General features: G+C 47.1%; 3 protein-coding genes and 5 long non-coding RNA genes across 12 annotated transcripts; 4 read left to right on the top strand and 4 right to left on the bottom strand.

The window, feature by feature from the left end:
- Window positions 1-9,389: 9,389 nt before the first annotated feature.
- Window positions 9,390-10,367, top strand: LOC120671045. Its single transcript, XR_005673480.1, has 3 exons — window positions 9,390-9,637; window positions 9,819-9,863; window positions 10,025-10,367. It is a non-coding gene; the product is annotated as an uncharacterized LOC120671045 (long non-coding RNA).
- Window positions 10,368-12,028: 1,661 nt separating this feature from the next.
- On the bottom strand, window positions 12,029-17,585 carry LOC120669879. 3 transcript variants are annotated; one of them, XM_039949762.1, is made up of 3 exons: window positions 16,477-17,585; window positions 12,343-16,036; window positions 12,029-12,249 (listed from the first exon to the last, which is right to left on the bottom strand). In XM_039949762.1, the coding sequence occupies exon 2, from the start codon at window positions 15,895-15,897 to the stop codon at window positions 12,367-12,369; it is 3,531 nt and encodes a 1,176-aa protein (XP_039805696.1). In that variant the 5' UTR covers window positions 15,898-16,036; window positions 16,477-17,585; the 3' UTR covers window positions 12,029-12,249; window positions 12,343-12,366. The 3 variants fall into 3 exon arrangements, with proteins under 3 accessions (XP_039805696.1, XP_039805695.1, XP_039805697.1); XM_039949761.1 differs by having other exon boundaries at window positions 12,115-15,991; XM_039949763.1 differs by having other exon boundaries at window positions 12,115-16,036; window positions 16,481-17,585.
- Window positions 17,586-18,659: 1,074 nt separating this feature from the next.
- Window positions 18,660-23,068, bottom strand: LOC120670146. 2 transcript variants are annotated; one of them, XM_039950199.1, is made up of 2 exons: window positions 21,002-23,068; window positions 18,660-20,908 (listed from the first exon to the last, which is right to left on the bottom strand). In XM_039950199.1, exons 1-2 carry the CDS (start codon window positions 22,578-22,580, stop codon window positions 18,810-18,812), a joined length of 3,678 nt encoding a protein of 1,225 aa, XP_039806133.1. In that variant the 5' UTR covers window positions 22,581-23,068; the 3' UTR covers window positions 18,660-18,809. The 2 variants fall into 2 exon arrangements, with proteins under 2 accessions (XP_039806133.1, XP_039806132.1); XM_039950198.1 differs by having other exon boundaries at window positions 18,674-20,926; window positions 21,002-23,067.
- Window positions 23,069-37,393: 14,325 nt separating this feature from the next.
- LOC120668980 lies at window positions 37,394-42,408 on the top strand. Its single transcript, XR_005672648.1, has 3 exons — window positions 37,394-37,612; window positions 37,758-37,958; window positions 42,047-42,408. It is a non-coding gene; the product is annotated as an uncharacterized LOC120668980 (long non-coding RNA).
- On the bottom strand, window positions 38,274-41,374 carry LOC120668977. Its single transcript, XM_039948803.1, has 2 exons — window positions 40,041-41,374; window positions 38,274-39,955 (listed from the first exon to the last, which is right to left on the bottom strand). Exons 1-2 carry the CDS (start codon window positions 41,330-41,332, stop codon window positions 38,503-38,505), a joined length of 2,745 nt encoding a protein of 914 aa, XP_039804737.1. The 5' UTR covers window positions 41,333-41,374; the 3' UTR covers window positions 38,274-38,502.
- Window positions 42,409-44,992: 2,584 nt separating the features above from the next.
- LOC120668978 lies at window positions 44,993-47,732 on the top strand. Its single transcript, XR_005672646.1, has 3 exons — window positions 44,993-45,631; window positions 46,264-46,609; window positions 47,135-47,732. It is a non-coding gene; the product is annotated as an uncharacterized LOC120668978 (long non-coding RNA).
- Window positions 47,733-50,215: 2,483 nt separating this feature from the next.
- Window positions 50,216-51,885, top strand: LOC120668979. The gene is made up of 2 exons (XR_005672647.1): window positions 50,216-51,577; window positions 51,663-51,885. It is a non-coding gene; the product is annotated as an uncharacterized LOC120668979 (long non-coding RNA).
- A 15,201-nt stretch (window positions 51,886-67,086) lies between these two features.
- LOC120670023 lies at window positions 67,087-70,446 on the bottom strand. Of its 2 annotated transcripts, XR_005673006.1 has the most exons (3): window positions 70,214-70,446; window positions 67,848-69,245; window positions 67,087-67,432 (listed from the first exon to the last, which is right to left on the bottom strand). It is a non-coding gene; the product is annotated as an uncharacterized LOC120670023 (long non-coding RNA). The 2 variants fall into 2 exon arrangements; XR_005673005.1 differs by having other exon boundaries at window positions 67,087-69,245.
- Between the last annotated feature and the right edge of the window lie 344 nt (window positions 70,447-70,790).

The raw sequence follows: 70,790 nt of genomic DNA, 5'->3' as shown, positions 1-70,790 counted from the left end.
CCTCCAAACCCTAGGCAAGAGACCGGCCGCCGCAGCCTCTCCCTCCCCTTCGAGATGTGCCGTTTGTCCAAGACGACCTCTGCGCCGGCGCCAATTGTCACGACTGGGCCGTGACGCACCAGCAATATGAAGGCAACACTAGTAGTTTATGTTTCCGCAAAGTACGTTTTCGTTTTAAGTAGACGCCGGCCTGCGTGTCGTGTCCTAGCTATCGGGTATAAGACCCAGTCTTGTAAAACAAGTTGAACTCATGAACTCAATTCAGAAGTAAATCGAGGGAGGATCTGTCCTCGTTCCGCCGCCACCCATCGCCTCTCTATTCCTGCTCACGCCGTGGTACCTCACCGGCGGCAACGGGTGTAACAGTGGTATCAGATTCAGTGATTCTCGACATCCGCTCCTCTGCTTCGTCTCCGCCAACAGTGGTCTCTGGTCGACTTCGCCTCTCCGGTGAGTCCGACTGCTCCGCCGTTCCTGTTCCGGGTTCGGCGTCCTCGCCCCGCCCACCAACTCCCAGTCGGCGGCGGCCCTGCATATCGACGGTTAGCCGTCCGGCGCCGTCGACCACCCCTATTCTCCGCGCCGCTTAGGTTCTAGTCGAGATCGGGTGTTGGCACCGCTTTTGGGTGCGTTTCGCTTCCATTTCCACCGGATTTCTCTATCTCTTTCATCACGGCTCCCCCTAAGCCCTCCGTGCAGTCTCAAATTATCCTGGATGCGATGGATGCTTTTAGTCAGCGTGAGGATGATCGCTGGTCTCGTATGACTGAGAGTATCGATTTGTTGTTCTCTCGTGTTGCTGATATTGATCGAACTCAACAGCATATGGCGTCTGTGGTGGATCAAGTGTTACAGGATCAGCACACCCTCGCGAAGCAAATGGAGGTTACCAGTACTGTGGTGGCGCGCCTGGCTGAACATCACCACCACCAGTCTTCTGCAACATTTCGATCTGATCCATCTGCTTCTCAGGAGGTACCTCACACTCGCACTATGCATACTAATCATCGTCATCCGAGTGAGTCCTATGGCTCTTCTAGATCATATATTCCTAAGATGTCATTTCCCCTGTTCACTGGTGTGCACCCTAAGATATGGAAAGATAAATGTCTGAATTACTTTAGTCTCTACAATGTTCCTGAATCTATGTGGACAATTGCTGCTTCCATGCACATGGATGGTCCTGGTTCTAAATGGCTTCAGGTTTATAAGCTCCGCAATGGTTTAGGCAGTTGGGCAGAGTTTATTGCTGCTGTAGAAGATCAATTTGGCTCTTATGATTACAGAGATTCTATTGGTGATCTGGTTACTTTGACACAAAATGGTTTTCTGGAAGATTATATCACTGCTTTTGTTGACCTTCAGTATCAAGTCAGCATGCATAATTTGGGGTTAGATGAAATTTATTTTGTCACCCAGTTTACTACTGGACTCAAACCTGAATTGCGAGCCTCTGTACAATCACAAGTTCCCGGTACTATGAAGAAAGCCATTTTGTTGGCTAAAGTTCAGCAACAACTACTGGATGCCACTAAGTTCAAGTCCAGTAAGTTTTCTCATAAGAATCCTTCCTTTACACCAAAGTTTGATCAGAAGTCCACCACATCTACCACCAGTACTAATTCCCTATGGAAAGAGAGACAACTTCGAGATTTTCGTCGTTCTAATGGCTTATGCATGTATTGTGGGGACACTTATAATGCTGCTCATGCTGCTGTCTGCACTAAACGACCTCAGGCTCAGGTCCACGCTCTAGCCGTCAATGATCTTGATCAGCCATTATCTGAAGAGGTTTTGACACAGCTAGCAGTGGAGGATGCTATTTCTGATGATTTTCAACAACTCTCTCTCAATGCCATTTCGGGCACAGCTAATGGAGAGGTGCTCAAACTGAAGGCAAGAGTCAAGAACAAAGTTATGCTTATATTACTGGATAGTGGCAGCTCTCATAGTTTTGTTGGTCCCTCTTTTCTGCAAGCTGTGGGGATTTCTGCAGTTCCTGTGTCACCCAAGAAAGTCCAAGTAGCTAATGGTCAGCTTTTGTTCAGTGATCATGCTGTGCCTGATTTGCAATGGTGGTGCCAGGGCCACACATTTACATCACCTATGCAAGTTTTGCAGTTGGGAGGATATGATGTCATTCTTGGGTATGACTGGCTCAAACTTCATAGTCCTATGACTTGTTATTGGGATGAGCATAAGGTGGAATTCTGCCATCAAGGCAAGGCCATTCAGCTGACAGGTATTCAGTCTCCTCCCTTGACTTTGTCAGCCATTTCTGCTACTTCTTTGCTGAAACTCAGTAAAGGTAATGATCTGGGGGCTATGGCCATAGTAAACTTTGTGGAACAGCCTACCTCCTCATCTCTTCCTGAATTAGAGGCTCTCTTGGAGGAATTTGCAGATGTTTTTGCTAAACCAACCACACTACCCCCCAGCAGAGTTTATGATCATACTATTGCATTGGTTCCTCAAGCTGTTCCAGTCAATTCTAAGCCATACAGATATTCTCCTGGCCACAAAGATGAAATAGAGCGTCAAGTCAAAGAACTTTTGGATGCTGGTCTCATATCTCACAGCTCAAGTCCTTTTGCTTCTCCTGTTCTTTTGGTCCAGAAGAAGGATGGTAGTTGGAGATTTTGTGTGGACTACCGTAAGCTCAATGATCTCACCATCAAGAACAGATTTCCCCTTCCTATTATTGAAGAAATTCTGGATGAGTTAGTGGGCTCCCAATATTTTACAAAACTGGACATGACTGCTGGCTACCCCCAAATTAGAATGCCTCCTGAGGATGAGTTCAAGACAGCTTTTAAAACACACCATGGCCATTTTCAGTTCCGAGTCATGCCTTTTGGTCTCACAAATGCACCTGCTACTTTTCAGTGTATGATGAATGAGATTCTGCAGCCTTATCTCAGGAAGTTTGTTTTGGTTTTTTTGGATGATATGCTGATCTATAGTCCATCATGGGAATCTCATCTAACACATCTGAGATCAGTATTTCTTCAACTCAGGCATCACAAGTTTTTTCTGAAGAAAAGTAAATGCTCCTTTGCTCAGGATCAGATTGACTATTTAGGCCACATTATCTCCAGAGCTGGAGTTGCCACTGATCCTGCCAAAACAGAAGCTATGTTGGCTTGGCCTACACCTACAACTGTCACTGAATTGAGAGGTTTTCTGGGGCTTACTGGTTATTATAGAAGATGTGTTCCTCATTATGGCATTGTGGCCAAACCTCTCACTAATCTTCTCAAGAAACAACAGTTCCTTTGGACCACAGCTGCAGATCAGGCATTTCAGGATCTGAAACATCTCATGGCTCATACACCTGTGTTAGCCTTACCCAATTTTGCTGTTCCTTTTGTGGTTGAAACTGATGCCTGTGCTACTGGTGTAGGGGCTGTTCTTATGCAACATGGTCGACCCATTGCCTTTCTTAGTAAAGCACTGGGCCCTCAACATCAGCAACTCTCTATTTATGAAAAAGAGTTCCTGCATTGATCATGGCAGTGGAAAAATGGAGATTGTCGGTACCCTGCAACTGGGGTACCCACTCCTACTGTGCCAAGACTCGCATAGTTATCCATAACTACGCCCTAAGGAGCTGAGCAGCCGGACCCCTGGGGTCCGACTCCATCTCACCGGACCAACGGTCCCGGACCCGCTTCCCGCTCGGGGACGGGTCCGGTGTCACCACGTGTCCTAGAGGTGGAAATGCTCAGTACCTGTGGCCGCGGACCCGGACCCCCGCAGTTGGGTCCGGGACCTTCACGTGCCATCCGGACTCCCGCAGATGGGTCCGGGACCTCCACGTGCCATCCGGACTCCCGCAGATGGGTCCGGGACCCCATGTGCCTATCCGGACCCCGTGAGCTCTCAGCTCAGCTAGCTGCTCGGGAGGGGGCCGGAGCCGCCACGTGTCACACAGACGCGGGCGCGGGCGCAAGCCTTCCGCTGGAAGCTCCCTCACACACTCGCATTAAGTGCGAGTGGTTGAGGCAGGCTCTGCTGCCTCTGGGCACGGGGCAGCTTTTGTCAGTCCACACTGTGGATCGCCAGTTACCGAGGCGGCTCGTCAGTTACCAAGGCAAGCATTAAGGACTCAGCGCCGCGCGCATAGGTGACGAGTCATGATGACCAGCTACTAACTGGAGCAACAGTGCACGCTGCTACAGTGGATTGAGTCAGTAGTTCGGTGCTTCATCATGACCTCGACACGCGGTTGCAGAGGCTAGACTCTAGTCTGACAGGACAGCTCAAGACCATCCCTGGTCAGAAGCTACGCACGGAAGCCGACAACAAGATGTCCGGATCTGAGGCATTGAAGGCCAAAGTGTAGTTTATAATACATCGCCGGGTCCACATGTCGGGGCCCCGTTCAGTGTACGTGCTCCCCTTGGACATATAAAAGGGAGAGCACGCCCGCTAGAACACAGATCTCTCAGACTCTCTCGAGGCTCTCCAGAGCATACTCAAACACACAGACACACTAGGACACGAAACACACAAGAACATAAGCTCTCGCAGACTCTCCCGAGGCAAAGCAATACAACACACAGTGGACGTAGGGTATTACGCTCCGGCGGCCCGAACCACTCTAATCCTGCTCTGTTCATCGTGTTCTTGAGCGACATTGAACTAGTCACTAGCTAACCCCCGAGTTCTCACCCTCTGGGCTTAGGCGGGTGCCTTCCGCCACCCGGCTGTGGTTTGCCACACCACGACATTTGGCGCGCCAGGTAGGGGGGCTTTAGCTAGTTTTAGCTCATCTCTTGCCCATCTCCATGGCTCGTGTGGTTGAGCACTCCCACCACGACGACGACGTGGAGATGACGGAGGGTGTGGCATCATCCGCGCCACACGCCTCTCGCCTTCCTGCGCTAGGGGCAATCGTGCCCGTGAAGCAGCCACCGTCGGCAGCGGCGCGCGCTGCACGTCGGCAAGCGTCAGGGCATCCGCCAAGGGCCCCCTCACAAGCTGCGAGCGGCGGAGCGACAAATCCCAGCTCGCAGCATACCTCACTCATGTGAGGAAGCCGACTCCGGTCGCACCAAGCCTGCTCCAGCGGAAAGTCGACTCCAGTCGCACCAAGCCCGCTCCGGCGGAAAGCCGACTCCAGTCGCACCAAGTCCGCTCCGGCGGAAAGCCGACTCCGGTCGCACCAAGCCCGCTCCAGCGGAAAGTCGACTCCGGTCGCACCAAGCCCGCTCCGGCGGAAAGCCGACTCCGGTCGCACCCCCGACTCTACATCTCTGTAAGTCCTACCCTTAGAGACCCAGCAGGGAATAAAGCCTTTTCCTTTGTAACTAGGTAGTACTTCCGTGTGGTCCAGTCCGGTGAGCCTCCCCCGTGGTGGGGTTCGGACCTCTGCGAACCAGGTTCAGGGAAGCGTATTCACCCTCCAGGGAGGTCCGGAGCCGTGTAGCCGCTTAGCTTGGTTCCGTACCCTAAGCCTGCATGCTCTACCTCCCTAGGGCGAGTACCGTAGTACCTAAGACTGTGGGCTCGGAGGTCCGGACAGCTCCGGCCTCATAAACCCGTGTTCTGGCTTACATCGCACATCTCATGTACATCTAGTTATAAATGAAAAGTTTATTCTTAGTTCGCCTCTAAGGATGTTACATTCCAATTTCAATCTATGCATTCTGTTTGCGCTAACCCCCACGTGGCTTCTTACTCTTGTGCGGTGATTGTGGTCCGAATTGAGTTGGCTAGTTAGTGACTTAGCTCGAGACCCCTCATGGAAGAGAGGGGTTCGGACCCCTGGGAACCTGCAGGTTCAGGGAAGTGCACTCATTCTCCAGGGAGGTCCGGAGCCGTGTAGCCGCTTAGCCTGGTTCCGTACCCTAAGCCTGCACGCACCACCTCCTGTGAATGAGTGCCGTAGTACCTAGGACTGGGAACCTGGAGGTCCGGACTTTCTCTTAACCTAAAGGCCGGCCCCTTGAGCTCCGTTCACTGAACCTAGCTGTCTATCTCAAAGGATTACAACCAACAGGATTTGGGACCCGTGGGCACGCTACTAAGCATCTACCTTGAGTCATGTGCAGGTCCAAACGTGATGATGCAACAGGTGACCCAAAGGATGGATGATGCAAGACAAGACCCTTGCGGCATGCACCGCTGGGCGCCAGAAGCAGCCAAGTTGCTCACAGTAGTGGCTCCACCTGCGGGTTCGTTGCCTCTCCCGAGGCGGGCCCGGGGGCCTCTGTCGGTACCCTGCAACTGGGGTACCCACTCCTACTGTGCCAAGACTCGCGTAGTTATCCGTAACTACGCCCTAAGGAGCTGAGCAGCCGGACCCCTGGGGTCCGACTCCATCTCACCGGACCAACGGTCCCGGACCCGCTTCCCGCTCGGGAACGGGTCCGGTGTCACCACGTGTCCTAGAGGTGGAAATGCTCCGTACCTGTGGCCGCGGACCCAGACCCCCGCCGGTGGGTCCGGGACCTTCACGTGCCATCCGGACTCCCGCAGATGGGTCCGGGACCTCCACGTGCCATCCAGACTCCCGCAGATGGGTCCGGGACCCCATGTGCCTATCCGGACCCCGTGAGCTCTCAGCTCAGCTAGCTGCTCGGGAGGGGGCCGGAGCCGCCACGTGTCACACAGACGCGGGCGCGGGCGCAAGCCTTCCGCTGGAAGCTCCCTGACACACTCGCATTAAGTGCGAGTGGTTGAGGCGGGCTCTGCTGCCTCTGGGCACGGGGCAGCTTTTGTCAGTCCACACTGTGGATCGCCAGTTACCGAGGCGGCTCGTCAGTTACCAAGGCAAGCATTAAGGACTCAGCACTGCGCGCATAGGTGACGAGTCATGATGACCAGCTACTGACTGGAGCAACAGTGCATGCTGCTACAGTGGACTGAGTCAGTAGTTCGGCGCTTCATCATGACCTCGACATGCGGCTGCAGAGGCTAGACTCTACTCTGACAAGACAGCTCAAGACCATCCCTGGTCAGAAGCTACGCACGGAAGCCGACAACAAGATGTCCGGATCTGAGGCATTGAAGGCCAAAGTGTAGTTTATAATACATCGCCGGGTCCACATGTCGGGGCCCCGTTCAGTGTACGTGCTCCCCTTGGACATATAAAAGGGAGAGCACGCCTGCTAGAACACAGATCTCTCAAACTCTCTCGAGGCTCTCCAGAGCATACTCAAACACACAGACACACGAGGTCACGAAACACACAAGAACACAAGCTCTCGCAGACTCTCCCGAGGCAAAGCAATACAACACACAGTGGACGTAGGGTATTACGCTCCGGCGGCCCGAACCACTCTAATCCTGCTATGTTCATCGTGTTCTTGAGCGAGATTGAATTAGTCACTAGCTAACCCCCGAGTTCTTACCCTCTGGGCTTAGGCGGGTGCCTTCCGCCACTTGGCTGTGGTTTGCCACACCACGACAGAGATCTTACTTGCAAAGACAAGAGTTCATCATTCAAACAGATCACAAGAGCTTATCCTTTTTGCAAGAACAGAATCTCCAATCAGATCTGCAACGTAAGGCTATGACTCGACTGAGGGGTTTGCATTTCAAGGTGGTATATAAGAAAGGCAAAGAAAATTTGGCTGCGGATGCATTATCTCGAGTTGGGCACTTAATGGCTATACAAGCTATTTCTGAAGCTACTCCTGCTTGGGTTCAGGAAGTTCTTAACTCTTATCATTCTGATCCCACAGCCCAGCAACTTCTTCAGTCCTTAGCCATTGCATCTCCAAATACACAGGGCTATTACTTGGATCAAGGTCTGATCAAACACAACAGCCATGTGTGGGTGGGTCAAAATTCAGCTCTCAGAACTAAGTTAATTGCTGCATTCCACTCCACACCAATTGGGGGTCATTCTGGCATCCTTCCTACTTATCATAAGGTGAAACATCATTTCCATTGGAAAGGTATGAAGCAAGACGTGGAAGACTTTGTCAAACAATGCACTATCTGTCAGCAGGCAAAGCATGAGCATTCCCATCCTGCGGGATTACTTCACCCTCTTCCTATTCCCCATGGTGCCTGGCAAGACATCAGTCTTGACTTTGTGGAGGGTTTACCATCTTCAGAGGGCTCTAACACTATTTTGGTGGTTGTCGACCGGTTTACTAAATATGCCCATTTCTTGGCTTTGAAACATCCTTTTACTGCACAGCAAGTAGCTAAATTGCTTTTGGACTCTGTGGTCAAGCTACATGGTGTTCCCAAAACCATGGTGTCGGATAGAGATCGTATTTTTCTCAGCACCATTTGGCAGTCCTTGTTCACTCAGATGGGCACCAAATTGCTCCACAGCACTGCATATCACCCACAGACCGACGGCCAAACCGAAAGAGTGAACCAATGTCTGGAGATGTATTTGAGATGTGCTATTTATCAGTCTCCAACCCACTGGAAACGATGGCTTCCTCTAGCAGAACTTTGGTACAATTCATCTCTACACTCTGCATTGGGTTGTTCTCCTTTCCGAGCCCTGTATGGTTATGAGCCCAACCTTGGGATTATTTCACCTTCCTCCAACTCTCCTGGTTCGTCTGATCCCTCCATGGATGAGTTCTTGGTTCAGCGTGCACACCATACGGAGATCCTCAAGACCCAGTTGGCTCTAGCACAGAACCGCATGAAACAGCAGGCCAACAAACGTCGCACTGACCGAGTGTTTTAGGTGGGTGAGCAAGTTCTCCTCTGGCTGCAGCCCTACGCTCAGTCGTCAGTGGTGAATCGCCCATTTCCCAAGCTGTCCTTCAAGTTCTTTGGTCCCTATACTATCCTCGAGCGTATTGGTGGTGCGGCTTATCGCTTGGATCTTCCACCTGACAGCCGTGTTCATAACGTGTTCCATGTCTCCCAGTTGAAGTCGTTTCTTCCGGATCATACTCCTCATTATTCAGACATTCAGAAGCTGGTTGATTTGAGTGCTCATCCCACCGTCCCGGTCAAGATCCTTGAACGTCGCCTGGTTAAACGCGGTAATACTGCTATCCCTCAGGTGTTGCTTCAGTGGTCGGGATTTTCTCCTGCTTCAGCTACTTGGGAGGATTTCTATGTCGTGCAGAAGCAGTTTCCAAAGGCTATCGCTTGGGGACAAGCTCCATCTCAAGGGGGGGGGGAGATGTCACGACTAGGCCGTGACGCACCAGCAATATGAAGGCAACACTAGTAGTTTACGTTTCCGCAAAGTACGTTTTCGTTTTAAGTAGACGCCGGCCTGCGTGCCGTGTCCTAGCTATCGGGTATAAGACCCAGTCTTGTAAAACAAGTTGAACTCATGAACTCAATTCAGAAGTAAATCGGGGGAGGATCTGTCCTCGTTCTGCCGCTACCCATCGCCTCTCTGTTCCTGCTCACGCCGTGGTACCTCACCGGCGGCAACGGGTGTAACACCAATGGAGATTCCCCCGCCTGGGGCTCAACCTGTTTCTCCCCAAGGGTCTCAGCCCGTTGCACTGGTGGGCATCCCTTCCCCGTTTGGACTTGGTGCTTGGTGTCCACCATGTCCACCACAGTCCAAGGCGCCCCCTGTTCCATACTGTTTCCCCGGGCCACAACACCTTGCCATGACTGGCTCGTCGGCTCAAGGGATTTCGTGAGCATCTGCTGGTGTTGGTGCCTCATAGGACTTCGATCTGCAAGCTTGGTATGTGTAGCATGTCATCTTAGTTGCAACAACATGTTATCTGGACAGTCAGTTGCTTCTAGGTCTTGAGAAATTTAGCTAAACAATAATGCTGATTTACTGTATTTTTTAGACCCTTGATGCATGTTTCTATTTTTATCTTTCAGTTAACAGATCATCAGATATCTAACATATGTTTCAGGACATTGTCATGGTGTGGTGTGATTGCTTTTGGTACTACTTACAGGTATGCTTTCTCTCATATAATCTATTCAGTTCACTAGCTGGAGCTTTGGTTTACAGCTTGTCCATATTGTACTTGTGCTGCTGATAACCAATAAACAGTGGCCATGCATTGCATCTTGTGGTAGCCTATATGTTGAAGTAATTTTATTATTTAACTTGCAGTGTTGATGGTGACCGTTGATGCAAATGGACTGGCTGCTCCTTGCTACTGAAGATCCAACAATGTCAATCCAACAATGGCATTGCGCTTTTATCATTATTTAGATCAATAATTAACAGCTTGTGTGCCATAGATCTTATTTGACTGTACTTTTCATTAATGTTACTTTTGTAATGTTTAGTTGTTGGTGTCATGCTACTATGTGCCATCAGGTTATTCTTTTCTAAAAAAATGTGCCATCAGGTTATGTGTGTGATGTTGCTTCGGCATAATCTGTCAGCTAGCTATTAAAATGAACTATGTTGCTTCAGATTAATTTATTTTGGTATGTCTTAATGACTGCAAGAGCTTGTTTGTATTGTGATGTTTGATTGATGAGTAGCCAATATGTATGCCACAGAAGATGGTATGTATATGAAAGCATTAAATAGTTACATGTTTAATGCAGCTCTTCTCTTAGCCAATCTAATAGCCAAGTCATTATATGAGCAGACTATATTGTTGGCTTTGTATGACATGGCAGATGCATTTAGCCAGCAGCAGGCTAAATTATTAGCCATGCTGTCATGTGTTTGTCCCAGAATGACACGGCCCAGCCCCGGGCGCCCGCCTGCCTTGGACCGTTGCGTCAGTACAACAACAAAATTCTTTCTTTTACAAACGATTGCAGCAACACAATCCAGTCGGTTGTCCATTGATAAAATCATTTCATCGACAAACGGTCTGATCCTGTCGGATTTCGTGGTCGTCAGTTCAGCTGTACTCCCTCCATCCAAAAAATACAATTCTCTCTTTTCGACAAGTTAAACCGTTAAAGTAATATAAGCAAGTAATAATATTTGTGATGCAAAACAAGTATTACTAGATTTAGATTAGTTATAGAATATAGAAGAACCCGAGGCAGCAGCTGAACCGAGGCAGCAGATCTGGTAACGAGTTGCAGCCTCGTTCGGTCGTTCCCGTGCCGGGATGAATTTGGCCGGGCACCGGCTCGTTCTCGTTTGCTAGTAGTAAATTTTTTACTGTTCCCTGTCCGGATCCGTTGAACCCTAATTTGTGCAGTTCCCGTTGCGTTGTTCCTTAAGTTCAAATGCTGATCTAGGCAACCAATCGCGGGGCCGCTAGCTGGCGATTGTTGCCAGGAGATCGGATCGGCACGCACCAGCAGCACGGCATCGCGGCAAACCATCGGCGGACCGGACCGGCCGACTGGCTGGTGTCGCGACCGTCAGGCATCTATCGCAGGTCCTCACACTTTTGGCTCCGACAAGCCGAGGTCGTCCTCCGGCGGCGCCCTGAGATTTCTGTTGCGCAACATGTGACCGCGCCTGCTCGAAGCTCGATCGGGGTGGAGCACCTATCGTGCACGGACGGGACGGCCAGGGCGCGAGGCTCCCCGGGACCCGGGCCGTCATTCCGTCGAACACCGGGCGGGCAGGAAGAGTTGCAAATTCCGCAATGCCCTCATGGCCTCATTCCTTGCAATGCCACTCGGCACAACAACAACAACAAAAAATTGAATTTTACAACAAATGCAGACTACGTAGACTCAGAAATGGTAAACTATCTAACCACGAGTTCTTTTGAACATCGCAATGCCAGAAGAAAAATTGGATGCATAAAGCTTATTCTGCAATTCGAAAAAGGGTATGTCTCCCTGTAAAAACAATACGGGATGTTCTTGAACAACCCAAAAGGCATGGAGCAAAGCTAGTTTCATAAAGTTAACGCAGGTTCTTCTATACTTGATAAAAGTTGTTCAATGACAACCAGGGATTAATAAGAGAGTAACTTCTACAATAGTGGTAGTCTCATATATACTCTCATGTGAGGTACGCGCAATGCAAACCCTACATATTCATCATGTATGATCGTGAGTAATGAAGCAGATACATTTTACAGTTTGTTTTAGAAACAAAGTATGAATAATTCAACAAAAAACCTTCGTTGTAAAAGAAATAAATGGCGCTAGAACATAAAGTTAAGATGAGAAAATGCACAGTATCAGTTTCTAAAGTCACTATAAACCTTTTCAGCATTTTGGTGGTCTTTCTTTACCATAGGGAAAAAGCACATAAAACACAGAAACATATAATGGAAAGAAAAAAATCCACGGTCTTTCATGAGCTATCCAGCGGATTACATGACACTTGCAAAAATATCAACATGGTTTAGTCCAAATTCAACTTTTGTAAATGACAGTTTAGTAACATACATCACCACCATCCTGCAAGTAAAATTGAACACAAACAGCGGTGAGGCTTTTTTTGCACCCTGATACAGAAAAGGAAGACGACGACGACGAAGAAGATATACTGACTTGAGAACAACAGGGAGGGTTTCTTCAGACTTGCTCTCTTTGTACCCTTGTGTTTGTGCTTGAAACACGAACAGTATATCTTGAGAAGAAAATCCCACATGTCTTCCACTTTCTCAGATATTTTTTAATTGCCCTTGACAGAACAATAAGAACCACAAGATATACCACTACGCCAGCTACTAGCATAAAGACATAGACTGAAGTGCTTAGTTTCCTGCAGCTTCCCGCAGCAAAAGCTGTCATGAGAGACACCAGGTCCAGTATCATAATCAAGAGCAATACCTCAAGCGGGACAGCTTTTTTCCTAATGGATTTACTCAGCAGAAGCAAAATAACAACAATAGATGTCATGAATGAGATAGCATTGAAGCAGAAGAATATCTTGTAGCGTTGGCGATTAATATCATGAAGGAGCGGGTTGCCTGCGTTATGACCGTCGTCATCAGACCAGAAGCCACCAGGTGGGTTCAGACCAGCTTGGTATGTGATGGAGGCTGCTAAAGTGGCAATAAGCATGAGATACTTATGCCTCTTTCTTACTTTTTGCTCATTACAATCTTTAGTTTCCAGTGACCCGGAAGTAATTTCTCGTCTAACTGTCTCAGTTCCAAAAAACCAGTTCTGGAGATATTCCATAAGTTTCTGCAGACGTTCCATAAGTTTAGCCAATGGTCTTCTTAGCGTTTCATACATTGAAGATAGCAGGACTTGAATCACAAGGGATATGAGAACAGCCATGGCAATGATGATGACAAAGATGGATTGCTTTCTATTCCTGCAGCTTCCTGCGGCATATGCAATCAAGAGGCCAAGTAAACCCACCACCAAACACACTCGCAGTGCATAAGATTTGATTCCATGCTCACAGGATTCCTTATTCACAAGTAATATTGTGATAGCAACAGATGACACAAATGAGACTGAATTTGAGTAGTAGAACAAATCGTATCTCTTTCGATGGTTGTCCTGAAGGACTGGGTTTCCTGGTGCGCCACTGACATCTTTGTCATCAGACCATACACCACCTGGAGGGTTGATGCCAGCTTGGTATGTGACAGTTGCAGCTAGAATAGCAAGTGTCAGTAGTAGATTACGCCTGCGTTCCAATTCCTTTGGACTAGTTTCCTTCCCTGTCTGCTGCTGGCATAACTGAGGCAATGCTGACCATACATTTCCACAGGAGAAGTTCTTCACTTTATCTGAAACCAGCCTTTTGCACTCTGGAGGGATCACATGAATTATGAGAACATGAAGAGCAACATAAGCAATAACAAGACATAATAACACTGATATGGAAATAGACTTCTTTGCATCCCTGCAGCTCCCCATGACAAAGGCCCCAGTCAGGGAAAGTAAGTCCACTATCATAACTACCTGCAAGACACGATGTTTTGTAACCTTCTTGCTCATACTCTTGTTCAGTAGCATAAGGATGATCACAATAGATGCCACAAATGCAACTGCATTAAGATAGAAGAACGCAATGAAGCGTGGATGGTCACTGTCCTCAAGGATGCGATCACCAGCTGAGTGATTATTCTCACTTCTTGACCAGAAGCCACCTGGTGGGTTCAAACCTGATTGATATGTCAGAGATATTGCAAGAATGGCAAGGAGGAGCAAATATGTGCGGGTCTTCTCCAGATGCTCTTCCATTGAATTTCGAGGATAATTTGGTTCAGGTGCTTCTTGATTGCAGTCTGTACGGCCATTCTCATGTTCTGCATTGTTATCAATGCCACCATTTTCCATGTCACGGTTATTATGTCTAGTCAAATTCTGTTCTGCAGATTCCACAGTATCACTGACTTCCGCAGGCAAAGAAGGCCTTCCATCCTCAATATAGTCACCAGCTAACACATTTTGTTCAGATGAAGATTGCTCCATACCTGAAACTAGATGGCTGTCTGCAGACACACCATCCCTTTGCTGACAGCTCGACGATGGATGTTCTGTGCTGGAGAGAGATTCTGTCCTGTTTGCAACTAGCTTGCAGTCGGATAGTTCACACTCCAGATTGGACACAGGATCCTTGGTGTTTGTTGATTGTGAACTATTGTCTGATGGATTCTGAGAGTTAGAGAGTGATTCAGTATTTTCTATCTTCTGATTGTCTTCAGGTGGATACTCCTCACTGGATTCCACTTCTGTGGCATTTGAAACTTGCTGATTGCCTGCAGTCTGGAGTCCTGGTTCATATGCACTGTCTTCTGCTGGTACATCAGATGCATGGACTGATTCTTTCTGATGATTTCCATGAGAACTCTCTGGCTTTGAATTGATTGATCTGTTACTCCTAGATTTCAGTGAGAGTGCTCGACCTAGCACACCCATGCACCGCATAATGTGTGCTTTGATATTCTCTAGCCAGTCTGCTACAGGTTTGTAAACAAATATCCCAGCTAAAAACCCAATGCAGATCAAAACTATGACTATAATAAACATGACAAAGAACGATGTTGCTACATCCCTACAGCATCCAGCAGCAAAGGCACCAATTAGGCATAACAGGTCAGCCACCACGCAAACAAGCACTGCTTTGGTCCTTATTCCATGCCTGCTCAGTTCTGGACTCAGAAGCAATATAATTGTAACCAAAGATGCCACAAAGGAGGTTGAATTGCAACTAACAAAGATATTATAACGGCGCAGGTAGTGACTGCGAAGAACAGGAGTAGCTGGACGGTGCTCTGAGATATGATCATTTTCAGCCCAAAAGCCACCTGGTGGACTCAACCCTGCTTGGTATGTGACACTGGCAGCAAAAGTTACAAGCATCAGAATAAACTTGCGAGCTTCCTCAAGGTTCCTTTTCTCTTGATTACTACTTGTTTTCACATCACATATTCCCAACATGGATAGAGTTCGATTTACCATCGCCTTCACCGTCATTTTGAATGTTTCTGGAACAAACCTTGTGGATACTAGGATATGAATCAAAACATAAGCAAAAACAATAATGACTAGAACCCATGTGTAGACAGATGACTTAAGAGCCCTGCAGCTCCCAGAAGCATAGGCCCCCATCAGACTGAATAGGTCCACTAGCATTGTAAATTGCATTGAACGAAGCCACAACTTCTGCCTTGTCACATTCTTGCTTAGAAGCAAGATTATTAAGACAAGAGATGCAGCAAAGGCTGTTGCATTACAATAGAAGAATATCTCATACCGTTGGGAGAACTCAACATGAAGGACAGGATCACCAGCTTTATGGCCATCCGTGTTTTCATTCCAAAATCCCCCAGGTGGTGTTAATCCAGAATTGTATGTCACACCAACAGCTAAGATTCCAAGAAGTACCAAATACTTCCGCAGTTTCCACAAGAAATCAAAACCATCATCGGTGCTATCAACTAATAAAAATCTCCTGGATGAATCATCCATGGAGTCCTGCCCCTTGCCACTGCCACCACCAAGGCCAGTGACAATGAAATGCTGACTATTGGTGTTTCCATGGGCGTTGCTGTCTTCAATCTCATCATTGCCTGCTCCTGGAGTAATTGTGGTGCCAGTTGGAGCAACGGCATGCTCTGTTTGCGCAGCAGTAGCCATATGATACTTCCCCAACTGATCCTGCAAGTCTCAGCGGCCCTCTACCCTTACATTAGTAGCAGCAGGATACAACTCTTTGGCTGTGAGAAGATATCTGGAAGATTCAGAGTCACAGATTACTCAAGGATTGTTCTGATATCTGGAAGATCGAAGAACAATTGTAAAAGTATGAGTGTGGGAAGAAGAGAAGACTTGGTGAAGAGTAAAGTCACTCTTACCAAGATAAAGACAGTAAACAGTGGCAATGAATTATTTTGTATGCTTCAGTGGCTAAGAAACAAAAGAGTGAGATTAATAACAAGCAAGGCCCAGTCCATAATCCGAATCCGTACTGGGGTTACGTCAAAAAAATATATCATATTGCAAGCAAAAAAAATTATTTAGAAGTTTTACAGTGTATATATACCACAATAGTTCTCAAATAGCATGTTGCAAGCAAAAATGTTAGAAGTTTTACTGTACATACCACAATCATGAAAGATGTTAACCGGAAACCGTAGTCTACTGGCAATGCTAAGCTACATCCAGGTTCACAAATCAAATTAAGTAAAACACACAGGAAGGGAAAGGAAGGCACACCTACGGGGAAGACATTGCATTGCCCATCAAGAAGTTATATGGACAACTTCCCAGAAGCTATATGATATGATCACTTCGTAGCCGAGGTTGCAAATTTAAGATCGCATACAGAGGAACCGATGGCTACTCCGACTGGCGAACACACTTGTAATGACTCCAAGAAGCTCAGTTATTGAAGAACCGTGGAAGGTGTAAGCAAGAGGAAGCAGAGAAAACGAATATGGCAAAGGGAGAAGACCAGGTGAAGTCAATGCCCCCACACAGTGACGCAAAGGGAACGGTGCTCCCTAGCCCCCAGTGACCAGCCACCAACCATGCCATTTAGTATGAATGCCTATTAGTTGCTGCCATAGACTAAGAATGAGCTGTATATTGATTTGCAAGTGTGTTTTTTTTCTTGAAAGAAGGATATATGGCTAATATGCTATACTGCCCCAGCTAAAATCTAAGAGCACTCTTTTTTTTTCTAGGAACAAAAAAGAAGAGACAGCAGGTTGGTGACATGGAGCTAGACTAGTCGATTTTAGAGTTGATTTGTTTCCGGTTTCTAATATGAAATATTGTAGGGCCGCCGGGGGTTGGAGCATCAAGTAACAAACCTATCGAATGTTCGGTATTAGTAAACGGAATCGCAAGGTACAACTGACTGAACAAACACACACTACCCCTTTCTTAATACTCCAGTAATAGCATACCAAGCTGGCCCTGCTAATGATGTCTGGGGGCAACGCTAATAGTTGTGTAATACCACCCCATCACCAGTAGTCTAGTACTTACCAGTTACCAGTCGCCAGAATAGTAGCGAGGCCGCGACAGAGACCAACCAAGCAGGCTGGCGCGCGCCGAGCAGGTCCACCGCAAGTTGGGGCGACTGACTGGTGGCGCGCGACGACGGACGGAGGACCTCCGCGTCCCGTGCACCGCGTGGCGTCGCAGACCGGACATCCACCCCCACTGGGCTCCTCCGGGTCTCCGCCTGCCGGCCGCGGGCATTTCCTCGATGATTCCGCTGCGCGTCGAGGCTCCGCTCCGCTCGTCTCATCCGGGGGCGGAGAAATCGTGATGTCCCCCGTATTGCTGTAAGCGTGTAAACGAAGACTAGGAATTGGGGAATGGGGAACAGGACACACCTTGGTTGCATCTTCTTCTTTTTTTTTGTCTGACAGGATGACCATATAGTTCAACCTTAGAATAATCATGACTGTATTAGAATTTTCATAGCTCATATATTTTATGAAAACTAAATGTATTGTAAATATTGAGAACTATAATTTTTTTTTATTTCGATAAACTCTACTAAACTTCGTAAGATCGAGTGTTCTTATCCTTATTTTTTTTCCATTCACCATTACCAGGAATTAATTCATCGTAAAAACTCAACCGTTTAGAAGGTCACGGGTATTTAGTAGTCAGATTTGATTTGCATGCCAAATGTAACTTCTGTCCATGATTTTAGGTGGTCTAGTGAGTTGCATGCAGTCAGTAAATGAGAGTGCATACTAATGTCTAAGAAACTAGGATTGCACCACCGTGGGACGGACGGAGTATATATTAATTTTATGCACTTCCTATTGGACGATCGAGATGGTAGAAGCATTCAGAACGGTGAAGAAGAGGAGAGGGGCTTAGCGCAACTCCAACAATAGCTGGTTTATCAGGAAAAAAAAAACAGCTGGTTGATGGTGATGGTTATATTCACATCCGATGGCCCAGCTTGAAAATTGAAAAAGTTGATAATCTCAGGTAAATGAGCAATAGCATCATCCTGAATTCCTGATTGTTATATTGCTCGACACATTGCAGTATGTAAAGAGTAGAAACATGTGTGCCAAACACCAGGTATGGCAAAATGGCATAAATATCAGATCCATACCAACATTTTGAGATGCAGTGATCATCCAAAGGGTTTTCACCCCTGGCCACTAGATGAATACCAGCAATTCAGCAAACCGTCAGGCCTTTCAAGAATCTAAAAAGTACCAAAGGGTTTTCTCCCCTGGCCACTAGTTGATTTTTCTACTCACTAGCATCAATTCAATTCACTCTTGAGCAGATATTAGCGCAATAGATGCATACTGCAAAATGTTGATAATTTTGCAGTATCCCAATAAAAGGACCTGATCTCATATGAAACCCACCTCTAATACGACACTGAAATGACGATAACAGTAGACACAATTTCAGAATCGGAACAAAAGAAGGAACCTGTTGATAATTTCATCCGGAATGGCAAAAGCCTTGGTACATTATTAACTTACATGTCCGAACAAACCTAAGGGAACATTTAAACCAAATGCAGCCACTACATTCAGATAATACTGCAAAACAGACATTCAAAATTCTTGTTCAGGTATCAGGGGTTCTGTTCCCGAGGCACCATTAGTATGTCTCTGAGAGGAACTAGCACTTGTATCCCCTTGCTTTAGAAAGTCAGCAATGCTCTTGGACAGCAAAACTACAATCACAAGGTATATTACAACAGCGAGAACTAGTCCATACACATAGAATGAAGTCCTGAATTTCCGGCAGCTTCCAGCAGCAAAAGCTGTCACGAGGGCCAACAGGTCTAGTATCATGATCAAGTGTAGTGCTTCAAGTGGTACATCCATCTTCCAGATAGATGTATTCAACAGATACATGATGACAACAATGGAGGCCATGAAAGAGATAGAGTTCAACCAGAAGAATGTTTTGTAGCGCCGAGGATGAATATCAAGGAGGACCGGATTGCCAGCCATATGGCTTTTGTTATACCACCAGAAGTCAGCATGGGGGTTTAGGACAGGACTGCTTCTTGTATGGACGCCATCATCATCAGACCAGAAGCCACCAGGCGGGCTTAGACCAGCTTGGTACGTGATGGAAGCTGCGACAATTGCAAGCAGCACCAGATACTTATGCCTCTTCCGAGCTTTTTTTGCACGATGATCTGAACTTTCTTGCTTGTTAGAAGTGCTTTCTTGCCCAGCCTCAGTCGCACCAAAAAACCACTCAAGTAGACATTTCATGCATCTGCCCAATGGCCCTCCCAGTGTACTATGTGTTGAAGAGAGCAGAAACACTTGAATCACAATAGAGATCAGAACTGCAACAGCAATGATGATAAGATAAATAGATTGTTTTGCTTTCCTGCAGCTTCCTGAAGCATAGGCGATCAAGAGGCCAACCAAGCCCACCACTGAGCATACTCGCAACGCATAGTACTTGATACCATGCTCACAGGATTTCCTGTTCACAAGTAGTATTGTGATAGCTACAGATGACACAAACGAGACTGAATTTGAGTAGTAGAAAACATCATAGCGTTTCAAATTGTTGTCCTGAAGGATTGGATAGCCAGGTTTGCCACTGACACCCTTGTCATCAGACCATACACCTCCTGGAGGGCTCATGCCAGCTTGGTATGTGATAGTCGCTGAGAGAACAGCAAGCATCAATAGTAGCTTACGTCTCCTCTCCCAGTTCTTCTCATTACCTTCACCTCCTTGGTTGTGTCCAGGTTCAGTTCTTGGCCATAAATGCTTGCAGGACAGGTGCTCAAGCTTTTCTGACACAAGCTGTTTCCACCCTTCAGGGATTACATGTATTGCTATCAGAACATGGATGAGAACATAAGCAAATACAAGGCATAACAACAGCAAGATGTAGATGGAATTCTTCATCTTCCTACAGCTCCCCGTAAGATAAGACCCAGTTAGAGAAAGAAGATCCACTATCATTGCTGTCTGCAGCGCGTATCTTTTTATAACCTTGTCACTCATCCTCCGGTTCAGGAGCATAATGATCATGACAACAGATGCAACAAAGGCGATGGCATTTAAATAGAAGAACGCAATATACCGTTGATGGTTATTATCTTCAAGGATGGGATCACCAGGTAAATGGTATGGCCGATGATGAGTGTCCCTAGTGATGAAACCACCAGCTAAATTATTGTTCTCTCGTTTTGACCAGAAACCACCTGGTGGGTTCAAACCAGATTGGTATGTCAGGGATACCGCAAGAATGGCAAGTAGTAGTAGATATGTGCGGGATTTCTTGAGATGTTTGTCAGTTAGATTGCCTCTAGCATTTTCTTTGCTGTCAGCCTGTCTGGGAGCTCCTTCAAAGTTGTCAGTGTAGCCATTCTCATTTGGTCTAATATCACCATTAATTCTGACAATTTCTATCTCATTGATTTTCAAAGGCACATCAGAGGACTCTTTTTCCACAGTGAGATTATTGGTGGCTCCATTATGATCTCTGGACAATGTTATGTGTTCGGAAATCTCTTCCACTGGCATGACTGTAGGCTCTTGAACATCAGTAGATGAAGATTGCCCCATCATATTTGCAATTTTCTGGGTATCTAGAGATTTATGATCAGGGTTGGACATGCCAACTATATTTGAAGTCTTGAGATCATCTACGCATGAAAACTGTTTCTCCATATCTGCAAATTGAAGGTTTTCTGTAGGTTGATAGTCAGGATTAGACATACTGTTATTAGTGTGTGTAGCTTGCTGATATTTCATTGATGGATTACCTGTTTTGGACGAAGCCACTTTAGTAACTGACTGGTGATATGCAGATTGGCCTTCTTGGTTGTACTGGATATCTGCATTTTCGGATTGCTGGTCATTCGCCAATGTATGCCCAGTGCCAGACACAACCTCTTCAGTAGTTGCAGTTTGTTCATGTTCACCAGTAGACTGAAGCTCTCCGGGGGGTTCACCTTCTTTGACATTTGGAACTTGCTGATGGTATGCAGACTGATGTTCTGGTTCAAGAGCACTAACTTGTTCTGCTGAATCTACTACATGCACTGCAGTTTGCTGATGACTTGAAACTGAATTATCCTCCATTGTATTTGTTGATCTATTCCTACCATATTCCAGTGAAAAGACCCGGCCAACTCTATACATGCAGCTCACTTTGATGTTTCTAAGACAGTCTGCAACAGGTTTGATAACAAAAGACCCAGCCAGAAGTGCAATGAAGATCCACACCAATATAGCAATAAATACAACACAGAAAGATTGTACCACAGTTCTACAGCTTCCTGCAGCATATGCTCCCATGAGGCCCAACAGGTCAGCTACAACACAGACATTCACTGCTCTGGACCTTATGCCATGCCTGCTCAATTCTGGGCTCAGAAGCAGTATGATGGTGACCAGAGAAGCAACAAAGGAAGTCGAGTTGCAACTAACAAAAAAATTGTAACGAGCAAGGTTTTTGCTGCGAAGCATCGAAGTAGCTGGATTCTGATTTTCCTCATTTTCAGCCCAAAAACCACCCGGAGGACTCAACCCTGCCTGGTATGTGATAGTTGCGGAAAATGTCACAAGCATCAACATGAACTTGCGAGCCTCCTCAACATCTTTGATTTGAGGGATGCTCCTTTGGTCCTCATGGACACCCCACCTGCGTAGAATCTTGCGTAGTGCAGATTGCACCCTATTTTTCAGCCATTTTGGAACAGCTCTTATGTATATAAGTATATGAATCACAATATATACGAAAACAGCAAGGACCAGAACCCAGATGAAAATGGATGACTTTACTGCTCTGCAGCTTCCAGCAGCATAGGCCCCCATCAAGCTGAATAGGTCTAGTATCATAGTGAATTGCATTGAACGGAGCCACAACTTCTGCCTGGTCACATGCTTACTAAGAAGCAAGATGATTAAGACAAGAGATGCAGCAAATGCTGTTGCATTGCAGTAAAAGAATACCTCATGCCGCGGGAAGAACCTAGCGCGAAGGATAGGGTCACCGGCATCATGCCCGTCCTTCTTCTGTGTCCAGAATCCCCCTGGTGGCGTTAACCCAGCATTGTATGTCACACTAACAGCTAAGGTTCCAAGGAGCACCAGATACTTCCGCAATCTCCACAACAGCTCAAAATCAACAGCTACTTTGGATTCAAGGCTACGCGCTAGCAAATTCGTGGTGGACAAACCATTGATGGATTCTTGCCTGGTGCTGCCCGTGGCCATGCCAAGCTCCCCTGTGCTGCCTTCATGGGTGCTGCTGTCTTCACTGCGATCATTGCCTGGTTTCGGAGTAGCAGCTATGCTGGACAGAGCAATGACAAGCTCGGGCTGCTTCCCATTTGCCATATGACTGCTTGCTCTTCAACAGAGGTTATTAACCTCGGCCTCTCAAGTTAATTGCCCCTAAACTTACATCCAAGGCAGAGGGATTCTTTGGTTGGACAAGATGTCTGAATGATTCAAGGATTATTGAAGGATGTTTCTGAACAAGAATGGCAGCTGGCAGCTGGCGATAAGGAAGACGAAGACTTGGGTGAGGTCAATGGAGCAAAGGAAGATGACAAGGAGACGATTTATATGTATTGAAGGCTCACTTGATTGGCTGGCCCCACCAACAACAACGAGAAGCCCCATGCAAATTATTTGAGCATGCCCATGGCCATATGACAAAGGACTTGTACCAAGTGGGACTCAGTCAAAAGTATTTCAAAGATCAACAATTTTGTCGCCAATTGCAATGAAGTCCTTGGCATTCTAGACAAACTTGAAGAACAAAGAACATTATATATTCAGGAAAGCAACTTTAGAAATATCCTCAAAAAGCATATCTTGAAGCTCTTAAAGTTCAAACAAGAGTATTGGAAGAAAAGATACACTGTGAGATGGACAAAGTTTGGTGATGAAAACACAAAATTCTTTCATGCTGCTGCCACAGAGAGATTTAGACAGAACACCATAACAAGCCTAGAAACAGAAGATGGCAGAGTAATTCATGAACATTTTCATAAGGCTACCATACTGTTTGAAAATTTCAAAGGTAGAATGGGTCAGACAGCTGAACCCCAAATGCACTACAACCTGGATGATCTGTTTAGTACACAGGAGGGTCTTGAATTACTCTCAGCACTCTTCACAAGAGAAGAAATTGACAATGTGGTGAAACAAATGACAATTGACAAAGCTCCTGGCCTTGACGGTTTTAACGGAATGTTTTTCAAAAAATGTTGGCATATCATAAAAGAGGACATCTACCAGCTTTGTAATGATTTCTTCACGGAAGAATTAGCTTGCAAGCAATAAACAGTTCCTTCATTACTCTAGTCCCAAAATGCAGCCATCCAGTAACACCAAGTGATTTCAGACCAATATCACTCCTCGACTCTACTCTTAAGCTGATCACAAAGCTAATGGCGGAAAAACTCCAGGGTATCATAATCTCACTGATTCACAAGAACCAGTATGGTTTCATCAAAAGCAGGACTATACAAGATTGCATTGCTTGGGCCTTTGAATATATTCATCAGTGCCAACAATCTAAGAGGGAATTGATCATCTTAAAATTGGATTTCGAGAAGGCCTTTGATTCTATTGAGCATGTCACTATCCTGAAAATTTTGGAGAAAATTGGTTTCAGTGCAACATGGATTGATTGGGTCAAAAAAAAATTTGACAGTGCAACTACCTCGGTCCTGTTAAATGGCATACCTGGCACACAATTCCAATGTAAAAGAGGAGTTAGACAAGGGGATCCACTTTCACCTTTGCTCTTTGTTCTTGCTACAGACCTCCTTCAATGCATTGTCAATAAAGCTCACACTCAAGGAATTTTCTCACTCCCTATTGAGGCTGATCCTAGCAATAAATTCCCTATCATACAATATGCAGATGACACCATCTTAATCATGAAAGCTTCTCAAAGAGAGATCTTTTGCCTAAAGGGGCTTCTTCAATCTTTTGCTGAATCAACTGGCTTAAAAGTCAACTATGCTAAGTCACAAATGATCCCATTAAATCTTTCTCAGGACCAAATAAATATCCTTGCAAACACCTTTGGATGTCAAATTGGCACTTTACCCTTTACATATCTTGGATTACCTCTTGGCACAACCAAACCCAGAATTGATGATTATATGCCCCTTATGGACAGAACGGAAAGAAGATTAACCTCTGTATCTTCCTTTCTCACCCAGGCTGGGAGATTACAGCTGGTTAATTCGGTGTTTTCCTCCTTGCCAACCTATGCAATGTGTAGTTTGAAGATTCTCATTGTAGTTTTGGAATTTATAGATAGAGCCAGGAAACACTGCCTATGGAGGGGCTCTGAAATCAATGCAAAGAATAAATCTTTGGTGGCATGGCCCAAAGCACTAAAGCCTAAGAACAAAGGAGGATTGGAAATTGTTGATCTCAGAACTCAAAATGATGCACTGCTCTTAAAACACCTTGATAAGTTTTACAATAAAAGAGACATTCCATGGGTTAATATGGTCTGGCAATCCTATTATTCACAAGGACAAATCCCTCACACTACTGCAGATAAGGGTTCCTTTTGGTGGAGGGATTTACTCCACCTGAGTGATAAGTTCAGAGGTGTGGCTAGCTGTGCTGTAGGGAATGGCACATCTGTGTTGTTTTGGTTAGATGTATGGAATGGACACTATCTCCAAGAAAAACTGCCAAGGCTATTCTCCTTTGCTAAGAATCAAAAAATTTCAGTGGCTGCCTTTCTATCAATCACTGACATGACCAGCCACTTTCACCTCCCTCTGTCTGAGCAAGCACATCAAGAATATATAGAATTACAAGGAATCATACAGGGCATCCAATTGAGAGAGGAGGACAAAGATCAGTGGAGCTACATTTGGGGTACCAAAAAATATACGTCAAAAAGTTTCTATAACCACATGTACAAAGACCTTCAACCTCCAAGGCCCTTTCTCTGGATCTGGGAATCAAGTTGTTGCAACAAATTGAGAGTGTTTACATGGTTACTGCTAATGGATAGACTCAACACTAGAAATCTACTAAAAAGAAAAAAAAATCAAAATTGAAGGGAACAATTACAATTGTGTCCTCTGTACCTCGCAAAGAGAAGAAACAGCTATGCATCTCTTCTTCACTTGCCCTTTTGCGATCAGATGTTGGCAAACGATAGGAATCCGATGGCAGTATGGAACCCCCTTCTTCCAGATGTTGGAGATTGCTAAGCACAATTTCAATGGCACCTTCTTCATGGAGATCTTCACTATTGCAGCATGGCAAATTTGGAAGCAAAGAAATGGTCTAATTTTTGAAAATTGTTCAGTTAGCTTTGGCAGATGGAAAAGCAATTTTGTGGATGAATGCCGAAATCAAGCTCATAGGATGAAAGTCTCCCTTAAGAATCCTTTTTTAACCTGGCTCAACACTACTGTTTAGAATCCTTGTACATAGGGCCTTTCTACTCCTTTTCTTTCTTTCTGTTTTACAGCCTAGCTCTCCTCTGTAAGTATCTTCTTGTAACTTGCTCTTTAACTTGTTTTTAATAAAAATCTTTACAGTGGGGGTCTCCCTCGCTGTGTTTCCGGTTCAAAAAAAAAAGTCAACTCTGAGAGTTCACACTAGTTGTGGCTCAAAGAACAGCAAAGTATAAAGATAAACCGTACTGTTTATGCTTGCCATTGTAAGGTAAAAATATTAGCAGCCACAGCCAAATTACAGATTACTTTCAAGAGAAAAAAAGGCCACGTTACCGTGGCAGGTGGATTTGATTGTTTGTCTTATGGAGATGCCTATAAATAAATAACTCACATAGTAAAATAGAAAGTATTGCATTCAGAACAAACAACAACGTATTAGATAAAGATTGCTCAGACTCGTAAGATTCGAAGGCATATCAGTTGCTTACTCACTGTCACGGGTGATGTGAACAGGCAGAAAGTGCAAGCAGGAAAGACTAATTTAATAAAACTTCTTTTCCAAAAGGCAGCAACACAACCATGGACTGGTCATCTCGCTAGACCCCCACGACAACAATGCCCACGTGACTTGTATTAAACTAAAGCTATCAGTATGCAGATTTCGAATAGCTTACTACAGGAGCTTGACATGGAGAGCCATAAAGAACGGCGTACCAAGCACCAGTCAGTATTATCGAAAAAAAAAAGCACCAGTCAGTCAGTAGTGCACGAGGCACGTTCAGATTCAACAAAAGACACATGCCCAATTGTTAACTGAAAATTGATCTTGGTTGTGTGTGCCAGTGCTCAGATCTCTCACTGCCGTTGCCAAGTTGTTACGAAATGAATTGACGCACAGATACACAAAAAGACAAGTTGCTCGAATTTTGTAATACCTGGATGGCATTGTAGCGCGCATGTGGGTAACCGGAGGCGCCAAAGTGGAATCCGAGTTCACACCATTGGTAATCTGGCAATGAACCGCGCAAGAATCACCGGAATCATTGCCGAAGTTGCCTTGATCCATTCCTGGCAGCCTAGGAGGACCCTGTCGCGCGTACACTCGCCGGGGCCGCGGACGGGCCGCGTTCAGGCATTGCATCGAACACCTGGCGGGCATGGCCGGATGAGCGGCGCTGGTACGTGGCTATCCATCGAGGGCGCCGGCCAAACGGTAAGGCGGCGTTGCCTACCCCGACCAAGTGGTTCTGTCGGACGATTCCGGCGAGAGTCCCGACGGCGTCGAGCTGGACCTTTTTCTCTCGACCATGTTTTTTTGCTGCGGTAATTCTCTCCCGAGAACGCGCTCTAGAGGCTCGAGCATTCTTTTGCGTGCTGACCTCAAAAATACTCCTTATATTAGCATTTGTCATTTGAAATTTGAAGATGCGCGCATAACACATTCAAGAACTTTGTGTGTGTGTGTGTTTTGCAAAACCACATTTTAGAACTTGACCAATTTTTGAACCAGCCTCTGCCTCGTTTGGTTAGATGGCTCCACATAGGGTTCAACTCCATATGTGAGCGAATTTCAACTACATACATATGTGAGCGAATTTCAAGGCTGGGAAAAATTCAGATTTAGGGGTTTTCTCGACCCGGAAGCTGTGGTCAGCAGGTTGCTTCCTCTTAACGAAAAACGGGTGTGACGCGTACTGACTCTAGATTTTTTTTATAATTTGGATCAATTTAATTTGGATGACAAGTCCATCAGCGTAAAATATTTATAGAAAATACATCAATAATAACTTTTTGTAAAATAACACTGATTTAAATAGGACTTAAATGGTATCTGATGTGGATATATTGACCATTTGTCTTTCTTCTTTTTTGCGAATGGTCTAGTTCCTTTTCATACTCCTCTAATGAATCAGACTGTGTGTTTCCCCCCTTGGTTTTTCCCTCATGTTCGCAATATTCATCATATATGTGTTTGGCTATCTACATCACAATATTTGATCTTTTTTTCTTAGTTTGATCTTCACAATATATTTCAAATATTTCACCATATATGAAATTGAAGGGAGATGTAAAATTAATTTAAAATGGACATGGAATGATGAAAAAAGCGGCACTTTGGAACATTATTTGGAATTGAAGAATTGCAATGACACCACTCACCGGGTTAATCTATATATACTATATATATGGCACCTACTAAAGTCATTAACTCTATTTCTCTCAACATGTAAACTATCTATGTCATATATGAACTCATATAGGAACCCACTATATGCCTATTAAGCAGTTGAAAAATAGTAAAAGGCATCTTCCAAACCCATCCGCGTCACTCCCCCGGGGGTGGCTCGGGCGGAACCTGCCCCAAGCGCCGCCGCACCCCAGCTCACGCCCCTGCCTGTCTCGCAGCCACCTGAGCGGCCGCCGGAAGCCCTTGCGGCCGCAAGGAAGGCAGCGACGGGGCTCCACCTTCCCTTCGTTCTCTCCTTCCCTCCCCCTCGCCCTCTCTTGGAAGCTTGACATCCATGGCGGTGGTGGTCGACTCCGGCGTCCCGCGACTGGATCCGCCTGCAGGGCAGCCGGATCTGCGCCCCGCGCCGCCGGATCTACCCTCCTCGGACCTCGGCACGATAGTTTGTGAGATCATATTTGTAGGATTTTTAGATCTCATGGATGAAATCCAATGTGTCCAATTCACCATAGAGATGTGTCCAATTCACCGTCGAGACACTCAAACCATAGTGAAAAGACAGAGTTGGACAAGTGTATGCAGAATCAGCTGCACCGGTTAAACCGATGTGGGGTCATCGGTCTATCCGATGATCATCGGTTAGACCGAAGCACGGGCATCGGAGCAATGGGCCACGCAGTGCCAAGCCAAGTGAAGAAGCCCTAGTGGCACTGGTTAAACCGATGGTGTGCAAAAGGAGCATCAGTGCATTCACCATATTATCATCTAGAGACGATGTCAACTGCGCAGGAGCCAAGTCTTTCAGCACCGGTTGAACTGACGCACCATCGACCATGCATCAGTGAAATGATGTCAGCAGAAGAGGATCAAGTGCAACGGCTACGTGGCAGGTCAAGTGTCACCGGTTTAACTGACGCCCCGTTGGTGCAATGCATCGGTTTAACCGCTGGTTGCTGAGTTAGCATGACAGGCATGTCAGAAGGCCAATAGCTAGTTCAGAGCTATGTGTGACCAGTTACATCGATGGCTAGTCATTGGTTCTTCCGATGCCCTATGTAGAAAATGGGTGACGGCTAGTAACGGCTCTATGGGCTTGGATGCCTATATATATGCCTTCTCCCGGCCATTTTGGAGTTGCTAGAGTTTCAAGACATCACACCCAGACTCAAGAACATCTCCAAGCCATCCAAGTGCATATTAATCAAATCCTTAGACTTAGCACAAGCTTTTTGAGTGTTAGTGCTAGGTTAGCTCTTAAGTGAGTGAGGTATTGTGCCTTGTGTTGTGGTTCTAGAGTGAACCAACATTGTATCTCGGTGCGCTGGCCCCTTGGAGTATTGGTGGCTCGCCGGCATGTCAACGACCCTCCGGCTTGGTGTGGAGCAGCGTCGACGTCCTTGTGCAGGGGACGTGGAGACCCCACCCTTTTTGGTGAAGCTCCTCTGTGGAAATCGAGATCAAGGTGACCGTGGTGACTCGGTGTCCCCGGAAGAGACTTGATTGCCGGAAGCAATACTCTTTGTGAGTGCTTCAATAATGTGGATGTAGGTGTGTCTTTGTTGCTAACCGAATCACGGGATATATCCTCGTGTCAAAGAGTTTGCTTTCTCTCATCCCTCCTTTAATCTTCCGCATTTACGTATTGCAACCGTTGTGTGCCTTTACTTTCATAGAGTAGTATTTTGATAGGATTGGCTATAGGTTGCTAAACTCTTTTGAGATGATGGTTTTCACACTAGAATAATACTAGTTGCACATCTAGATAGTATGTTCTAGTTTAATTTATGTGCAAATTAGTTCAAGTTTGAGGTTAAAATTTTTAGTTTGCCTAATTCACCCCCTCCCCCTCTTGAACTACGAGCACCCGATCATTTTCACAACACCGGCGTCCTGTGCGCGGAGGCGCCGCTGGCCGTGGCCTGTGCATGTCGTGAAGCGGCGGCACCTTTCGTGGCCGGCCGCATTGAGGTGCGATGGCGGCGGCGGCTCCCACGGTTGTTGGGATACCCTCCTCGGGCCTCGGTGCAAGGGGGGGGACGTCTGGTGCATGGCGGCAGCGGCAGCGCCGGCGTCTGGTGTGTGGCGGAGATACCGGCCGCGGCCTGTGCGTGCTGTGATGCGGCAGCGGCGGCACCTTCTGTGGCCGGCCCGCATCAAGGTGCGTCGATGGCGGCTCCGGCGGCAACGGCCCGGCTTTGGCTTCTTGCGGCGTTTGGTCAGCTGCATTGTGGTGTTGGCAGCGCTGTGGTGGTGTGTGCTGAGAGCGGTTTGCTCGGGCGTTTGCCAGCATTGCCGTGGTGGCGTCGTTGGCTGCGACCGTGCGATGGTTCACCAGCTACACCATGGTGGTAAGGCTGGTGACGCCGGCCGTCTCTTTTCATCGCAGTATCGATGTGGGTGAAAATCCATCCCTCCTTGGGATGGCGTCGATGGCGCCATTGGCGTCATTTCCTTCCTGAAGGCGATGTCGAGCATCTCTGGCTTTGACCTAATTCATGCTTTCCCGGCCTGGAGGCTTCCAATCCGACCAGCCAGAGTCGAGTGGGTTCCGGTTGATGTCCCAATCCAACCGGCCGATGTTGTAGTGGTAGGTTTGTAGTTACGTTTTTGCGGTTTCTGGGACCGGTTTATCTATAAATATGGTCAATTCTCTTCTCCTTATTAATATATCTTTTTTTAAAAAAAACTATATGTCTATATTAGATGCCACATCGCCAATAGTGACGAATAAAAAAAAGAGACAGATCATTATAAACAATAAAACAAAGAGAATCAAACATAAGGCCCCATACAACGTCAAGATTCCAAACGCAGTAAAACGATCAGGCCATGCAGAAACATCTCAGAAGCAGCAGATACCTTTTTTTTTTGAAACGAAACAGATACCTTTTCTGTCTGAAAGGCCGTTGAGTTCGAACTCAACTCTCTCATTTTCTTTTCCTACAAAGATCACATGAATGTATAACATTGATCAGTGCACGGCCAAAACATCAGTAGCAATAGCATGTTGTTCAGTCATAAACTAGTATCGTGCAATACAAGTGAAGACAGTGAAATCGCATTAGGTAACTAGAGCAGGTCATGTGCCTTGAGCTGCTTATAGTTCAGCAGCAATGTTATATACTTGAAAACTCAACACGGAATTGTAGCCTTTTTCAGGATTGCGTCCAAATTTAGGTCGCATCTCTTGTGCACTGTCCACTCATAGCAACCCAACCCAAACTTGATCAAAGGAATGTCTAATGATTTGTTGGAAGGGGGAACATATCTAGAAGATTCAAGCACGGCTCTGATAAACAAGTGCAGTGCCAACTTGGGGATTTTTTATTTTTAACTTATTTAAAATTCTATTGTAAATACTTTTTCTTAAGATAATGTTCTAAAAATAACTTAACCGAACAAACAAATATTTGCAGATTTAAACATCAAGCTCCATTAAACATGCGAACCAGTTAAACCAGCCAAGTCACTATCCACCCAACCAAAATACAACCAGCCAAACGAGGAACCATATATATGGAGATCTATTTTTGCGAAGTCCATGTTTGAATGGCAAAACTGCGAAGCGCAATATTTGGAGTCCCGAATATTCATTTTTTTGGCGTCCATTTAATGCGTACATGGAGCCGTAGCTCAGGCGGCAATCGCTCCAGGTTGGGGAGCTGCCGATCATGAGTTCGAGCGCTGCTTGACTCACGATGCCGATCATGAGTTTGAGCGCTGCTTGACTCACGATTCCCACCGGGATTTTTCCTTAGTTTCTCCTACAAGGGCAGGTGTTTTGTGTTAGAAGCTCAATTTTCACTCTCATTGAGCTGAGAGGATGACAGTGATTGGGGCAATTTTCTAGGGTTTTTTTTCTCATTCACACACACAGCCATGCTCTCCATAGGAGAGGTGGTCACTTATTTATACAAGGGCTGCAGGGCAGCCAGCACACTAGTCTAAGATGCGCCTAAGATGCTCAACGGGCTGCACATGTACCATGCAAGGACCTGGGCTGCAACTTGCAAAGATGCTGGTCAAAAGAAAACTGGAACCCGTCCTAGATGCTGTCCTAGGTGGAGACCCACAAAGACCAAGATGACATAGACTTATTTCTTCATTCTCCCCTTAAGTCTTGTCCGTCATCTTGTGGGAGGGTTGGACCATTCCGGTCCTGGAGCAAAGCTCAAGGAACTTGATCCTCTCAAGGGGCTTGGTCAGCAGATCCGCAAGCTGGTCCTTGGTGTTGATGTAGCCTGCCTTGATGCTTCCTTCCTCCAAGCAGCCTCGGATGAAGTGATACCTCACCCGGATGTGCTTGCACCGTTCGTAAAAAATGGGGTTCTTCGCTAGGGCCAGAGCGGACTTGCTGTCCACTCTAAGCTCCACCGCTTCAGTGTCTCTGCCGAGGAGATCACCAAGCAGTCGAGCGAGCCAGAGCGCCTGAGTCAAAGCAGTGGAGGCCGCTATGTACTCGGCCTCGCAGCTGGATAGGGCCACCACCTGCTTGACTGACTACCAGCTAACGAGGCACTTGCCGAGGAAGAAGAGGATCCCGCTCGTGCTCTTGCTGGTGTTGATATCGCCGGCGTGGTCGCTGTCACTGTACCCGACGAAGTGTGCTACCCCCGGGCACCTCGGGTAGTGGAGACCGTGGTTGAGAGTCCCCGCAACATAGCGGATGATCCTCTTCACAGCCTGCTGGTGCTCCGTCGTCGGTCGCTGCATGAACCGACTGACGTAGCCGACGGAGAACGCCAAGTCCGGCCATGTGTGGGCGGTCCCCACAAGGTGCCTGTACTGAGTAGCGTCCACCTCCTCCGCCGTGCTGTCAAGGCTCAGCTTCAGCCTCTCCTCCATCGGAGTGAGGGCTGGGTTGCAGTCAGTCAGCCCAGCTTCAGCCTCTCTGCTTGGCATAGGCGGTCTATCGAAGTGTGATCCTGGAGTCGTCCTGGTGCATCTCGATCCCTAGGTAGGAGAGAGGCCCAGGTCGCTCATCTGGAAGGTGGCCTTCATCTCCTCCTTGAACGCCGCCACCTCTGCATCCTTGGTGCCGGTGATCACCAAGTCGTCGACGTAGACACCCACCAGCAAGGCACTGCCGCCATTGCCCCGCCGATAGATGGCTGCCTCGTGCGGGCTTTGCTCGAAGCCCATCCCCTTGAGCGTGGAGTCTAGCTTGGCGTTCCACACCCTCGGGGCCTGCCGCAAGCCATAGAGGGCCTTGCGCAGACGTAGCACCTTACCCTCCTTGTCAGGGATCGCAAACCCTGGCGGCTGATGCACGTAGACCTCCTCCTTCAAGTCGCCATTGAGAAACGTCGACTTGACGTCCATGTGATGAACGTGCTAGCCCTCCTGGGCAGCCAGCGCAAGGAGAAGTCGCACGGACTCTATCCGTGACACGGGAGCAAAGGCATCATCGAAGTTGACCCCCTCCTGCTGCACGAAACCTCGTGCCACCAGGTGAGCCTTGTGCTTGACGATGGTGCCGGCTTCATCCCTCTTCAGCTTGAACACCCACTTAAGGGTGATCGCACGGTGACCGCGAGGGAGATCGACAAGCTCCCAGCTGCGGTTCTTCACAACCACATCCATCTCCGACTGCATCGCGGCACACCATGCCACGTGTCCATCGGCCTCTGCAAAAGACCGAGGCTCGCCATCATCGCATGCGAGGTGCAACTGTGCCTCCTGGTCGTGAGGCACCTGTCTCGGTGTCGGCTGATCACCGAGAAGGTCCTCCATCATGCGGTACCACAGCAGTTCACCGTCGTGGTACGCGTCGATACGCTCCTCGTCGTGAGAGAGTGGAGTAGCGAACTCCACCAGGCTATGCTCAGCATGAGTAGGTGCTGGAGTAGACGTGCCCGGAGGAGTGGCTGTCAGTGCTAGAGTGCGTGGCGTCGCCGGCTGTGGTGGTGCAGCCGAGGAACTCGGCGCAGCCGGAGTCGTGACTGGAGAGCGTGGTGCCGCTGGTGTAGCGGGCACCAGAGTCGATGGAGGCTCGGGGACTGGGGTAGTCACGCTCGGCGAAGAAGAGCTGCTTACTCCCTGAGCTCCCTCGAAGTGGACGTACTCGATGGTGAAGTCGTCGTACATCGGAGCCGAGCTGTTGTCCACAGTCTTGTCCCACGCCATCCTCGCCCTTCGTTGAACACATCGTCGCGCGCGGTGTGCACACACTGTATCTCCGGGTCGAGAATGCGATAGGCCTTCGAGCCATCCGTGTAGCCGATGAACACTCCCGGAGTGCTCCTGTCGTCGAGCTTACCGATGTGGCCAAGCTCCTTGGCAAATGTGAGGTAGCCGAAGACCCACAGGTGGGAGACCACCGGCTTACGCCCATGCCAAGCCTCATACGGCGTCATGCTGTCGAGTGCCTTGGTGGGCGAGCGGTTGAGGATGTAGATGGCTGTCATCACCGCCTCTCCTCAGAAGACATCCGGCATCCCCCTCTGCTTGAGGAGGGCCCGGGCCATCCCCACAACCGTCTGGTTGCGCCGCTCAATGATGCCGTTCTGCTGCGAGCTGTACGGCGCGGAGTAGTGGCGCTGGATGCCCTCATCCGCGCAGTACGCCGCGAACTCGGCCGCCATGAACTCGCTACTGTTGTCGATGTGCGCAGCATGCGCAACTTGCGGCCGCTCTCTGCCTCCGCAGCAGCTTGAGCACGCCTGATGGCGTCAGCAGCCTCTCCCTTGCTGCCGAGGATCATCACCCACATGTAGCGGGAGAGATCGTGGACGAGCAGCAGGAAGTAGCGCCGTCCTCCTGGTGTGGCCGGTGTCACCGGGCCACACAAGTCCCCGTGCACGAGCTCGAGCTGCTCCCTGGCTCGGAAGCTCGCCTGCTGGGGAAAGGGGTGCCACCTCTGCTTTGTCAGCACGCAGACGTCGCAGAGCTGCTCCACGTGATCGAGGCACGGGAGGCCTCGCACTATCTCCTTGGCGCTGAGCCGCTTCAGGGCATCAAAGTGGAGGTGCCCAAAGCGGTCGTGCCACTGCCATGCCTCGTCGTCCCTGCAAGCTGCAAGACAAAGAGGCTGGGCCACCCCTACGTGGAGGATGTAGAGGCGGTTCTTCCCTCGAACCACCCTGGCGAGAAGCTGGCGACGATGGTCCCAGATGCGGAGGACCCCGCTGTCGATCACCACGCGTGAGCCGCTCTCATCGAGCAGCCCAAGGCTGATGATGGAGTTCCGCAGCGCCGGGATGTAGTAGACTCCGGTGAGCATCCGATGCTCTCCGGACTTGGTGGTGAAGATCACGGAGCCCACAACCCTGATCTCCACGGCGGAGGAGTCCCCAAACCTAACGGAGCCACCTACATCGATGTCTAGGTCGGAGAAGAACTCCCGCCATCCGGTCATGTGGTGCATGGCGCCGGAGTCGAGGTACCAGCCGTTGATCCTATCGTCATCGGAGCCGTTGCCGAGGAGGACTCGAGCACGCGGTTCGTCAAGGTGGAGTAGGGTGGTGGCGGACGGTGCCGCCGGGTTCAGCTCCATGGCCCCGTGGAGTAAGAACAGAGCCGCCTCGTCATCCGGCTGGGCCTCCGCGACATGGGCTTGGCCCCCACGCCTCCACTGCGGGCAGTCCTTGGCCCAGTGGCCGGGCCTGCCACAGTTGTGGCAAGCGTCGTCTCGTGCCGCCTTGGGCCTATCGGCGGCGCCGCCCTTAGCGCCTCCGCGGGCGCCGCCCTCGTGCTCCGGCCTGGGCACCTCTGCACCCCCTGTGCGTCTTGCCGTGCATGCGGCCACCAGTCGAGGAAGAGGGCTCCCCCCTCTTCCCATCACCGCGCCGGGCCTCCCACTGCTCCTGAGTGAGGTGGAGCTTCCCGCCGATGGAGATACCTCCCGAGGGAGGCTGTGGCTCGTCGCTATCGATGACCTTGAGGCGACCTATCGCCTCCTCGATCATCATGGTGGAGAGGTCCAGCAGAGACTCGATCAAGCGAGCGGTCTGCCTGTACCTCTCGGGGATGTAGCGGAAGAGCTTCTCGACAGCTCTCTCCTCGTCGTAGGTGTCATCGCCGAACGTCACCATCTTCTGCAACAGAGTGTTAAGATGGAGAGCAAAGTCATCGACGTCTTCACCTGGCTTGAAGGCCAGGTTCTCCCACTCCTTGCGAAGCGCCTGCAATGTGGACTTGCGGGCCCGGTTGCTGCCGATGCGAGCCGCAGCAATGGCGTCCCAAGCCTCATTGGCAGTCTCCTTCTGTGAAAGCAAGAACTGCATCTCCGGAGGGACCGCTGCAATGAGCGCATCCAACGCCCGACGATCTTCGTCGTAGTCGACGTCATCGTATTGGACGGTATCCCACATGTGTCGCACCTGGAGCCTCACCCTCATCACCGCATCCCACTCGACGTAGTTGGACTTGGTGAGGGTTGGCCACCCGCCGCTGGGACCAGCGTCCCTGACGACCGCCTGGATGCCGTGGCAGCCGGGGGCGCCGCCGCGCGCGGCCCAGCCAGGGCCGCCGCCGCCGCCGCCACCGCCGTGCGCGCCACCGCCAGGGGCGCCGCGCAGGCGCCCGTCCAGGCTGCCCCCTCTGCGCTCGCGCCCTGGGCTGCCACCGCGCCCGCGGGAGTGCGCGGCCGCCCACAGCGCCGTCCGCTGTCGCGTCGCCTCCCTCGTCAGCCGGAGCTCCGCGTCGGTGCTTTCACCGACGGAGACAAAGCTGCTGGTGCTGCTATCGCGCAGGGCCGCAGCGTCCGCTGCTGCTGCGCGTGCGGCATCCGCGGCCGCCTCTGCCTCCACCTCCGCCTTCACTGCTGCTAGCTCCGCTGCCGCCAGCCTTGCTGCCCTTGCCGCCGCTGCAGCGGTCTTCGCTGCCGCTTGCTCGCGTTCATCTGCCGCAGCGAGCTCGGCATCCTCCTGGAGCCGCGCGCTCGAGGCTACCGAGCGCCGAGATGGTCCTACGGACATGGCGCGCCATAGGGGAGCTGCTGCGTGGGGAAGAAGCCGCCTCGGACGAGCTGCTGCTCGTCTGCGCAGGGGAGGAAGGAGGAGTAGAGGCTGCAGCAGGTGCTGCTGCGCTAGCTGATGCTGCAGTTTGTGGCTGCTGTTGCCCTAGGGAGGGAGAAGAGCAGGAGATGTCCAACCTACAGGATAGTACGGTCCTGATACCAGTTGTTAGAAGCTCAATTTTCACTCTCATTGAGCTGAGAGGATGACAGTGATTGGGGCAATTTTCTGGGGTTTTTTCTCATTCACACACACAGCCATGCTCTCCATAGAAGAGATGGTCACTTATTTATACAAGGGCTGCAGGCAGGCAGCACACTAGTCTAAGATGCTCAACGTGCTGCACAGGTACCATGCAAGGACCTGTGCTGCAACATGCAAAGATGCTGGTCAAAAGAAAACTGAAACCTATCCTAGATGCTGTCCTAGGTGGAGACCCACAAAAACCAAGATGACGTAGACTTATTCCTTCATTCTGCGGCTGCCTCAGGCGTGGCTGTGCCACGATAGTTAGGGTGACATGCGTTTTTTTAGTTTCTCCTGCAGCGGTGTTCTGTGGCTGTCTCAGGCGTGGCTGCGCCACAATGGTTAGGGTGACGTGCCTGTTATGCCCGTAACGTGCGAAACTTGGTCTTTTTGTTTCTAGGTATAGCTCACGTGCAGTGTGCGTGAGTGTGGTGGTTTGAGTTAGTGCGTGAATTCACATGCTGCATCTTTTGGGTTGAGGCATAAAAGAACTATTTACGCTAGCTATTACCTACTTGTTGCTCATTCCTGATGTCTTCACCTCATTCTCCCTGCGACTCGGCAACTACTCCCACTGACTACCGGAAGGTGAGCTCCTGTTCGCTAGTTGCACAACAATATAAGGCGCCTCCGGGATGAAGAATTCTTCGGTTAACCATGGATTCTGCATCATCTGGTATTACAGTGTGGATCCATGATGACAGACCTTTGCTTCCATGCGTGTCTGATTCAGGGCGCGGGGTGGTTGCTGGTCCGCCTGGTAGGTGTTCGACGAATTGCAGCAATAGTACAGCACGGCACATGTTCGAGTAAACGTCTCTGGAAGACGCGTTCAAGCTGTTAGCCTGGTTGTCTCGTGGAATGCTTTCTGGTGGCACTTGGCCCCGACGGCCCAAACTAGATGCGTGGCTGGGGTTTCAGTGCTGGATGCCAGGTATGTCTCTGGCCAAGCGCTTCACTGTTTGTCCTCTTCTATACATGTACTGCCTATTGTGGGCTTGCTTGATCAATTGCGTGTTGAGTGTCTTAGTTGGAAGGGAAGATTAGACTCCAGACTAAATACACTATGGCAACTGGCTGGCCTCAAATGGTACTGGAAATGGAAGTCAATTAGAGCAAATATTTCTAGTACTTATATGAGCAACTGAACGGGAAAACTTGAAAAATAATAGGGGGCAATAATTATGTGAAAAAAATCATCTTGTTGCCTAACCAATCTAGAGGAACGAGTTGGATAGAGCCACAAGGATAACTTTTTATCAGTTCTTATAGATGCTTATGGAATAATTGATTCTACAAATTACTTTGAAAGTAATCACAGACCAATGTGATGTGTCCATGGAATAGGAGAACACATGGATAAACAGCTCAATATCTTAATAAAAGTTACAAACACAGTACTCAGTTGAAAAAAGAAAGTAGAAATTATAGAATTTCGTCACTTTTTATCTTCATCATCGCCAGATAACTGATGCTTATCAGACTTCCTCTTGTGAGTTGTGACATTGCCTTCTTTTGCGGAAGAGTGACACTGCTGCATAGGCTGCAATATAGGCCAGGACAGGGATGACCAAATAGATGACATTCCTGGATGTCTGCCAGTCCCTGGTACTGCCTGCTGCATAAGCCACCAGGAGGCCGAGCATGTCCAGCAAAATAGCTGTCTGCATTGGCCAGAGTGGCAATTTATGTTTGTGCAGGGTCCATGGAAGCAGCAAGATGACGACAACAATGGAAGCCATGAAGGAGGTGGAGTTGCTATAGAAGAAAGCATAGTACCGGCCTTTGTTGACATCGTGCAGGATTGGGTTACCGGAAGAGTGACCATTATTGCTGTCCTGCCACAGGCCACCTGGTGGTTTAAGGCCACTTTGATAGGTAACACTCGCAGCCAGAACTCCTAGCAGCATCAAGTATTCACGCATGTTCTTCTCCTTCTGTGCTTCTGGCGTCTTTCCTGTAGTTTCACTTCGAGGACCCGCCTTCTGTTCTGTGATGCTGCCGGAGGATCCATTTTCTGTGTTATTGCCTCTTGATAGAAGTTTCTTTAGGTACGGGTAAACCCAGAAAATGACTACCTCCAAGGCTACAAAGGCAAATACAGCAACAACCAATGTTAACACATAGATGGAGGTGCGCAAATCCCGGGAGCTCCCAGCAGCATAGGCTCCCATGAGTCCAAACATGCCCACCACCATGCATACATATAGTGCGTAGCACCGTATGCCTGGCCTGTATAGATTTGGGTTCACAAGGAGAACAATGACAGCTACAGATGCCATGAAGCTTGCCGCGTTGCAGTAGAAGAATGCGCTGTAACGTGGGCGATAGTTATTGTAGAGGACTGGGTAGCCTGCACGGTGCCCAGCTTTCTCATCCAACCAGAAGCCACCTGGTGGTGTCAACCCAGCTTGGTAAGTGAGTGTCGCAGCCAAGATTGCAAGGAGCAGAAGCACCTCACGCCTGTTCTCCAACTTTTCAGCGTCTCGATGGTTGTCCTCATGGTCTAGGGTGAAGAAGATGATATGAATCACCACATATACAAGGACAATCCCTGCCAAGGCGACAACATAGATGGAGGTGATTTCATCTCTGCAACTCCCTGCAGCATATGCACCTATTAGACCAAACAAATCCAGTATCATGGCTGCCTCCAGCGTGTGGCGCTTAAGCAGAAATCTGCTCTGGACCATTATGATGACGATCAGGGATGCCACAAAGGCTGCTGAGTTGCTGTAAAAGAACACCTTGTACCGGGTAGGGTGCGTTGTGAGGAGTATTGGGTCACCATTCTTATAATCAGGCCCATCGGCAGGCCAGAGGCCACCAGGTGGATCAAATGCTGCTTGGTATGTGATGCTCACAACTAGAGTAGCAAGCAACATAACAAGAGAGCGGGCCTTTTCCACCGCTTCCTCGCGTTGTATGTTCCTAGCAATTGTGCAGGGGTACAATGAGTTAAATCGCAAGTTAGAATTGAGGAAGCTGTGGTGGCGGTGAAGTTGTTCATACATACCTGCTGCTGGTATGATCTCGTTCAGGTTGGCGCTTTGATCCCAAGATACTCCTTAGTGCATTCAGTTTCAGCCATTCAGAAGCAGATTTATGTGTGTGACCCTTCTTTTTTACCGCGTTTGTAAGAGCCGCTTGGAGGAAGATGTAGGCAAGAACTCCACCAATGAGACAGACAACATAAGTGGTGTCGTCGACCTCCCTGCAACTCCCAGAAGCATATGCACCCATGAGGCCAAAGAGTGCTGTGATGATGAGCCCGTGCAGAGCAACAAACCGTACAGATTTGTTGCTGCTCAGCTTCTTGTCCACGAGCAGGATGATGATTAGTAGGGATGCTATGAATGCAGTGGTGTTGCAGACGAAGAATGCCTGGTAGCGGCTGCGGTAGTGTTCCTGCAGAACCGGGTCGCTCATCTTGTGGCCACCCTTGGAGTCGCCCCAGAAGCCACCTGGTGGATTCAGCCCGGCCACATATGTGATGGCAACTGCAAAGGTCGCGAGCAACATCAAGACCTCGCGCAGTTCTTCTTCGTGCTCCACCGTGCCAGTATCCTTGCCGGCTTGCTTCTGGGTTTCCTCGCCATGATCGCCGCCTTGCTTCTCGGTGTCCTCCCCTTGCTTCTTGGGCATCACCATTGCCAGCACCGATTTGTTGGAGACGACATAGGCAGAGAAAGCTATGACGATGTAGGCAAAGACGGCACAGACCAGCAAGGCAGAGTAGATGGTAGTGAACACATCCCGGCAGCTGCCAGCAGCATAGGCCCCCATGAGGCCAAGTAAATCGAGCACCATGACCACACGCAGCAAAGCCTCCCAGCCCGTGTTAGTCCCGTCCAGGACGAGGAGGAGGAGGCTGACCACAAGCGATGCGGCGAACGCAGTCGCGTTGCAGTAGTAGAAGGCGAGGTAGCGTCTGTGGTGGGCGTACTGGAGGATCGGGTCGCCTGCATGGTGGCCATCCTCCGTGTCCTCCTGCCAGGCTCCCCCTGGCAGGTTTAGCCCGGCGACGTACGTCACCGTGGCGACCAGTGTGGCCAGCAGGAGGAGGTACTTCCTCAGCTGGAATTCTGTGGATCGACATGAAGGCTTGTTGCCCGCAGGCTGGTTGGAAGCCTTTTGATCGCCACTCTCGGTTGGATTGCTGGGAGCTACTTCGTTGCTGCTGGACGCCATTGGCTTTAACTGGTGGTGGCACAAGGTGAACAACGCGCCTTGAGGAAGCGCTAATGCCCAGGCATGGAGGGTGATGCTTCTTGTTATAGAGCTGAGCCTGCCGACCGAGCATAGCATCACCAAGCCTTGGGCAAAGCAGAATTGGGTCCCCCTGGCATCTGCTTGACCCACGGTTGTTGCATGACTTATCAAGTCTTCCTATCTAAAGTTGATTCCATTCCTTTTTCTCTGGCTTATGTTGCAATTTAACAGGTATATCAATGGTCCTTTCAGTTCTGTTTGTGTACACGACTTATATTCATATTTTTGCAACAAGCAACATATTTTGTTCGCATACCAGCTTTCAGTTTGCCATGGTGATTTCTGGGACTTCTTTTTAACCTCATTTACATCAAGCTGCAATACTTGTTTCATTCCATATTTTTCTATCCGAAAGAATGCTCTAATCTTTGATTGTCCAAACAACATGGAAGCTTCTTAATGTGCTGGAGAATAGAAATACTCAGACCCAATTCAGAGTTATCCTCTATGAGAATTACACCGCGTTTAAGGTGCCAAAGAAATATTTTAATTTTGAGTGGGATTTTCAGCTTCCAAAGACCTTTATTTACATTTGGAACTCTGGGAGATCACCCCACTGCATTAGCTGTACACGAATTACCTACACCAAAATTGCAATTGGGAAAGAATGAAGGCATTTTTATCTTCCAGTTCTTAAGCTCCAATCATTCATACCAGCTGCCTTAAACATGCTATTCTGTGATATGCATGAGATCATCTGCACATGTCACACATGTCACGATGCTGACGCATCGAGTTATGTTACTGCAGAAGGCTCAAGATAGGCTGCCGTCTGTGAGCTGGAACACCAGTGGGAAATTGATTGGCTTTGCGTTCAATGAGATGCCACTGAAGGTCTGAACACTTGGTCCATCTTGGGGTAAATGCCCTGTTTCCTGGAGAGGATGCAAGGCTTTACAGAGTACAGGTGGTTATGCTGCCAGTGTAAATGGCAAAATTCAAAGCTTCAGAGCAGCTATGGCCTATGGTTGGTAAACATCGGGAATTCTGTAGAGTGCTGGAAGTATGCTCGAGGCTGCCTGTAGGTTTTCTATTTTACCCTGTTTAATTTCCTCATGATGTGGCCTGAGCATCTTTCTTTTTAATATTCTTGATTGGACAAGTTCGACAAAGTTAGGTACCCATGGCTCTCATCATTTGTTCCTGGGAAGTGGCCTAATTAGATAATCAGGACATCATTGTCATGCAGTTGCAAAGTTATGCGATAATGCATGGAGGATCATGACAACCACTGCAGTGATTCATGTGTCTTTTCGTAAGCCAGTTTGTTTTTGCGCCTCATGCGCAGCTATGCAAAACACATCTTGGATTTTTTTTTCAGGACATGGGAAAGAAGACTGTGGAAATAATTGTGTTACTGTGCCAATTAGCAGCTGAAATGACTTTTTTGGCAAATAATCTGGTTGCTGTCCTAAAATGGTTACGGATACAGGGCAGAGGCACAAAACAATATCTTTCTTTCTTTGAGAAAAACGCACGAGAGCAGTTGTAGTTGTAGCGTAATTGACGCCATCAAGAATCGGTAGTGACCTGATCAATTCAGAATTCATGCCAATTGAGGCAGAAGGGATGAAGTTCCGGAGTTTTGTTGCCAGTTGGGAGTACTATGAGTTTATGATACAACCGTGCAAATAAGCTCATCCCCAAGTGTATGAAGTAATTGATCACCTTTATGATGTCATATGGCAGCATGTCATGACCCGTCAGGGCATCTTAGAACCATCATGGGGGAGCATTCAGATATGGACGAGCACAAAGTGGAATGGGCAAAGCGAGCCCCAGCGATGGACAAAGCGAATAACTTTGGTCGTCTGTTTCCTCAAAGTGGACGCAAAGAATGGAACCAGGCCCCAAAGGATAAAATAGCAACACACGAGGAAAACGCCATGGAAGCAAGCCTAGGTACTTTCCCTGTCTCTGATTGAACAAGATCAATCTAGCGTTCACATTTGGCCTGGCTGATTGAGTTTCAGATGGTGGCAAGGGGTCAGGCATTTGTGCTCAATGTTATCAGATTGTCCGACTAATCACCCTTATCAGTTCCTTGGTAGTTGGTACCGATTATACCCACCAACTCGATTAGCTCGACTAGACTGCAAGTTGTCTGACTAGTTATCAACTAATCATGTTTAGTCATCCGATTAGACATAGAACGACTAATATTTGATTCATAATACACTCCAGGTTTGTAATTCATAACACATCTCTCGTAACTATAGATTAGCATTTGACAATTTCCTTAGGAATACTTGTCGAGTGAGATATTTATATGTTGGACCAACTAGAATCTTAATCTTTATGTTGCCTACTTATTCTCTACTGTAATTTATAGTTGATTATCCATTTAATATACATACATCCTAAGTATCAGGGGATTTAGACAGGATGACTAGACTACCGGCTAGGTTCTACTAGCCTCGACTAATCAGCTTGATCAATAACTAATCATGATTAGTCATCTTATCATGCTCTTACGACTAGGTTCGATAATACGATTTGAAAATATCATTGTGCTAGGCATTATCCTGACGTGCTATCCCTCAAAGAAAAGTGCTGCTCTTGACAGTGGCTTGATGCTGTGTGAGTTCCTCTTCAGGATGTTTAGTGGACAGGTTTGACCTTTTTTTTTAGATATACTCCATCCATTCCAAAGTATAGGTTATGTTGATATTTTTTATTCATAGTATTTGTTATGTTCCCAGATATAATAATGCATGTCTATTGATATAGTAAAATCTATGAACTTAAAAAAGTCAATGATCTATATTTGAAACGGAGGGAGTAATATCTTTATCGGCATGTTTTACACGAAACAGTTGAGTATTTCTACCGATGGAGACAGATAGGGTACGCGTTTGCCCCTAAGCCTTAGGGCAGAGGTGCACGTGGTTTGGGTCTGCTGGTTACAACCTTGCAGTCCGGTTGCTGTTGCTGCTGATCCGATAGCCGCTCCCAATCGACCAATGAACTTCGCCATCAGTCCGGCGAAAATGCAATAAATGTTGGAAAATGTACACATTCGGCCAAAGACAAGCTCACTCCAGCCATCATTAGAGCGACGAATGACTATGGATAGTTCTAGCTAAAAGTTTACACGTCATTTATTGACTACGCTAAAGTTAATCGACCTCCTAAAGCACGCATTAAATATTGCTAAGTGGGTGTTTAGTTGGTGAAAAAATTTGGGTTTAGATACTATAGCATATTTCGTTGTTATTTGACAATTAGTGTCTAATCATGGATTAATTAAACTTAAAAGATTTGTCTCGTGGTAATCAGTTAAACTATGTAATTAATTATTTTTTCAACTACATTTAATGCTTTAGGACATGTGTCCAAAAATTTGATGTGACAGTTACTGTGCAAACTTTTTCACAAACTAAACGCAGTCTAAGTCCACACAAAATTATGCACCCAACTGAGATGTCCAAGACATGGTGCACACCACTGATTGTACTTGGGAAAACACCACCATCAAAATCTACGTCTACGATTCATTCCATGAATGGTTCAACGCACATCAACGGACAGAAACGTCCGGATCGGCCAGCTTCAACGCGGTCGCGCGCACCCCCGCCTCCCTCGCGCGCGCGGCGCGAGTGAACGGTCGCGCTTCGATTCCTTGCCGCAACTCTTTTTCCCTTCTTCGATAAAAAAAAAACTCTTTTTCCCTTCCGTTTTTTTCCACCCCCGTCTCCCTCGCGAGTCGCGATCGTAGGGCCGCTCCTTCGTCGCCCCTTTCCCTTCCCGCAGGCACCACCTCCTCCCTCCTCGCGACAGCCGCCGCGGCCCCTGCCCGCTCCAGTGCCCGCACGCTCATGCACCGGGAGCTTGAGCGCGCGCGGCCTGGGGAGCGCTGCCGGCGGCCAAATCGCGAGGCTCCCGCATGCGACGAGGGAACTGTCTGCGCGGCTGGCGGAGGCCGCGGGTCGATGGCCCGGCGAGCGGGGCGACGCGTCCCAGCGCAGCGGAGGCGGAGGAAGCGGCGCCGATGCGGTGGAGGCGGGGAAAACGTCGCCGACGCGGCGGCAAGGTCCGGCCCGGCTCGGCGCAAGGCAGGGTCGCCGGCGCGTCTCGACGTCACGCGGCGGCGGAGGCTCCTCGACGCGGTGCGACGCGGCGCAACGCAGGTAGCCGGGCTCGTCGGCGTGGCGCGTTGGCCGCGCGACCTGCTGCTTCCGCTGCAGCTTTGCTACCGCCTCCTTTTCTTTCCACCACCGTGGTAGAGCAACAGCAGCACATCAAGGCAGTACCGTCCCTCCACCGCAAGTGCATGTGCACCTCATCTAGCTGCCGCCAATCCTCCAGCACTCTCCATTGTGCTCGTTGTTGCAGGTATGGACACCTCCACGTATGATGCTCTCAACGTGTTCGATGAAATGGGCGCAAGGTGTACATTTTTGTTTCCCTTTTCCTTTCAGATTTGCTTGCTGATTTTGCACAGCCTCAATTGTGCTTGGCCTATTCAGGTTCAGAGTTCAGTATAGACTATAGAGATAGGCACAAGTTCAATCAGTTCAGTACAATTGATAACACACAGTGTTCTTGTCCTAAACAAGTAAACATGCACTTTTTTACAAATTGATGGGCTGGTCCCAGGGGCGGAGGTACGTGTAGTTGACGCTGTCAGCTGACATCGGCGACTCTCCCCAAAATCAAGAACAAAACACTATTACACACTGTTCATCCAGTGAACTGACATCGATTCTGATGGAGTTGACATCGGTAGCTTCTGTGGCTGGCTCCGCCCCTGGCTGGTCCTTTACCATTGGGTTAGCAGTGGGGTACTTATTTGTCATCTTGCTGTCAGTACGCTATATATTGCAAATTATGAGTTCCTAAACCTACACTCAATTTCAGTTTTGTCATGTGTTAATGCATATTTATGTAAGTGCGCATCAAAATCTCCAGTTCTTCACTGTAATCTGATTGATGTGGACCTTATTGCTAAAAATATTCTTTTCTAGGTTTGCCTTCTAGGTTTCTAATCTGAGGAGGGACAAAGAAAAGGTATGCTTTTTGTATGATTTTTGCCTGTCAACTATAGAGAAAACAGAGAGGTAAGCATGGTGGCAGTGATTGCTTCAAGGTAATGGTCTTTCTTGTTCAGATAGATAGAAATTCAGACATGTTTCTCTCCCTTTTCTTTCACCAAGGGCAGAGTTGAGGCAGGTGCATGGAGGAATGGCAAAGCTGTGTCCACATATTTGGACAGTAACCAGGCGTACCTCCAAAATCCCTGCATTTAGTTGAGCTCTTGCTATGCTTGGGCGGATTCCGTTCTTTGTACAGGATTGTCTTCTTCCGATCAAGGTGATTTAATGGCACACAGTGTAATCCGTGGGGATCGTCTCCATTGTGCCTTAACTTACATATTCAGGCCGGCTTGTTTAGCCTTGCATTTGTTTGGTGGATGGGACTTAGCTTAGATATTCACTTTATATGTGAAGCTTAATACTGCTGGATGGCTTAACCCTCTGCATCAGTACTTTCATAACTGAAATGATTTCAGATTGATTGTCATATGTAGGGAAAGGAAGAATAACTGAATTGGTAGGTAACTTACTGAAAACACATAACCAAACATTTTGATGCTGTACCAAACATTCAATATGCTGTGAATCTAGAGTACAGGCAGAGTAGCTGTTCTTTAACAACTGGTACGGGCAGATTAATTGGAAATTTACTTGTAAAAATGAAGTATTCCTCTTGGTTTAGCAATATGTTAGCATGATCTTTTTTGGGAGGTGGTGGGTGCCATATGAGCTCTGGCCTGTGATATATCATTAGCATTTTTTCTGAAATTCTGAACAATGGCCATTTACTTCCCGTTTGCAGGTTCATGTATTCCATGAGTTGGATTCACTATAACCGGTGGACAACCTGTTTCTCTCTCATGACGACCTTATGGATCTTGTTCATGGAATTGTTATCAATGAGCTGCTAGCTCTGATGATATTTGAAGTTTTGGAACTTCAATGCTTCTTTTGGAGGTACTTGGATGCAGCTGTCCAATTTCGGGCCATCGAAAGTTGAATTCAATTGCGCATTCAGATGATGGTGCTTCATATCTTGTCGGTACAATGATTCAGAGAAACTAAGATAGCCTGGTGCTGTTGGTAAGTAGGTATGATTTAGAGTAATGTTATCAAGCAGTTCATAAAGAGACTCAGATTCTAAGTCAGAGATAAGTTCACTACTGATAGAGTGATAGGAGCCAGGGTGTTAGATTTGTTTGTGTTACGATTGAGGAGAGGAAGAGAGAGTGAACTGTGTATGTATTGGAGAGAGGCCCTTTGGGCTACATATACATGAGACACACCCCAAACCCTAGAATAGAGGAAAATACTGTACTACCCTTGACTATTATACTCTAACACCCCCTCTCAAATGCAACGTGAATGCAATGATGTTGCATTTGGAGAGTTGACACTAAGCACTAGACTCAAAAGAAACATGAAAAAGATACATCCAAGTCTAAAATCTTGATATCGTCGAAGCGTGCAACTCTTGAACATGTCATGTAGATGAGCTCCTCCACAAGAGGGTATTGCCTTCACAAACCAGTACTTGAGCAAATACCTCGAGTCTTCAAAACCAGTACGTCGACTCCTCAACACGAGCCTTGCTTTGGAGACTTGAACTCAACAACAACAAGAATAGTGAGATGTGTCAAACCAGCCAAAGATGGAAAGCACCACTGCAAGACGGCAAGTGGCGAGACAGGAAGGTGATGACGACAAATAGACGGCCATTGATCATGACGTGGAGCAAGACGGCTCCGAAAGGGACCAAGAGGACATTGCCGCACCACAATGGTGATGTGATTAGCTAAATCGACGGGACTCAGCTAACCATAAAACAAAACAAAGAAATTGGCTGATCTAACAATGAATTTTGTGGACACGCACGGCATTGACGAACTGAAGGTATGCAATTGGACTTGGATTGATAATGACTTAGATGAACACAGAAGAACATGACACTGACTAATATGCTAGCACAATGGAGATGATAAACAGCGGAAATATATGTCAATATACTATGGATAGGCAGCAGCAAGTAGCAAGCAGCAAGCAACAAAAGATGGCAATGGACTGATGCAGATAGGCAGTAGATACTAGCACAAGGATGCAAATGCAATGCTGGCATGCTGCAAGCAAGACATGGATACATGAACAGAGCAGCAGCAAAACAACGAGCAGCACTAAAGTTGAGCAACCTCCGTAACCGGGCCTCCAGCAGCCCAAAATGAGGCCCAATATGACACTTTCAGGACCATTTGGCTTGACCTCACGGGTAGGCAGCCAGGTAGGAGGGGTTGGTGTAAGGATCACCGGGGTGTCCGACCCTAGAGGGGGAGGGGGTGAATAGGGTCGCTAATCGCTTTTTAACCTAGGGCTCAAACTACTTTCATAAGATAAACCTAACACGTTCTACACATGCTAGTTATGACTAAGATTTATCTATGCTACTCTCTACTTACCCCTAAAAGACTTGCAACCTAGCCAATCCTAATCAAACTAACTAGGAAAGTAAAGGTATGCAAGATAGAGTAAATGCGGAAACGTAAAGTGGTAAGTAAAGAGGTAAGTGCAAGAGTGATGCAAACTCCCGAGTAGACACGGTCATGTAACGTGGTTCGGCACAAACGCCTACGTCCACGGGACACCGAGGCTCTTCCGATCACCGTCTTGCACTTCGCCACCAAGGCGATGCCGGCAAGCAAAGGCAAGTGCCCCTAAGACACCGAGTCTCGTGCACCGCCACCGTCTCTCTCGGTCACCCGGCCGTAATCCACTACGGAGCTTCTCCATTAAGGAGGGGGCATCCTCTTCCCCCGCACAAAGTGTCGTTGCCACTCCACACCAAGACGGAGGGTCACACGACGGATCACAAGTTGCTTGCCGCAGCAAGACTTCTCTCAAGGGAGCTCTCGCAAGAACTAATCCCTATTACAAGCACTAAGCACTCTCACAAGTGTGCTTAAGCCTATATGATGTACAATGAAGCTCTATAGTGGTTGGAGATGTTCTTGGGTGTGTGTGGGATGTCCAGCAACTCCAGCACTCTTCAAATGGCCGGGGTGAGGCGTATATATAGGCCACCAAGTCTTGTAGCCGTTGCTCCAACGGTTAGCTGAAAATCTGCGTACCACCGGAAGAACCGATGCCTCTTGGCAGGGTAGCGTCGGTTCATCCGGTCACTCATAACACGAAGTAGCCGTTGAAGTCCTGACAGCTGACGCAGTGACCACCGGTTGAACCGATGCAATGCACCGATGCTTCATCGGTTCAACCGGTGCTGAAGGAATCTTTTCCTGGACGCTGACGTCATTACACCGGTGGTATGCACCGATGCACCGTCGGTTGAACCGGTGCTGAAGAAACTTCTTCTGGGCACTTGACATCGTCTCTGGTACAAAGAACGGCCATTGCACCGATGCCTTTTCTTGGACCGTCGGTTCAACCGGTGCCTATAGGCTGACTTGGCTTCGACTCCCTTCTGCACCAAAGTACCATGGCGTCGGTTCTTCCGACTACCATCGGATGCTCCGATGCCCATAGCGTCGGTTCTTCCGGTGCTACTACCGAACCCCCGTAGGGGCGGCCCTTTGGGCCTTGCTACGCCTACCTTCTCTTTCTCTTTTTCATCACTTGAACCTAAAAGCCTGAGAATAATCATCTTAACAATCATATTAGTCCAAGTGTTGTGTTGTCATTCGATCACCAAAATCACTCGAAATGGCATAAATGGTGCCATGTTCGTTACAGTTGGCGGCAGCATTGATGAAGAGCTGCGATGGGCGGCAATCGATGAAGACGAGGCGGCGCGACGGGACGAGAGGAGGCTGCAACGGCGGCCAGCGGACAGGGGCCGCGCGCGCGCAGACGGCGCGCGGTGGCGGCCGGCGACGCGTAGACGGCGCGCGGGCGGAGGGAGGGAGGCCACGACGGGTGGTGGCGGAGGACGACGGCGCGGACGGGCGCCGTGCGACGGGCGCGGATGGATCCACCGCAACGGGCGGTGGACAGAGGATGGCGGCGACGGATCTCCCCGCTTCCCATGCCCGACGACGAGTGGGCGCGGCGGTCGATCAGCGACGGGCGGATCTGCACCGCCACCGCCCCCATGGCTGGACGGAGCGGAGGAGGGCCGGGACGGACGGCACGCTGGGCGGCGACGGGCGGATGAGGGCAGGGACGGCCGGATCGGCCGCGATGGGAAAAAAAATTGGTACGCTGCTCTGCTCTGCTGCTTCGACTCAACCTACAACAGGGAAAATGGGTTTGGGGCATGGATTTGCCGCCCCCGGGAGCAAGGATGGATCCTCCCAGGGGCAGCGCAGCGGGATGACGAAGGGTGGCGGACCGGATCTAGAACCGCAGCTGTGATACCATGTTACGATTGAGGAGAGGAAGAGAGAGTGAACTCTGTATGTATTGGAGAGAGGCCCTTTGGGCTACATATACATGAGACACACCCCAAACCCTAGAATAGAGGAAAATACTATACTACCCTTGACTATTATACTCTAACAGTTTGTAGATTTCGAGCTTCTCTTTAGTTTCATTTCTCACCTCAAATTCTAAAATGGCTGTTAGATTTGTATGTAGGAAGATCCTTGCTGGATATTGCACTGTATACTTCAATTGACATTTAATTTCTACAACTAAAAATAGCAGCTGAATAAACAGGTTGTTTGTCTTGGCTGTTTAACTAATATGGCCATTACAATATGATGCGATTTTCAAAAGTTAGTCTTCAAGCTTTGATTGGTACACTCCATGAGATTTGGAAGTGTATCTGTAGAGTTATAATCTAGGTACCTTTTCATTTTGCACATACCAGCAAAAATTTAATCGAACTATTAGGTTTGTTATTTATGTTACTGTAATAAGCTGCAAGCCTGGGAGTCTCATTCAAAGCTGCCAATGTAATCTTTGCATCTGTCCTGCTTGGTGCTTTACTTCCAGAATGCTATTATCATATTAAAAGTAGTGACAAAACAAAATAGGTCATGCTTATGCATGTTTTCAGTTTCAGGCTTTCAGCAATAAACCTAGCCACCATAAATAAATTTCTGCAAGACCATTGTTGGTTCATTTTTTTCGACTATGTACTTCTTGTTGTTTGTGACCTGTATGTTTTCTCCTTCCATGTGAACAAAGCTGGCGTGTTAGCATGTTAACAATGTGTGGTACTCCCAGTACCACTGCGCTCATGCGTCTCCATAAATAATTGCTCGACAGCTGGAGCAGTGGAGCTTGCTTTGCCAAGGTATCCTGGCTGTTGGGAATTGTTTCCCCTTCGATGTTAATCATATCAAATGCTTATTTCTAGAATCATGACATGTATATTGCAGAATCGTTATTAGAATATGCCAAAGGGGGACTTTTGCTATTGCAGGCTCAATTCCTACTAAACTTACTAAATAGTGTGACAAATATGATCCAGTAATAACTTGGAAGTTTGAAACAGAGTTTTGTAGCATGTTGGATTTGAGAACCGAAAGATCAGATGACTGTATCTAACACTTCATCTCTTACCTACTTTGGCTTCTATATTGTTACCTCATCTCCCTTGAATTATTTGTTTTAGCTGAGTCCAGTGTTGGAGTTTTTTATGCTATATTGCTATCAATAGTTCAATACACTATAGTCAACACAATAAATAGAGTGATATGGAGAATGGCACTAGCTTTTGCAACTGCTCTTGCGTGTTATTTGTTCAATAATTCTATCAATTGTTTTGCATATGCTTTTGCAAATGCTATATTTCTATCAATAGTTCAATACACTATAGTTTACTTAGGCTTTTGCAACTGCTCTTGCGTGTTATTTGTTCAGCCTGCTCTGATCACAGCCCAAAATTATGTGATACTGCCCTTAAATATGTTTTTTACCTGTAGCGTTAGCACGGGCCAACTAACTAGTTTCTTTAGTGATTTGATGTTAGACTTGTCTGATTGTCTCTTAGACCAGCTCTTGTTCTCTATCTTCATTCTCTCGTTACACTGACATATAGCTACTTCACATGCCTCAAATCCTATTTGTGGACTCTCTTTTTCTTGTGTACGATGTGTTTGTGGTCTCGTGAAGAGAGTTATCCAGTTTCACCTATATACTTTCCTAGCATCAAGAAATAGAATAATCTCAATTCTGGGTAACTGGTAGCCGGCGAAGCTGCTAAATTAGCTATAGTCATGATAAATCCTATCAATAAAATAGATCGTAATATATATAAGTCCATCAAACCCCAATCTTTAGTGGAAATTCAAAACATTTAACCATTTAGAATCCTCCTTTTAATTGGGTTCAGGTCCTCCAATTGGAATATAACCGAATGCATAAGTCATTAGGAGGAATTCTAACAAAAAAAAGATATAGTATACCACCTAAAAAATAGCGGTTTTTTATTTTTATATTTTTTATTTTCGTTTTTTACAAAAATATATTTTCGATTTGTAAATTTACAGGAATATACTCCGGCCGCCCTGCTGCCGCCCGGCAGGGGGGGCAGGGGCATTTCTGAAAAAAATTTCGCGGAAAAAATTGCGCGCAGGTCCCTGGTGGCCGGTTGCCCAGCAGCGGGGCGGCCGGCCCCTCAGGCCGCTCGGCAGCGGGGCGGCCGGCCCTGGCCGCCCGGCTGCAGGGCGACCGGCTCTCCCACCCTTATATAAGGGTTGGCTGGTCCCCCACCCCTCATTTGTATCACTAAAATTCCAGAAACCAAGAAAAAAGAGGGAGGGAGAGAGGCGAAGCTCTACCGGATTTTCGAGTCGGCGACCGTAGGTAACCAAAATTCTTCTACGCTTTACAAATAGATTATGTTGTAATTATTTTTGTTGAAACAGTAGATTAGCAATCAATTTAATTATTGTTAGGAGTGATTAGTGGTACATTTAGGTGCAGTTACTTGTAATGATTAGCGTTTATACAGTACATTTAGTGTTAGATTAAGTATTAGAAAGTACTAGAAATTTGTTAGAGAAGTATTAGAAAGTCTTAAAAATTGGAAGATAATATTAAAATTTTTTAGAAAATGTTAGAAAATTGTAGAAAGTATTTTGTAGAAACAGTAGTTTAGCAATCAGTTTAATTATTATTAGAAGTGATTAGTGATACATTTATGTGTAGTTACTGATAATGATTAGCGTTGATATAGTATATTAGCAATCTGATTGCTCACTTGTGATTGCTAGGGCTCAACACCATGGCATCCTCATGATCCACCTACATTCCATGGAGTAAGGTGACGGAAACAGTCCCCCAAGGAGTACAGGTGCCTATGTATTTTTGCGGATCCTTGTGCAAACTAATGAAATCAAGGGTTTTGGGGGGATGACTTTGGTAAGAGGTTCTTCATGTGCGAGAATTACGAGTACGACCCGCCCAAGCATTACGGCAAGGACCGAGCAAAGGTACTATAAAACACTATCAGAGTTTGTCACTTTCAGATCTAGTAATGACTTCTAACATGATTTGGGGAAAAACTCCACCGCCTCTATGTGATTTCGTGCAGTGGTTAGACACCGAGCAATCTCAGCAGGATAAGGACCACGTGGAGTGTCAAGCAAGGTGGGCTGCACAAAGGTGGCAACGAATGCTGCATGAAGAACAGATGGAGGAGAAGCGCAAAAAAAACCAGGAAGAGATTCAGAAGAGGATTGCAGAAGTGGAACGTCAGAAGGCAGAGGAACATGAAGCTGATAAAGAGAGGAAGCGAGAGAGGGCCCGCCGTGCTAAGGAAGCAGGGTCTGAAGCTATTAGGAAGGGAAAATATCCCCGGTCCACTCAGTAAAGCACCACCATGTAATCCCGGCATTTTACATTTCCTAAGGCATGTTAGGTTTACTCACAACACGAGGTTATCGTGTTGCACATGCCATGCTTTTCATTGTTCAAGTACCTAGTAGTAGGAACGCCTTAGGCCTCTGCTTTGTAATCGTAGCATTGTTTACAAAACTGTATTGCAAACCGAAAATTTATGATTCGTAACTACCCTTATATTTTTAGTACACTACATTCAGTGAGCAATCTAATTGAACCAACCTACACATTTAGAACTGCAACCAAGAAATCTTACTACACAAATACCTTCGTAATATTACATGCTACAATATGGTACAAATACATATCCATACATAATGAAATGTAATTATCATATACAGGTCGGAATACATATCCATACATCTATTTCAAAATACATATGCACACATAACGAAATCTAGACGCGACGGGCTCCAAAATCCGGAGGCAATCCATCGGTGGGATTTCTAGAAGGTCCAACCTCAGCACCAGCATTATCTTCTTGCATTTTAGGGCACTTCTTGTAAGTGTGACCATCTGCTCCACATATTTTGCATCATTTTTTCTTCTTTCCTGCATCAGACTCATCCATTTCGTTACGGATACGAAGTGTCTGCCGTCGACCTACCCCTCTCCTAGCATCTGGATTGGGAATGTACATTGGAGAGATATTTGGTGTAGTGAATGATCCCAGACTGCCTATGCCATATATCTCATGGCCCCAAGTGTGCACAGCGGTTTCTTTTCTGTAATATTCTGAAACAAAAACCCCAGGATCCAACCCAGATTCTGAACATACCGCAATGACATGGGAGCATGTTAAGTGAAGAAGATGTGGCTTCTTGCATCTGCAAAAAACCTTGCCTTCTGGCGTTATCAAGCAATACTGAACGACCCTTTGTCTGCGGACACCCTGCCCTGTCCTGTCCTTGCATGAAACCTCTAACCTTTGATCCTTTGTGCCCATGGAGACCACTCTGTGATATTGAGCCTTTTCAATCTTTTCTTTCATGTAGTCAGTGACCCTACACTCCTGGATCATTAAGTAAGACAGCAGCTGCCTGGTACCGCTCTCTGAAATAACTTGTGCATCCGTACATGATGAACTCAACTATGCCAACAAGAGGAAATCCACGAACATGACGCAGTACCATATTGTAACACTCTGCGTGGTTGGTTGTCTCGATCCCATATCGACGACCACCAGTGTCGTATAGAATTGACCACTTTTCTTTAGGTGCATCCTTAATCCACTGTGTGAAAGGTCCGCCGCCGGAACGTCTCCGGCTGGAGGTTGAGGCCTGTTCCTTTAGCAGCTCGGCGCACATGTTATCTAGCACCTGCCACAATGCATCAAACTTCCACTGCTGATTCTGAGTGCACAACCTCAGGTTGAATGACATGCACGTTCTGATCTTCTTTTTCTCCTACCTGATAAGCTATACTTTGCGGCTCAGGTTCTGTGACATGCATGTTCTGATCTTTATTTTCTTGTTCCACTGCTTGGTTCATATGAGATGATGTACTTGTTGACCCTTCACCGAAATGGGCTGCCTTCTGGTGAATCTGAATTAGCATTGCAAGAGGCCACCCGCGGTCAAGAGCTGCTTGCATGTAAGTCCGCCATTCTTCAGTGTTTGCTATAAGCATCAACTCCCAGAAATCCCTTTCAGTTCCCTAATTCGTCACAGTCTGAACGGTTAGGAAATGAGTCTTTGGATTCACATTGAATATCTCGTGAAGCCATTTGCGTATGGAACCAAAACTCCTCTCTAAGGGTTTATCTATTCCGCACTCTCTTCGTTCAAAAGCTGATAGATCTACTCCATACGCATCATGAGAAATATAGTAGTCACCATAATGAACTTGAAAACGAAGCTTGCTCGACATATCTGGACACACAATCATGATATTAAATTGATTGCTAATCTACTGTTTCAACAAAAATAATTACAACATAATCTATCAGTAAAGCGTAGAAGAATTTTGGTTACCTGCAGTCGCCGGCTCGAAAATCCGGCAGGGCTTCGCCTCTCTCCCTCCCTTCCTCTTTTTTTCTTGGTTTCTGGAATTTTAGTGATGCAAATGAGGGGTGGGGGGACCATCCAACCCTTATATAAGGGTGGGAGAGCCGGTCGCCCTGCAGCCGGGCGGCCAGGGCCGGCCGCCCCGCTGCCGGGCGGCCTGGGGGGCCGGCCGCCCCGCTGCCGGGCGACCGGCCCCCAGGGACCTGCGCGTAATTTTCTCCGCGAATTTTTTTCCAGAAATGCCCCTGCCGCCCCGCTGCCGGGCGGCCAGGTCCCGGCCGCCTGGCAGCGGGCCGGCCGGGGTACATTCCTGTAAATTTCCAAATCGAAAATATATTTTTGTAAAAAACGAAAATAAAAAATATAAAAATAAAAAAACCGCCCTAACAATATAGCTACATACAACGGAATTTATGGGCCAAAATCCATGGTAGTCCTACTGACCTAGGCCTACTTGGACTATCTTTGGATCCACCACTGTGTGAAAAGTTTCGTGTTTTGAATTTGGAAGGGGTGATCTTTAAAATACATTTTGAAACCTCAATGGACAGAACAGACCATATTTGAAGACTCATAGAGGGCTTAGTCAGGGGGACTCAGTTGTCCCAATTACTTTTTAATCTGGCTGTGATGCCCTAGATCATATCTTAACTAATGCAAGAGATAAAGATCTGATGCAACATTTTATCCCGGGGGTATTACTAATCTACAATATGCAGATGACACAGTCATAATGATTGGCATGATAATAATGAGTCCATCAGGAACCTGAAATTCCTCTTATCCTGCTTTGAATGGATGTTAGGCCTTAAGATAAATTATCACAAGAAGGCGACGGGCTTCATGAAAGATCGTCACCTATGCTTACGAGGGCAAGGCCCGTCACCTATGACATGATTACAGGTGACGGACTCCATATATCGTCCGTCACCTATAATATAGGTAACGAGCTTCATGAGACGCATCACCTTTGCTCTGTCAAAGGTGATGTGCCACTTTTTGCCGGGAGCCTAGAAGAATAAAAGGTGACGCGCCTCATCTATTCGCGTCACCTTTCGTATACAGGTGATGCGCTACAAAGATGTGTCACCTTTATGCACGTCACTGTAGGGCGGTTCTTACATAGTGAGTGTTGATGAAAAAGTGTATAGAGTATAGAATCTCTTACCGAAGTCTAAGCACAACCAGGATAAATATAACCATCTATCTTTATCAATATTATGTTAAAATTTTTAACAAGTGCTATATCCAAAAAAAATGTTTACCAAGTGTGAGGGAGGGGAAACTTAAGCAATTTTGGTTACTAGCTTTAGGCCTATTTTTCCAAAAATTTCTAATACTGGTGTTGATGGACGATTGTTAGCCCGTGCGGGGTAATGTGTTGATGGACGATTGTTAACCACTTTTGAAATGCTATAATGTGTATATACCATATAATCATAAATTTATTATTGGCCTCTTTGTTACCATAGTTTAATGCTTAGTATTGCTATTTTCTTAACATTTAATTATTGTTGAGACCAAGAGCTAAAAAATTTTTGTAGACTAAAATTTAGGATAATTAAAACATATCGCTTCCATTCTGAAAAACAGTAATGTCTCTTTTGGCCGTAACTCTAAATTGAACATTCGCAAAGGAATTCATTTTGGCATAGGTTTGGACTACAAATTAAAGTATTTTTTTTGTATTTGATGTTCAATCTGGTACAAAAGGTTAAAGTTTAATTTAGCAAACACATGCCCAATGTTTCGGGTCCACTTTAAGATGGAACACTAATGTAGGATGACTTATGCAATTTTTTGCCATCATGCCACCATCAGAACTTTGGAATTCCCGTGATTTTGAAACAACGGGTTTGCTAAGTTCTAGATGATAAAATAAAAGCTCCTAACTCCGGCAACTTCATTTCTTTTGTCTTAAAACGATTTACATACTATATGGTGGTGTTTGGCTAGACTGCTTGAGCATCCACCTCATCCAACATGAGACAGTATATATCCCATGAAATTTCATAGTTAGGGTGACTCCATTCTCGTGGTTATTGATGAGGACTAGACCCGATCTTCCGAGAGGTAGGTATGTTCGATTGGTGGAGACTCGACGTTAGCGATCCGGCTTCTAATCAGACACGATTCGAAGTCCTGCAACCGTTACACCGTTGCTCCGTTGGTTATTAACCAAGCACAACTTGATTGTCCTCGCTAAGAAGGCTTTTCCTGCAAGCGAATCGAAGAACACAAGCAAGAAAGAGTAAACACGCAATCTGAAATTGCAGATGTGTATGAAGCAAAAATCAAGATGGGGTTCAAGCTCTGATCACAAAAGGACTAATCGCCACAGTGGTGTAGAACAAGAACGAGAGCTCTGGATCACTGTAAAAGGACTTGTCGCCACAGTTACAACGAATCAATCTCAGTTTCATGAGGAAAACTACAACTAACAAAACCCTAACCCTAATATGGCGACGGCTACTGATTATATGGTGGTTGGGGCATGCACAACCCCCTAGCCACGTCCATAATGGACCCCAACACGATACACGGGCCAACAGCCCAAAAGATGGTGTCGCAACACCGCGACAGATTCTGGACGTTCTCTTGTTTCGACGATTCCTGTTGACTCCGAATGAATTTGGGTCTGAAACCGGTGCCATTGGAAGCTTCTTAAAATTATCTTTCCATCCATGTAAAGAACGTCAAAAACAGACTCCGTATGCGGCCTGGGCATCATTTTTGGTGCGTGCTGCTCATGGACTCCGAGATGAACTCGAACTTGATTTGGGCCTCCACCTTAGCGACTCAAATCGGATAAGCTTCGGGCCTCCATCTCTATTTGAAAATCCATGCTGGTCTCTTGGGTCTCTATGCCATTCTCCAAGTGTGGTCGTACCTATGGAGGACATGTCCTCATCATCCTCCCCTTCTTGAAGAAAAGCCGTCCTCGGCGTCGATTGTGCTCAAAACCGATCCTACACAAAACAAAGGAGAGCGGGGTTGCGAAAACAAAGGGAGTCAAAATTATTATGAAGAGGGATGTGATCATGTTTCCAACTGTGGAATGAGTCATTTCGTATAGAAATTTCAGCAAGCATGTAGGCTCCTTGATCGGAAGACACACAATATTTGTCAACACCATCCTGCAAAAGATTAGTACCAACAAAAGACAAAGCAGAAATATCGATGCCGCAAACCGGGTCGAGCGATGTCAACCGGTTTTTTTTGGATCGGGCAATAGGGCGATTCTGAAGGCGATCGAGATCCCACCCCCGATCTAGCCGTCACGCCGACAGCCAGGTCTGCTACGTCGACGATCACCCGCGATCGCGACGTCCACGCCCCTCCACCGACGCTCCAGTCGGCGGCGGCCACCGCATATCGCCGGTTAGCCGTCCTGGCGCCGGCGACCACTTCACGTTTTTTGAACCTAACTCCTGGGTTCTAGCGCCGCTTAGGTCTAGTTTCTGGGATCGCTTTGGTGCGGTGGTGTTGTCACCATACGGCACTCTCGTTTTTCCTCTCCGGTACATCACTATGGAGATCGGAGGAGGATCTGGTGGAGGTGGCGAGGGCCGCTCTCCTCGGGAGCCGGCATACCCTAAGCGAACGTTGCTGAACTGCTGCAGAAACTCGACCTGACGGCAGAGGAAGGAGACGTTGCAGACTTCAGTGATGATGAAGCAGAAGGGGATGTTGGTGTTTGTGAGTGGGCACTGCTGGGGAAGGTTCTGTCCCTTCAACTCTGCATGCTAATACGATCCGAGCTGCCATGAAACCAGCTTGGGGCAATCTGGTTGGTTTGAAAGTCCCACTACTACAAAAACAGCTTTTGTCCAGGTTCCATAGGGCCATTTATCCCGGTTTTGGAACCGGGATTCGCCTTCCGGGACAAAAGGCTGGAGGCTTTTGTCCCGGGTGGTAGAACCGGGACAAAATGTCCCACACGCTAAAATTTTTTTTGCACTCCATGGGATTCGATCCCAAGACCTCTTGTCTAGTGCATGGTTTTCTTGCCAACTCACCTAAGTAGTACATGTGACTCAGTATAGAATAACTTCCTTTTGAACTGTCACGTGGAGGGGCCTTTTATCCGGGTTGGTAACACCAACCGGGACAAAAGGGTCCTTTTGTCCGGGTTGGTGTTACCGGGATAAAAGGGTCACCCTTTTGTCCGGGTTGGTGTTACCAACCGGGATAAAAGGGTTGGGCCTTTTGTCCCGGGTAGAGCCACCAACCGGGACAAAAGGGGGACCTTTTGTCTGGGTTGGTGCCTCCAACCGGGACAAAAGACCCTTGTCTCCCCGCTGGCCCGGCTAGCCGTTGGACCCGGGACAAAAGCCACCTATTGTCCCGGGCCCAAAGGCAACCGGGACAAATGGCCTGGAACAAAGACCTGTTCTGTAGTAGTGTTCGCTCGATCGGGGAGAAAAGCGACAACCTCTTTGTCGCAGAATTTGGATGCAAGGTGGATATGGTACGGGTACTTGCTGGTTCGCCTTGGATCACTGGAAAGCACGCCATAATCCTGAAGGAATATGATGAGAAACTAAAGCCATTCGAGATTCGCTTTGATCACATGGACATCTGGGTGAGGATCCTCAACCTCCCCTTTAGGATGGATGAACCAACACAGGGGTAGCCGTGCGATGGGGCTTTTAGGTGAGGTCAAGAAGATGGATGTTGATGGAGATGGCAAGGCGAGTGGTGCTTTTCTGCGAGCACGTGTAGCCATTGAAGTTAACAAACCGATCAAGAGAGGGGTACTATTGAGGATGTCAAGGGTTAGGGAGCCTGAATGGTTTGATCTCAGTATGAGAAACTCCCCTTTCTTTGTTTCTCTTGTGGTATGTTGGGCCATTCAGGGCTCGAACGTGGGAATCCGGCAACTAGGAACGCACAAGGTAGACTTCCGTATGATCGGGAGATTCTGCTACGTGCACCTGATGATCGAAGGACGAAGCTGCAAAGTTTTTCGGATGCTGCTGCGGAGTCGTTTGGGAGTGGCTCCTCATCAGGTGCTCGGGTTAATCGTTCTACTTCAAGCAGAAGGGAGGAGAGGTGTGCGGCGACGTCCGGGGATGAGCGCCAAGTGGTTCCCACCGCGGATGGGAGAGAGCAGGCTTTTGCTGAGGAGACTGAGGTCACATCCCCTTTAAAGGAAAAAGACCCAGTTGACCCAAAAGGAAAAAAAAGGGCCATCCAGCAATGCAGGACGACAGCTCTTTCCAGAAGAGATGGGAGATCAGAGGAAGATAGCAAAGAAAAGAAAATCGAAGAGGTCTGGGCCTAGCTCCTCTCTGACTCCAGATCTGAACCTGCCGGTTGAGGATTTGTCAGGACTGGTGCCAAGGGGCCTGGTGAGTTCTCGTGTGAGTCAGCTGGTGGGCTCGCATGTGTGCACCAGGGTTTTCCTTACCGGTAAGGGAAAAAAACCGGAGGTCAGCGAGAAACACGTTTATCGGATTTCTCGAAAAATTATTGGATTTACCATTTTGATTTCGAATGAAATTTAGAAAAAAAATTCTCAATTTATGTAGGAAGTAACCTAGATTATTTCCAAATAATCTAATAGTATAAACAAGATACAACAATGCATATAAATATGACTTTCTTGCCACAACAAACAGTCTGTTTAATATGGCCACCGCTATCGTCATGGCTTCCTATGAAGTCGTGGAGGGACCGAGAGAGATGGGGAATGGAATATGAATAAGATTTAGTGTTAGGAGGCAGCGGGGTGGCCTGATATTTGGCTGCACCAATTTGGTTTGGGCGGATATTCAAAAGGGCCGAAAATTTCGAGCGATAAGTAAAAAAACCGGACCCCGCCGAGAAACAGGATTTTCGGTTTTCTCGGAAAATTCTCGCCGAGAAATTTTTCCTTGGTGTGCACCGACGATGTTTCTGATGAATTTAGTAAGAAACAGAAAACATCAGCAAATAATTCCAATGCTAGATCGGCGGCGGCTGCGAACGGTCCCCGCCGGGCACAATGAAAATCTTATGTCTGAACTGTCGGGGATTGGGGCAACCCGAGGCAGTTCGAGAAGTTTGTAGCTTGATTCAGCTACATTGCCCGATGCTGGTTTTTCTCTCTGAGACGAGATTGTTCTATGATGGAGTTGATGTGCTCAAAAGATCCCTAGGCTTTCCTAATGGTGTGGGAGTGGGAAGTTTTGGGCGAGGAGGGGGTTTGGCTCTTCTTTGGAACAGGGAAGTAGATGTTAAGCTACAAAGCTATGACAAGCTACACATCGATGTAGCTGTGCTAGACCCTGACACAAAGGAGGAGCGATGGAGGCTCACGGGCTTTTATGGTGAGTCGAAAAGGGAATTGAGATTCAGAAGCTGGGATTGTTTGAAAATGCTCAAGAGCAAGTCGAATCTTCCCTGGTTATGTGCTGGAGATTTTAATGAGATTCTTGATGCCTCGAAACAATTTGGAGGGCAGGTGCGGGCAGAGAGACAGATGGATGGTTTTAGGGGAGCTGTGTCTGATTGCGGCTTCACGGATCTTGGATTCATCGGGCTCCCGTATACCTGGGATAATAAGCAGCAAGGACGTCACAATATCAAAGTTCGATTGGACCGGGGCCTTGCCACACAAGACTTCCTGGATTTGTTCTGAGATGTTAGAGTTACGCATATACAGACCACAGAGTCTGACCATTGTGCGTTATTGATTGAGTGCTGGAGAACACAACAGTGGAAGAAAAGGAAACGCATACAGCTTCAGGTACGAGAATATGTGGAGGCGGGACCCAACATACATGGACACGGTACGGGATGCTTGGGTAACTGGTGATGAGGTTGTGACTCTCGGGCAGGTGTGCCGCCAGCTTGAGCAGGTACAGGGATCCTTGCAGGCTTGGGAGAGCTCTGTGTTTGGTTCGGTGCGGAAGGACTTGGCCCAACTCCGAAAAGAGTTGGAGCGTGTGCGGAGAGACTCTATTGGCACTGGGGCGTCTCCCCAGGAACGCCGGATTATGGCACGTATTTCAGAATTACTCTCACGGGAGGAGTGCATGGAGAAATTAAACAACGCTCGCGGATCGACTGGCTGAAGGATGGCGACCGTAACACCGCTCTCTTTCAAGCCAAGGCACGAGAGCGAGGGCGAAGCAACAGGATTAAATCTCTGAAACGAGATGATGGTTCAATTGCAGTTAAGTAGGAAGAGCTTGAAGAAGTGGCTACGTCCTTCTATAGGGGACTGTTCACGGCTCAAGAGAACCTCGATGTGGGTGCTATTCTACAGCATGTGCAGCCAAAGGTGACAGTGGCGATGAATGACTCGTTGACGCTGAGGAGATTAGGAGAGCTGTGTTCATGATGGGCCCTAACAAATCACCTGGGCCGGATGGATTGACAGCAGGCTTTTTTCAGGTGCATTGGGATTTGGTAGGCCCACAAGTGTGTGAAGCGGTGCTGAATTTTCTGAATGGGGGTGAATTACCGGATGACATAAATCTCACTACTATTGTTCTGATTCCAAAGTGTAAGAATCCGGTGGAGATGAAACAATTTCGGCCAATTTCTTTGTGTAACGTTTTGTGTAAAATCTGCTCGAAGGTCTTGGCTAATCGACTCCGAGAGTTTCTGGATGAAATTATATCGGAGGAACAGAGTGCCTTTGTGCCAGGGAGACTCATCACGGATAATGTTCTAATTGCATATGAGTGCACACATTATCTGAAGCGGAAAAAAGGAAAGACTGGGGCATGCGCCGTTAAGATGGACATGGCAAAGGCGTATGATCAAGTTGAATGGGAGTATCTGGAAGGGATCATGCTCAAACTTGGCCTTCATGAGGACTTTGTGTCACGGATTATGAGGTGCGTGACTTCAGTTTCTTTTTGTATTAGAACTAATGGGGTGTTGTTGGATCATTTCAGACCGACGAGAGGAATTCGACAGGGGGATCCAATTTCACCTTACTTGTTCTTGATTTGCTCGGAGGGTCTTTCTTGCCTTCTCAGAGAGATTGGTCCACGGCATATTTCCAGAGGTGTGCGTGTTGGTGTTCATGCGCCCTGGATTTCGCACCTACTCTTTGCGGATGATTGTATTGTTTTCTCGGAAGCATCGCAGAGAGGGGCCGATCGACTGCCGGAGGTCTTGGAAATTTATAATAGGGTTCCGGACAGTTGGTTAATGGGGACAAATCAGCTATCTTTTTCAGTATGAACTGTTCTAGCGATTCAAAAGAGGAGTTTCGAGAACGCCAGGACATACACAGTGAAGCTCTGGCTGAAAAATATTTGGGCCTGCCAACTTCTGTCGGACGAACGACAAATGAGGTGTTTGAGTATATGCCCACAAGGGTGAAGGGGCTGATTGGAAGTTGGAGTGGAAGGGAGGCGAGCTGTGCTGGTAGAGAAATTCTTCTCAAGTCAGTTGCGCAAGCAGTCCCGACGTATTCCATGAGTTGCTTTCTTCTGCCACTTGACACTTGCAAAAAGATGCGACAAGCTATTGCTAACTACTGGTGGGGAAGCTCTGCAGATAACCGGCATATTCACTAGCTGCGTTGGGAGCACCTTACACGGCCGAAGTGCCAGGGTGGTATGGGCTTTCGTGACCTCAAGTTGTTCAATTTAGCAATGCTTGGCAAACAAGGCTGGCGCCTCATGACACTGCCGGATTCACTCTGCGCTAGGGTGTTTAAAGGGAGATATTACCATGATTCGGACTTCCTGAATTGCACAAGAAAGAGGAGGTCAAGTTTCACATGGCGTGCAATTATGTCAGGTAGAGAGGTTCTAAAAGAAGGTCTTATTCGACGAATCGGAGATGGGTCAAGTACGCGCATCTGGGAGGATAGGTGGATTCCCCAACATTTTGGTGCTGGCCCGTCCTCCTGCTAGGGGAGGTGCGTGCGTGGATGGAGTAGAGCTCTCTCGAAACGCCTTTTCCCCACGCTACAGTGCTGACCGGGCGTTTTCGAGGCGAGCGTATCTCCTCCTCCTTTGATTCGCCGGCCCCTCTCAGCCCGGCGGTAGTAGAGGTAGGTGTAGATAGCTCTAAGATGTAGCCTTAGTAGCTAGGCTTTCCTTGATGGTGGTGGCGTCGACGTCAGGTACACCATCGAGGCTTTTGTTTCCTCCTCCAGTTCTCTGGTGGCGACATCACCGATGACGGCGTCTTCGGCGATGGTAGTCCGGCGGACTGCAAGTGAGGTATGTTCTATTGTGCTGTTGTGGGCTTGTCTGGTGACGGAGTGGGTTCTTCCTCTCCGGTACCGTCAGCAACAACAGCATGAGGCTGGTTTCCTAGCGGCGCTTGCTCGGTGGAGGCGGTGCGGCCACTATGGAATAAATTCCTCCTGGTCTTCGTCCACCTCATTGTCACGTGCTCTGGTGGCGGCGATGGACCTGTGGGGTTTGGGCTGCTCGGATCTGCAGCGCCTCTCTATGTGCTTCAGATGGAGTTGGCCCTTGTACAGGAGTCATGTTGGTGAAGCTTCATGCTGCCTCCCTTGCGTGACGCCACAATGGTCAGTATGACGTGCCCGTCGTCTACAAAACTAGGTTGGCTCTGTCGATCTCATGAAGGACGCGATCATATTTTCTGTGTATAGATGTAGGTCTGTGTATGTGCGTAGGGGTGTGTGGGTGCTCTTGTGTACTTGAACAGATACTACATTTGTACTCAGAAAGGGAGGCTTCAAAAAAAAAAACATTTTGGTGGAAGACCTATTGTACCACAAGAAGGGCTTGATCTCGTGCGAGTAGACCAGCTTATTTCAGGAAGTGGACAGTGGGATGAGGACGTGGTGCGGGCATCCTTTTGCAGAATTGATGCGGATGCGATTCTGAGAACACCGATTAGGGGCCTAGGAGATGATGTGTGGGCCTGGGAGCTAGAAAAACACGGGTTCTACTCGGTCAAATCGGCCTACAAGCTTTTGGATGCCAGAAGACAGCAACATGATAATGCGGAAGCCGTGGGAACTTCAGGAGATGATTCATGGCGCCGTATTTGGAGGCTTGATGTGCCCCCCAAAGTGAGGGTGTTCTGGTGGAGAGTAATCAACGAATTCTTGCCGGCTAAACAGGTGCTACATCGGAGACATAGAACCTGTGGAAACCTGTGGCACGTGTGGTAGTCAGGAAGAATCAATTGGGCATGTGTTGATGGATTGCACAATCGCGAAAATCTTCTGGGAGCTGACGAACCAACTAACTGGGGTAAAATTGCCTAGGTTACATCCAGTAACTTGGGCCCGAGACTTGTTGGTGCATGGGAGAGCCAAAGAGAGCTATTATCATCTGCGGCATGTGGTCCCTTTGGATGCAGCGTAACAAACGAAGACACGGAGAAGCTGGTATGCCTTTTAGACATGCGGTGCTCTGGGTCCGGGATACAGCTTTTGATCTTTGGCAACTCCTGCACCCTCCAGAGCAAAGCAAGCCAAGATCGGAGCAGGTGAGGTGGATGAGACCACAGCAGGGATGGATAAAATGCAACGTGGATGCTGCGTTTCATGCTGAGAACGGGTGGGGTGCAACAGGGGCGGTTCTGCGGGATGATGAAGGCAGATTCCTGGAAGCACAAGCTGCAGCGTATAATCACTGCATGGACGCATTAACGACTGAAGCATGTGCGTGCATGGATGGTGTGGTCCTGGCAGAGAGACATGGCGTCACTCGGCTTTGCCTTGAGACTGATTGCCAGGAGGTTGTTGGCCTTTGGGAGAACAGAGGAAACAATCGATCAGTGATTCATCCAATTCTCATGGAGATTCAGGAACGAAGCCTACAGTTTCAAGATTTTACCATTATACATGCTAGTAGACTTTGTAATAGAGTAGCTCATGAGTTGGCCAAACAAGCTGATGGAACGGTGGAGACGGTGTGGCATGAGCCTCCATCGTGCATCCAAAGCTTGTTAGAGGCAGTTTGTAATCATGTTACATGATTATTAACAGAAGTATCGCCCAAAAAAAAAGACAAAGCAGAAATAGATGGTTGTATATCCATTAGAATATATTCATTGCAAATATGTAACACCCCAGGTATCACGCAATCCTAGGATGCTACACAACTACACTACCAGAAGCCGAAATTGAAAATTTCGACAGCAAAAACCTTGAAGCGAGCACAAAGCGGAAGCAACAATAGATATACAATATGTTAAAGCGTGATACTCCAACAGAACAACTTTATCTTTAACAAACATTAGCAAGGGTTCTCTACTATCTCTCGGACTCAGGACAAACCGTCTTAGCATTATAGGATCTTGTAAAAGTGTAGGATATCCAACTAACCCATTTCCCCATGCTCTCTTCAAAGGACAACCTGAGGAGGGAAAAATAAGGGTGAGGTTGAATAATCTCAGCAAGCAAACTTTTTTAATAAACTATTTAAACCACATCAGATTAATTAATCATTTAATGTCGTAACAAGTATAAAATAGCCCTTCGCATATCCTCTTCTTTCTCTAAGAATTAGGTGATCATGGTATGAAAACATAGCATTAGTTTGTAATGAGTTACACCTGAGGAATAATTTATGATCCTAATAGAACAATAGAAAATCACCCACAAAACCAATAACATATAGGTTGTCATAACAACATGGAAAAAGTAGTTTAATGTATATCATATCCCATAACCAAATAAAACAACACGTATATAAATTGAAAGGCTTACGAATTGCAAGGAAGGGAAAACAAATAATATCTCCACAATCCCTTTAGCGAACCGTAACTCACCTCACTAGGAAAAGTGTCGCTTCTCATGTTAGTTTCGATGCGACTACATTAAACCAATATCAAAGTATCCATACCGTCCACATATAGTATATCCAAAGTCTGATAAGCCATAGCGCAATGTGAGACATAATTATTCATAGTATATCGTAATACACTTCATCACATCCAACCCTCAAAACCATACAGAAATGCATATAAATGCACATAAACTCCTGCCTTCATACCCATCAAGGTATGAAGCTGCATCTCTATGCCAAACCAATGATGTATGCACATGGATGCATATGAACTCCTGCCTTCATACCCAACAAGGTATGAAGCTGCATTGTTATGCCCAATAAACGATGCTGTACCGGTACGGTCGGAACCATAGGTTCATGACATAACTCCATATGCCAATGCAATGCAATGCAATGCAATGCAATGTCATAAGATGAATGACATATCCAAATAATATCCAAATACCATATACTCCATATCCAAGCACCATGTACTACATGATGGAAAAAGAGAATAGTCCATAATAATTAATGTAGAGAGATACAAGCGGTGCTTCTGTAATATAAATAGCGTCAGTCATGATTAAATAATGTAATCACACATATGCCAAACATCAACCAAATAATTAATCATACCATCATATCTATAGATCTCCCTAATCTAAAAAAATAGGATATCATGTAGTTATGAGTAATTTAAACATAGAGAAGAACTCTAATTTCATAATTCAAGCCCGAAGCATATTTATCATATCAAAGAAAGAAAATACCGTTTCTAAATAGAGCTAGTCAACCCAAAGTTCAATCCTTATATTTTCATACATATGCCAAAAAATAGTAGAAAACTGCTTTGAACCTTATTTGTAATCCAAACTTCAATTTACCCAATGTATGATAACACTAGGAGACATAAGTAGCATAATCACCATAGAGGTTATCATACACTAAGATTAACATAACCTCTACTATAACAAGTCCACTCATTAGTAAACTGCCAAGGATTCCATTGATTTTACTCACAGAAAGACATGTCATAGGATAAATTATCATGTATAAGTCATATGTAAATGATTTATCAACCTCAACCATAATATAAAAAACCATGGTCTAACAAACATTTTATGCATATAGGCACTCATGTTAAAGTAGACGGAAAAATACCCACATAGCTACATTGGTTAGAAAGAAAAATATATTCACATCGAAGTATCGAACCCATAGAACATATATCAACCCAATTAGAATATGGTTAAATAGATCATATTATATTAGTTGTGGTTCTGAATTTTAAAGTAGAGGTAGAATAAATAGCAAGTTAAAGCATGTAGCAACCACCGCTACGTTTACTTGCCTTTACCGACCATGTAGACATGGCATAGATGCCTCGTAGCAACATCACCTGCTAAACCACTCACGTATAAGAAAAACAACTCCAAATGACATAGCTAAAGAAATACAAAGTGACCCTATGTCCAAAATCCCCAGTACAAAAAGGGAGCCTACGAACAATAATTCTCGTCACCAACATCGATGACAAGCAGCAGTGCTTCCCTTTTATATATCCATTTATATAAAACAGATTAGGTACCAAATAAATATATTTAGAAACTTCAGAGATAGACCTAAAACTTTCATGGACGAATCTTATTTTTATTATGGCCTTAAGTGGTCAAAATTGTAGTTGAAAATAGAACTTTGAATCTGCCCAGAAATCAGTACAGCAAGCCTAATAATTATGTATCGCCAAACTCATATGTCCTAATATTATGAAACTTCACTAGAAGGTAGATAACTCTATAACCTCCAACTTTGGTAGTACAAACTTTTGCTAAAAGGGTCAATAAGATGGCCTAAAGAAGGGTTAAACCTTAACTCAAAATTCTGCCGACAAAACATGAAGACTGATTTTATAAAATCTAAAACTGAAGCTATACTTATCTAAAAAATACAATCTTTACCAATCTAGAAAGGTAATGAAAAGTACTACAAGTTTCTTAAGATTGGAAAGTCTAATTATGCCTTTAAGGTTTCTAGAAACCTCCTTGATCCAGCCCTGTCCAGATTTTCGTCAGAAAATAACAGCTATCTCGTAAAATCCATATCTCTCAAATTCTTTGGGATTAATTCACGAAATTTGACGAACTACTAGATCTGAATGTCCTATACAACTTTGTAGTTCATTACAAAAATCAGTTCAGCCTCTAAGTGCCCCGAAATCTCCTCTCAACAGTGCTACAGTAAAGTGATAAATCTGAAATCCTAGGAAAGCTCCAAAACGTCATTCCTTCCCACTAATCTACTAAATCTTCAACCCAAATTTCAACATAAACAACTGATCAGCATTGGGAAGGGAAAAAACAGACTCACCTTTCTTTTCCCCAAACCCTAGGGCAACGGGAAGGGAGGAAAAAGGACCAATCCACCTCGACGATACACCTCTCCGTGCTCCTCTCGCTCTTCTCGTTCCATTTTGCTACTTCCCCTCAAGGATTAGGCGCTGAGTTGGGGGGAATTTTGGTGGAGCAGCCAAGGGAGGAGGAGGAGAAAGAGAACGAGAAGGGAAGGAGAACGTCTTGATTTGGGGAGGAGGTGGTGGGGGGTGGGGGGGGGGGGCGTGAGATGAAGGGGCTGCCTTTCGCCCTTTCCCTTGAGGCCTTATTTCCTTTCCTTTGTTTTTTTTTACAGTGTTACAAAATAAATTCAGCACTAGCAGCCGTAGGTGGCGACCAGCAATGGTCCCCTTCTTGGGAGTAAATTTGTTTCATGAAAACATAACTAGAGAAAAGTGGAATAATATTTATTCTATGGCTGCCCTCAAGTTGATCACAATCTTGCATAACAAAAGGAGAATTCATATTGCTACAAATGTCTTTTATTTCGACTCGATGTATCATATACTGTCCTTTGTATTATATTTGCCAATAGTATGATATGTGTATCTAGA

Source organism: Panicum virgatum, chromosome 4N, assembly GCF_016808335.1.
Source record: "Panicum virgatum strain AP13 chromosome 4N, P.virgatum_v5, whole genome shotgun sequence".
Classification (NCBI taxonomy): domain Eukaryota; kingdom Viridiplantae; phylum Streptophyta; class Magnoliopsida; order Poales; family Poaceae; genus Panicum; species Panicum virgatum.
Note: the sequence above shows the minus strand (reverse complement) of the source record. Positions and strands in the feature narration are given on the sequence as shown.

Excerpts from the sequence above, each read along its gene's own strand:
- LOC120670146 (XM_039950198.1), bottom strand. The coding sequence starts at position 22,580 with ATGGCAAATGGGAAGCAGCCCGAGCTTGTCATTGCTCTGTCCAGCATA. Across the intron at positions 20,927-21,001 it reads AGTGGCTTCGTCCAAAACAG|AAAACCTTCAATTTGCAGAT; the intron begins GTAATCCATCAA and ends ATCAACCTACAG.
- LOC120668977 (XM_039948803.1), bottom strand. The coding sequence starts at position 41,332 with ATGCTATGCTCGGTCGGCAGGCTCAGCTCTATAACAAGAAGCATCACC. Across the intron at positions 39,956-40,040 it reads CGAGATCATACCAGCAGCAG|GAACATACAACGCGAGGAAG; the intron begins GTATGTATGAAC and ends CACAATTGCTAG.
- LOC120669879 (XM_039949762.1), bottom strand. The coding sequence starts at position 15,897 with ATGGCTACTGCTGCGCAAACAGAGCATGCCGTTGCTCCAACTGGCACC.